Below are 72,089 nucleotides of genomic sequence, written 5' to 3'. Positions count from 1 at the left end.
ATATTTATAGGTCAAGAAACTCACGCCTATACACGTTAAAAGATATAAAATCCTTTTCTGGCAATAATTGTTATAACAGATAATTCATAAGTCATAACTTATAATATATTATTATGAGAATTATTATTGATAAATATAATGCCTTTACAGTGTAGACGCGTGGCTCACGGGGACAGTATATGCAGAAAATAGTACACCTAAACATTTTTTAATGATTGATTGATTTCAATCCAATATATTATTAAGGGGACCAGATACAATCAATTCTATCGACTTACCAAAATATTCTCAAAACATATTATTCAAATGAGTTCAAAAACATAGTAGCAAAAATAGCTTGAGGATTATTTTTACGTGGTACAATACAAATTAAAATAATTAAAAATAATATATACAATGTAATAAACAGATCGGCAAGAAATAAATGGAAAACATTGGAAATAATATTATTGAGTATAAATAGTATAATATTATTATAATCAACGATCATGTTGATTTTAGAACATGGATATTTTTAATGTTCAAGTATAATTAACTGATAAAACAAAACATTAACTATTCAGTCATCGCATGTTGAGTAATTATAAATTGTGGCATTATACATTATACAAATAAATACATAATATACAAACTTTTAAATTATCTCAAATAAATAGGTATTTCAATATATGTAGATATTGCAGTATTATATTAAACATGTGTTTTGTAATAAAAAATGTAAATAAAAAGAAAACAACATAATACAATCCAAAAGACACAAGATGAAGATTAAAAAAAAACAGTGCATATTTTACAGATTTCACTCTGGTGTATACATAGGTGGTAGATTTCGTGGGCACCTCGTCATTGAGTAGGTCACTGTAATGAATATAAAAATTTGATTTCAATAATGATCAATCATTGGCCACCGCACACAAAAGGTGATTTTGAGCAAAGTCATCGGTGTGTCAGTTTCTATTTCTTAGAATATTCAATAATTTATTTATATTACTATAATATTGATGAAGACATGGGTTCTATATAATATATTATATTACCCCCTCTGGGGTTATAGCAACAAAAAAATAGGCCACGATAATACAAATAATATTTGATTATTACTATCATGATTATTTTTGTTTTATCGATATAATATAACAAAACGTAGAAAATTTTCCACTGTATACATTGACCTATATAATATATATAATATATTATGTGACACGTTTTGGGTCACATACAAATCCGTTGTGTACAAAATCTCGTGTAACGCGTGTTATACACACGAGATTTTCTCCGACGTTATCCATAATAATATATCCAAACACCGATACAATATTTTAATATTTGGTTTGATGTACGCTTAATGCTTATAGTAATATACAATGCATAATACGTATTGTGTAGGTATTATAGGTAATATAAGTGCTTTTATCGGTCGTAAGACACCGTACGTAATAAATCGCGTTGACGTGTCGTAAATATCTCTCGAACTTACGCCTGTATAATACCTAATAATAGCAATGATAACAATTTGATGACAATGTACACCTCATCAATAACAGACCTCCGGCACCGCACTTGATCCGATGCCCGTACGTGCGCGTATACAGTAATGACGGCTCTTCGACGTGGCTCTTCCAGAACCCCGATTTTTGAATTTGCGACCAGAGTTATCCCAATACTTGAACGTGAAATCGCATTTTTTTAAAGTTTCGAATGCGACAGCAATGTAGTCGTTTTTCTGGCGTACATGACGGTGAAAAATCTACGCATTGACGTCTTACTGCGAGGATTTCTAAAAGTAGTTTGTATTGCTTTGTAACTTGGATTTTGGAATTTATAATTCTAGCACTTCTCACCCCATTCCTTTTTGTTGCTTTTCTCTAACCTTTGTCTAATCGAGATAAACATATTAAAAAATATTTATCTGCTGTTTACCTTTGATTTAAGGAGATTGTATCGCTGTATGTCATATTAAAGAACAACATAATGGCATAATCAAAATTTAATGAGTTAAATGAAAAGTATCTACATCATTGTAAAAGCTAGGTAGCTCATCGTTAAAATATATTTACGTCAATAATCGATGTGCATTAAAATAATTTAAAAAGATACATTATGCATTTTATAATGTCTAAAATAAATAAAATAATATATCTACATTATCTTTGGGTTGGTACTATTTTGAATAAAAATGCATGTAGGTATCATTTATTTTAAATTTAAATGAAGTTAATTAAAATGCAAAATTAATTATTTCACAATCTCTTTTAGTAATTTGATTTAGGTTCTATTCTGTAGAGATTATCAAAATTAACAAACCTATAAATTATAATATCATATTTTTTTTTTCGTGTACCTACCTTACTCTAAGTTATGCCTAACGCCCGCTGTGTATACTATACGTTTATACCTAATAATCATAATAAATTGTCGAATCTTATTGTACGACTTAACGATTTCATACCTATATAATATTATGTATGATAATATTTAAAGGAGATTTTACCACCAGTGGCATATTCACGCTGCTTGTCGTACCCACCAAAAAAATATACAACTTAAAATAAAGATTATTTGAAATACATAACAATGTATTATTTTCTATTGGGTATTAGAACGTATGAAAAAAAACTTGATAGTTAGCTTGTTTTCCATACATAAATATACGAGGCCTGTCTACCATTTTTAAAAATAAATATATTATACGTTTTGATGTAGGTACATAGATACCTGTTATATTAATTATAAACTTGAACTAACATACCTAAAATAGCCATAAATGTTATACATACATTCAAAGATTTAATACGGTCGAAAATGTTATATTATGTATTATGTATACCTAGTGTAGACATCATATACCTAAGACAAATGGACTGATAACTGCAGAGAAAAGTCTTGGGGCTAAAATTGATAAAAAAAAATTGAATACAACTTATAAGCAGAATTTATACCCATTAATAGCAAGATAGAAAGAGATAGAATATATTTTCTTGAACTATAGTTCAACATCAAAGATAATACAATTTTTGGAAAAAGTTAGCATCATACTAAGATGCTAGGTAGAGTCAAGTCTCATTTTATTGCACGGGTATTGACTATATCTCTTTCTAACAATATTGGCACAAATCAACAAATGGGTAGGGTATTACAGGGTATGTGGAGGAATCGCATTCAGCACATAATATATATTAACAAGTCTGTGAGTGTAGCATGATATTGCAGAACGAGTATCTATATATATATATATATATATATATATCAATTCGTTTAATGCAATACTATATAGCCTATGCATATATGTACTTATAGTTATAGCCAAGTGATAAAGTTGTGTCCTCGGATCATATATCGTATTAAAGACATATACATTTCTAATAATGATGGTCATACCCGCATTTTCAATGAACAAAAGTATAATAATTAATAAGATACAATCGTGGCCATAATATTGTATACGCGTATACTATGCCTATGCGTAGCTGTCTGATTAAATATTCATAAATCCGCACTCTTGAGCGCAGCTTACCGTATAATAATATATTATTATTATGAGAGCAAATTGAACTGTATAATAGGCTACAATCGGTAGGTAAGGTATGGGTAAGTAGGCAGGTAGGTACGTTACGAATATATTAGCTATGTAATTATCATTACGTATAGGTACGTAAGTACGTTGCTGCCGAAGTCGACACATAGATACTTGCTCGCATAATATTAAAAAGTAAATAGCTATACAATGAACTAGCGGTCGTTAATTACACATCATTTATACTAATAATAATAATATATATTATATTGTACACAGTTTTCAAAACGTCTGTCCGGTTGTGTATTACATACCTGCAGTCCTACCATGTTTTATTGTATCCCGTTCGTCGTGATGGGTGTTTGCACATCATCCATTTTCGTATTAACCCGCGCCGAAATAAATAGAGCTCACATCCTGACGAAACCGCCTCAGTGTACACATTTCTATTTTATCTATCCCGCGCTCCACGGTTACCACGTTACTTGCATTTATATGCACAGTCCAGAACAATGGCAAGTGTATTACATTATTACGAATGTTTTTTTAAATTTTTTTTGTAATGGCGGTTATTAACAATAGCTCAAGACGATTATAAAACCATGTGTAAAATGTCCGTTCGTGTGTGCTTGTTTTTTTTTTCAAACTCGTTCGATATTATTCGTATATAATATAGCCTCCCATGATTTCGTACGCAATTATTATCAGCGTATTTATTGCAGTTTATGACATTAGGTATGCATAATGTATTTGTGTGAGTGCTATTATACTATTATTACACATGAGTAGTATTACGATACCTATGTGTGTGTATAAGTACCGTTTGGTTATACATATATATTTAGGTATACAAGAGTGATGTGCATGGTGTATTATGATGGGTATATACTTGTAAACTAGAGCGATAATGTAACATATTATAATAGCACTGACTGCCTCGCTTACCAAATAAACAATCGGTTTTTTTCACCAACACCGACGACCCGTGCTAAATTGTTCCAATATTTTTTTATTTTTTTTTTACACTCACCATGTTTTATAATATAATATATGCCCATTGTTTTGCTGGAGGAAGAACGAATATGCGGTGTTACGTGTGTTAAACGGTGCTCGTTTAAACTCGGCGTGGCGTACAGGTGAAGAAATCCATATTGTAATACAGTTTAATGTAATATTAAAAACGCAATAAATTTCCGCACAGGCATCTTTTTATTATGATTATCCTGGTAAATGCATAGGCACAGCTGATGGACCAGACGCGCATGAAAAGCCCATAATTATATAATATTTATTATTTATATTGTACCTACATAACAATACGGCAATACTTGACTTATAGGCATGTCCTATATATATATATATATATATTAAGATGTTGGCTACTATATATATATATTAGGGACGAAATAATTCACCAAGTATGCACACCTCGATTTTCCCTTTAAAATAATTAAATTACACTTAAAAAAAGCAGGTAAATGGACGTCGCTTTGCTATAAAGAAGGTTAAAGATGGTATTACTATTACATTTTAAATCAAAGATATTTTATGGGTGCTCACGATTGCCTCACGGGTGCTTCTCATGATTTTTTTTTTAAAAAAAGGTTATTCGAATTTCCTCCCGATTTCAAAAATATCATCCACTTGAATTGCCCCATATTTTAGGTAGTGACCCTCTTGTACTAGTTGTACTGGAATCGCCTCTCCGATGGTTATAATTATAGGGCTCGGATTTCAATGCATTTGCATCTTTTTTTTGGGATATCTTACGCGATGCTTTCTAAGCTACAAATATGTTTCAAGTACTTCGCAATCTAACCACAACAATTTTTTGGGGCATTTTTTGACGGTTTTAATGCATTTTTTAATTTTTTAGTACATTTTTGACCTATTTGTCGTATTATGACTAAAAAAATTGACCTCATTGAAATATAAGTACTACATAGTAATATAGTACTACGTAATAAAAATTATTTTCATTTTGAACTTTTTTAACTAATTTAACATCAGGTTTTCCGGTTTTTACAACCTTTATGTCACACCATCGAATTAGCCGATATTATTGCACACAACTAAACTTTTATCGGATTATTTTCTTATCGAGCGATAATATTATATCGGTGGTGTGCGTTTAATAAATAATGCATTTTTTTATATTTTTAGGGCATTTTTTAGAGGTTTTAGGTCATAAATGCATTTTTTTGATATTTTTAGGGCATTTAAATCCGAGCCTTAGTTATAATATATTAATATTATAATCGATTTAGATAGGTGTTATAATAGCTAAGCATTTTATTTAGATATTATAATTGTTTTACCTTTCCGCTGTTCACGTTTATTTTTATAAAACTATATGTAGGTACGTAGGTAGCTATACTACGTGTTAAAATCGTAACGGTTGCGTTAATGAAACCGACAGTGCTGAACAGGTGGTTTATGGACTAATTATTAGCTGATAATCACTGATCGACGAGATTATCATTCGAAATATTAATCAGTCTGAGAAATATTGCATGTCTTAAAAATAATATTTTTGAACATTACAAAAATCGATATAATATAGTTGCTACTACACGTACAACTATCAATATATTAATTAATAATCCAGGTATGGTAACTTAATCTCCAAAAATACTGGAGGCAATTGAAGTGAAAAAAGGTCACCTACCTAAATTTGGGAGGCAATTCGGGTGTACTCTAATGTTATACTATATTAATTATAGTATTATTAAAAAAAATAATATTGGTACATATAAAATAAATTCCTATTTAATAAAATCAGGTTCATTATGTAGGTACCCTACTCACTCGTCATTCATAGTATATGGTATATACATTATAATAAAGACATAAACTATTACAATAAGAATATAAAGTAGGGAAATCGTAAGTTCCTACACGAAAAAAAAAGGTACGTATGTTAGTTTCTACACGATGAAAAATAGTTAAATCTTATATGTGTAAGTTTCTACACGGTAAAAAAGGTACACGAGTAAGTTCCTACACTACGTATTTTATAAGTTATCAATCTAGTTATCTAGTTATAAGTTATCTAATTTTATAGACCTACGTCTATAAAATACTGTCATACATTTTAACCTTTTATTTTATACAAAACATAAGTATAATGCATTCTATGTAATAATAATTCATATTGTAAGAACATAATAGTGTATAACTATATATATATATACTTATTAAATTATACATTATATAGAAAGCGGTGCTTATATTTTATTTTACAATAAATTATTAAATATTATAAGGAATTATATATTATATAGAATAAAGGCCATAGGGTTAAAATGTATGACAGTATTATAATATGATATAACTGATATTAGATTGATAACTTATAATATACGTAGTGAAGAAACTTACACGTGTACCGACCTGCTTTTTACTGTGTAGGATACTTACATAATATGAACCTTATTCTATCACGTAGGAACTAACATATGTATTTTGTGTACCTGCTAGGTCTCGTGTAGAAACTTACATTCACCCATAAAGTATATATTCTAGAAATTTTAAGTATACTCACGAATAATATTTTTAAATTACACCAATAGTGGTAATTAAAACTAGTGGTTATTTATATGTAATTTTGTCCAAATTTGAACTTAAAATAACCATAAAAAACTGCGTTTGTAATAGTTTGTATAGTTTTTAATTTTTTTTTTAATCACAGAATTAACTACTTACGTGAAACTTTGTTTTAAATTTCAATTCCTTAGCTATAAAAGTTTATTGTTTTATAAATTTTTAACAACTAAATAATTTGTAAATTTTCAATTTAACACATTTTGTAAAAATTTGAACTTTACACTGTTTAAATTAAACGTTCTAATGTAATTTTAATATTTTTCAACTGCTATTCGATAAAAGAAGACAAATTTACGAAGAACGTTGTATTGAATTTTTAAATCTTAGATTAAAAAAGATGATTTTTTATGAATTTTTAACTCAAAATAATGTGTACATTTTCATGATTTTTACATATTTTGTCAAAATTTGAACTTAAATGCTTATAAAAAAACATTTTTCTTATATATTATAATATTCCTTAACTACCATTATAACAACCTTTTAGGAGTCTTGTATTAAATTTTCAACCTTTTTTATCCAACAAATAAAATTTTTATTTACATTAAAAAAAAAAAAAAAAAAAAAAAATGAAAATTTCAAATGCAAAATTAAAAAGATTTAAAATATTTTATAAAGCATAGGAAATGAAAATATAAACATTTACTGAAAATTTCATGTATCTAAGGTAATTTTCTACCCAAAATTGATTTTGTCAAAAACTAATTTTGCTTAAAAATTGCCATTTTTCTTTAATTTTGTTTCTCGGCGCTTTCGGAATTGGAATTTCAAATATTAACCTAAAGTTTGTCATAATAATTATGCGAAATAATGGATTTTCATTTCTCATTTATGCTTATGCAATATGCATATAGAGATCTGATATATATATATATATATAGAAACAGTTATAGGTGCTAATAAGAACATGTAATATTTAATAATTGTTAGCAATATTTTTGTATTTGGAGAAGTATTTAATCCACGGTGTCGACTCTTTTGAATGAACACTAATTTCTTCCATCATAAGCATTCCCTTCAAGATATTAAGCTTCATTAATAATTCGTAATTCTTTTGAATGGTTTCGTTAACCAATCTTATATGTTCCAATACTTTGTCGTATGCCGTGTTAAAAATCATCTGTTCCGTAACCTGATTTTTCGACGAATCTTCGTCGATCTTACATTCTTTCGAATAGTCGAAATCGCGGACCACATTCACTACAGTTGATGAAGGTAAACTCGTTGCTTCCTAAATAATAAAATAATACAGTTCATGTGTAGGTTACAAAAGTTCAATAATTTGTAAAATTGATTGACAGAAGATTTTACCTTATAATTAAGAGTTATGTTGGGTGGTATTTATAATAGGTGTATTGAATGTCTTAATAATATTCATACAAAATAACCGTTTTAAGTGTTTTCGCTGAACGATTTTTGGAGTATCAGTAGACACTATATAATAGGTCTATAGACTTTATCGCACTTACGACTTACCTATACAGGCGGTATATTAGCTAGAATAATAATAATAGGCATCGAGTAAAAATATTAGTTGATTCAAGTTTTTCCAGAAAAGAACTTGTACCGTAAAATTATTTATTATTATTTATAAATATTAAAGGAAAATGTTGTTTCGAATTAATTTAAAAATTAAAAAAAATTGGGATATCACTTTGTTGTATTTATTAAATAATAGGTGCGTAGAGTGTATACCTCATCAGTCATCACTTATTAGTGGGTCACTGAAATATATATGACGCGTAGATGGATATGAATTTAATGATATATTATTACATACTTACTAAAACGTTTTGAAGTCAGCCTATATGGCTATATTTTAAAGACATTTAATTATGTATTTATTTTGCTATTAATATTTTTTTCTTTTAGTAATACAGTAAATCGAACTAATTTTGCCAAAAACAAATCTCATAATATATTATATTATCCACTCATTATTATTATTATTAAGAGCTTCTACTTCATAAATATTATAGTTTATATCTCAACAGTTAAGATATTATAATATTATGTAAAAAAATTATAATTATAATTATAAAATAGCTAATATTATGAGCAATAGGCGTATCTACAGCCTAGCTTGGATGCTTGCTGCTTGAGCTGCCTATGCAATTTTTATACGGCGTCGCGCGCAGGTCAACCGAATTTTATGTCTGATGGGTTACAACTAACTACTAATATATGTCACAACCACATTTTGAAATCAATCTTTTCATGAACTGGATATCTAGATAGTGAAATTCGTCAAATCATGAATTTTGACGAAAATTATTTTTATGGACATCCATTTCATGAAATGGACAATACTTATAGGTACTATGTACTTTGGTCTTTGAGTAATTATAATAAAATAAGATTGTTATAATATTTAGTAATAAACTAATAAATAATTCTATTATGTCATAGTATTACGAGTTATAATTATTCTGTTCTATATTGATTATTGACCTATGAATAAAAATATAACAATTATTGTTGTCAATAAATTCTATCATATTAAATAATTATATTTTTACTTTTAATAAACCTTTATTATATTTTATAATCGACAACATTACTGATGAAGTATTATGAAATATACTTACTATCTATCTAGATTTATTATACTGTTTTATTAACGAAATAATTAATTGATTGACTTAAACAATAGTTAATGAACTATATCTATACATTTTTCTTCCTTACTATTTATTTGTACATGTCATCCGCTATTAATAGCATACTTTTACTGATAACTTAAAAAATTGAAAATTAGTTTTATAATAATAAAAAACACAAAGCATAGAACATGGGTAATGTCCATTTCATAAAGCGAATGTCCATATAATGTATTTTCGTCAAAATTCACGATCTGGACGAATTTCACCATCTATATCAGACTTAAAAAATTCAGTTGACAGCCTTTAACAATGATTATTATGTTGGTGCAACTTTTGAATTGTGATACATTTTTGTCTCAGTATTTTTCACCGATGAGTATATTGCGTCAAAAATTACACATCTTAATTATATCAATAGTAAATAATAAGCATATATATATATATTTATATTTCATATTTTTTTATAGTCAAAAATATATTTTTGAAAACAAGTTTCGGTAGAAACTAGGTTCGTGATATAAACAACTTAAAATAAGTCAAAATATTTTAAAGTGTTCTTGAGATTAGGAAATAATTATAACGTATTAACGGCAAAATGTTCAAGTCTCTGCGTACTATGATTAATATTTTTAATTACAACAGAATAATTAAAATAGTTATGTTTAATTATTTAATTATGTAAAAGCTAAAACTTCTTCAAATGTATATAAAAATTTAGGGTGGCCGTAAGAATAATATATGAAGAACTATGTGTTAAGCGTATAAGTTTTAGCTATTAAACTTCAAAATTTCATAGATCTTGTATTATAGGTATACAAAATAGTTTAAACATGTTCGTGATTATGACGAATTGTGTATAGCAAAATACTTTATACGCTTATGAAAATATTGTGAATAATATGTATTTTCGATATTTTTAAATAAGCAAAAACAGTATCAATTATATGAATAACTTTGTATCAGATTTTCAAGTTTTTTGATTCAGTACCTATTGAAACAAATTCAAATTGTCTAAAGACTATAATAAATAGCTTCAAATTAGACTAAGCACTTTTTTAAATTTCACTGTCAACTGAAAATGTATATTTAAAGAATATTGGAATATTTCAAGTCTTTAATATTAATATTTTTTTACCATAACAAAATAACGATAATAGTTTGAGAATAAATCGTTATTAGTTTATTACCAATACGTATCCAAATGTCATTATACTATTATAGCATTTGAATTTCATTGCTCATAAAAAAATGTATGTAGCTTATTACGCTAAACTTATATGTTCTAGTGAAAATCTTATGAAGAATCTTGCAGTAATTTTTGAAAGTAGAGTATTAAAATTAAACATTTTAAGGGTTTTTTTTAACTACAAAACAATTTACATATCTTCGTGATTTTGATGAATTACGTAAAATATCAAGCACTTATTAGAAATATTGAAATATTTTCGATATATTATCTTAGTTGTGGTGAAAATAAGAATTATTGTATGAGTAAAAACAAAAAATAATTGAAACGGAGATAGGTACATAATTGTAAATCAATACATTCATCACGGAACTTATAACGTTTCGCTCACTCATCTAAACGAAAGTTTACAAAATATGTTATGTTATTCTAGGTAGGTATGTACCTATTATACCTAAACATTATTACAATATAACTCCGTCTCCGTCCTACCAATAATTCTAGTCACTCACTGACACTTGTGCAGATTTTTCCTCGTTGAGAATCTGCAACACGTCCAACAATTTCTTCACGTCGATCTTATCCAAGATATCCGAATTGGGCGGATGGGTGACCGCGGTCGGATTGTGATCCACAAGGCTGGTGGGTGTGAAATTCGTCAGTTTATTTAGACGATTCACGGGCATTGTACCGACGTCTGCGAAAATAACGCACGTGATGATAAGCTTATAAATTATTATGAGTGCCCTCATAATTATGTCTCCTTAGGTATTGAACACGTGCAGCGCAACGGAAAAGCGTTTTGCCAGTCCGGATAGTACTGTCTGTAGGCAAACACCAAGTGAAGAGCGACATATTATTTTTATGTAAAATAAATAACAATGGGTTTCGATTTATGATACACCGTTCTTATTGATATCATTGTAGAATTAAACAAGTATAGTTGCTATATTTCGCGAAGGTATTATATTACCTATATAGACAAGCTAACAAATAACTAATATATAATCACACTTGTATAAAAAAAAAAAACATTGATATTTTATAGCGTAAAATTAATAACTATAATACTGACCACAATAATACTTATTACTGTACCTAATTGGTTCTAAATTTAATAATACCTATAAAGTATAATTACTTAAAAATGCAATGTAATATAATTTCCTAATATTATGTCAAACGTACAATATTATATTTAAATTTATAATACTAATTGTATATATTATCATATTGAACTGTATATTTTAGAATAGTAGAATAATGTTATACTTACTAATTAATATCGAGGCCGTAACTGGAGGGTCCAGGGGTCTCCCGAAATTGCTAAATCTAAATATTATTTATATATTATTAGATTACAATACAAATATAAACCTGGTAAAAAACATATAATGTATCTTACTTAAAATTCACAAATTGTTTTTTAAGTCAATTATCAAGTTATCAAAGAAGAATATCAAAAATATAAATAGGTTTAATTAATAATGATAATCAATAAAAAATCACAACTATTATCAGTTTTTTTTTTTTACAATTTTATGAAAATAATAATCCTGACATCTGCTATTATTGACAGTAAAACCGATTTGCAAGACTGAAAAAATATTTAATAATATTTAATAATATGGTAAAATCTAAAATTAAATCTACTGTTGTTTTTGTGTATCTATTTAAAATGATAATTTTGTCGTTTTTACCCGCCGTATTTTCTGTATTGTATACTTTATTTTTTTTTTTAAATTCACAACAAAATCAAAATATGAAGTTAGGAGTAGGTATATATAATGGTAATGTGATGTGTTAAATAATTCCAAGTATACTAAAGTATTCTCTACGTATAATATTGTTAAAACATTGTATATTTGTATATACGCATGGTGCCGACATGTATTTCATTAAGTGAGGGGAAGTATAAAAATTACTAATTAGTTACTATCACCACCCACCACCCCAGAGACGTATTCAGAAATTTGGCGCCCGGGTGCCAATGTTTTTCCGCACCCCCCCCCCCTCACAATTTTTTTTTTTACTTTTTCAACTTATCGAGCGCGTTGGAGCTTACTTTCCGGTGACAATCCGTTATCGTTATCCTTTTTAGAACAAAAGTTAGAAAAAAAAGCAGATTTCAAACTTTAAACATTATATTATCTTTATAAATTAATCACATTTAAATATTTAATATAAAATAGGTTTAGTTATTATCAAATATCAACTATAATTACAAAATAATAAATATTTAAAATTCACATATTTTTCATTTTCATTTTCATTATCAGAAGATGGGTTATGTAAAAATCTAATGCCGCCCCTATAAAAACGCCGCCCGGGGCGATCGCCCCCTCTAGCCCCCCTTAAATACGTCACTGCACCACCCACATAAAATTATATTGTAAATTCAGCTATCATATAGTCACCCTAATTAAATACTAGAGCGATCCGCCCCATAAAAATACGTGTTTGACACCACTGGATAAAGCTAATGATTAAAATATCAAATTGTATGTATTACACTTTTTAAATGAGTACTAAAGTACTAAAAAATATAATTGTATGCATGATAATATATTGATATAATATGATTTATATAAAAATAGTACCTAGTGAGTAATGAGTAATGAAATATGAAAATAATATATTTTAATAGGTACTCAATAATTGGTATAATTCATGAAGAATTTATACTTTCTAAACTATTTTTAATTTACCTATTTATAAATATATATCTTTTAAATATAAGATATAGATTACCGACCGTTATAGGTAAGATTAATTATAGATGTATTGAAATTATTACAAACCAACGGTTTATTATTTCGGATAGTTTTGAGGTAATTTTAAATTTTAATTATTCATAGTTTTAACTTTTAACTATTCGGAGACAGGTATTTTTTTTTTTCAAATTTAAATATAAATATATGAAATAGGTACCTATCAGGCATAATTTCGATATTTTTTTGGAGGTAGGTATTTATCTAGACTTCCATATCCATCAGAGTCAAAAGTCAATGAATCTATTAAAATGTTTAATAAATATAATCCTTATTAAAGTAGGTAAGTGGGTAGATAGGTACTAAGAAACATAATATTATTATTTTACCATAATACTAAATACAGTTGGTATGAAAATAGTGGTTATAAAACTGTTAAAAAGTTTAGCATATTATGATTATTATTTGGCATTGTGATATTTTGTGGACATAATAAATTAAAACTAGGTAGGTAGTTGACCCACACATAAAAGATTAACGAACGAACGACGATAAACGGATTACTCGGTAAAATAAGTTTGAAAGTATGTCATATACTAATATAGTTACGTCCTTGAGACGAACTGTTAAGCTTAACAGCCAATTTTATTTTATATATAGTTACGATGTAGCCATGTAGGTATGCGATTGTACGAGTGAGCATTTAAGATAATATATTATAATAATATTATAGTGGCCACCGCCCAACGTTAGTTTTTAATTGTCCGTGCAACAAAATGGTGTTTACGACTTAATAAATCAAAACGAAACGAGTACACGGCTGTTGATAATATTTTAAGATTTGGAAAAAAAATTATTGTTAGACTGACTCGTCGTGCCGTCCGTTTTCAAAGGGGAATAAAAAAAACAACAATCAAGTAATAGTAATCCGTAGATGGTAACAATAACAACATCAGTAGGTAGCCTACTAAAAAAGGAAAATTTATCTGCTATCGCCCATCACTATTCAGTATCACAGCCCGCGGGGATCGTTATCAATAAAACTATACTATCAGTTAGTCGGTCGGTGGTGTTTAGCCGTTCGTCGCTTATCACTGACCTGCTTTTTGACCTATCTCCAATCCTTCGACCAAATGTTAATAGTTGTTAGTTTAAAAGCTTAGATTTTTATGTTTTCATCGTTGATCTTTTGTTAGAAAAGGTCTACGATTCCTTTTAGGATCCACAATATAATTTTACATTAGGTTTTTATCGCTTCCACTAATTATTTGGTCTCAGTTCAGAATTAAATATAAACACTCAATGCCTTAATTTTTGTCTACATTTCATTAGTTACCTATCTAATAACAAATTACTTTTAACTATTAATTCATAATAATTATTCATGGGAAATCTATTTGCAAAAGTAAGTAAAAATAATTTATTTTTTATGTAATGTTTTTATTGTTCTGTAGGATTAACTTCAGCCAATAAAATAAGTTTAATTTTAGTTATTAATAAAAACTGATTTGTGTACCTAATTAAACACATCGGATGACTTTTGTAATGAACATTTACTCTATAGGTGAAAACTGGAGATTTTTGGCTATTTTTTTTATAATCATTGAAATTAGAGATACTTTAATATGATTTAATTACAAAATTATTTATCAAAACAATCTTGAGTATTCTTTTATTTTGTTTTCATTTTACTCGTTTTATGTTTTTCACAGTTACAATAACATAATATAATAATTGTTTATTTTATTATTTATTTAATTTTATATTTCCCTTTATTTATACATTTTTTTTGTATTATTTATACACATCTTTATTTATAATAAATTTATTTTTAGTTATTAATTATTATAATATCACTTCCTTCATAACATATACCTTTTACTAATTAATAAATAAGTAGACTTTAATGTTTTTATTATTATAAATTATATATATTTTTTAATCGTAGCCTTACCATGAATTCAATATTAATCAAAAGTTGTTACCACGAGATTTTAAATTGCTGGGAAATCAAGAAGTGAGTTTTTCAATTTATTAATTAATTATTATTGTTTCATTTATAAAATTATTAATTCATAGTTATTAATCAAATAGCAGTTTCTGATTAGGTTTATTCAGAATTTTATAAATATTAATAGTTAGGTATGAAAGAGTTTACACATATTACACCAATTTGTACTTACTGTAAAAATACTATTAGTAGACTTGGTTATCTTTAATATACTTTTGTATGTTACTCATAATTAGTCAAATACATTTTTATTGTATGTATAGGTTTAATATTTCATTGATGAGTAAAATTTATAATAACACTTAAATTATGATCAGTAACATTAAAGACTCACATATATAGGCTCCAAGCATTTTATTAGTTAAGGTAAATGTAAGTAAATTGTTAAGTCTGATTTTATCCATAACATTCGTTTACCAACAAAATTTCATTGTTATGTACTCAATGGTTGTTCTAGTTAGTGGTGTGGCAGTGGGGGTAATTGAGAGGCGGCTATCTCTCAATATTTTTAAGGATTGATGGATGGGTAATAAATAAGTTTCATAAGAATGTTTTACCTACAGCTTAACCATATTAAAATACATAAAGCAAAGTTATATTTTTAAAAGGCAAATTTAAAAAAAAAAAGTTATATTTTAAATAATATTGTCTCATTTCATATTATTTTAATTATCAGTATGGTTTTAAAATTGTCTGCGAGAGGCAATCACTCCCTGCCCATTATAAATGGTTTCTATCGGGAAACTTCTAAGAGAGATAAAAACCCAGTGTTCAGGTCGTTCAGGAATAGTTGTTAATGGATGGCTCGTGGGTGTGTATTGAAAAATTTACTTGTCTCTGATAATATTTGAGTTTGCCACGCCACTTGGCCTCTATGTAAATATAGTAGTACGATTATATAAAACAACAGTCATTTAAATGGAACAAAGATGACTTGTTCAATTTATAATATCATAAGTATATAATCATATTTTTAATTTGTTAACATAATTAAAGTTCTGTTGATCTTATTTATTTAAAATGTTCATTTCAGAATTATATCACTAACTATAATATTTCATAAACAAAAAATAACTTCAATAATTGAATTTAAAAAAAGGATACTTTTTGATTATTGTACTCTGCCGCGGTCAATATGTCAGTTGGCTACACTAAAAGTATTACCTGTCACCTGTGTATTTATTAAAATAATAAATTACATTGTTAAATTAAGGTTTGAATCAACTATTGAGTCAATCATAATAAAATTATCTTCAAATTATAATTATAATTTATTGGTTGATTCTTAAATTAATTATAATTAAATTTACAAAAAATAAAATAAAATTTTATTACAATAATTTTATTGATGGTTTCAATTTGATTAAATTTAAATGAATATACACTTAGTTGTTAGTAATGTCTAATTTAAAAATTATCATTAATAATTATCTAAATATATTTAAAGGCAAGAGTCGATCAAGTGTACATGTGTGGATATTCAAAAACAAAAGATTCAATTCTTGAATCATCAATTAACTTGATGTTTACATCAAATTCTTTAATAAATGTAAGTTTTCTATAAATACATAAATACCGATACTGATACTTGCATGATACCTGATATACCTAAACAGTTGTATGTTTCTACTATTTCAATATTTGAATAAATTATGAGTTACCTATTTTTCAGATTATAAAAAATGCTGAGATTGTTCGTAAAAATTTAATGAGCTTAAATTGTTTTGAAAATATTAATGTTAATATAGATGTAAGTAGTGGTTCAAATTCAACTCCAAATGGATATAAGGTATTTTGAAAATAATATACATAAGTATAAGTTTTTATTGAATAAAAAACAATAAAAAAATAAGTATGAGTTAGTTATGAGTTAATTATTCTTGTGTGTTATCTAATATGTATTTGATATATTTAAAGGTTATTTTTAATATTCAAGAACTGACATTTGCATCTAGTATACTTCACTCAATTGCAAGAGATAATGAAGGAATTGTTAAACTAGGTTTTAAGCTAAACAATATTGCTGGTCATGCCAATCATGTTAAAATAGAATCATCAATTGGAAATGGTGGCACTCAAAAGTATGACGCTTGTATATCCAAACATATTCCTGGAAGTATATCTTCATGGTTTGTATTAATTATCACTTAATTTAGCTATACAATTTAGATCTTAGTTTTAAATTAACTACACATTTAATTTATTTTAAACTTTTAAGCATTTCTGGGCATGTATTTAAAAAAAAGTCATACTGGAATACTGTTCATGGTGTTTTTGATGAGTGGGGAACTCTATTTGACTTACTATTTCTTTCACCTTATAAAGTAGGTGCCTATATCAAATATTTTTGATTTCATACTATATTTTATTAAAAAATTTTAGGGTCATTTTAGTCAAAATTTACAGTATGAAGGTGTAATACGTGATATAAATATGTTATCTAAGGAAAGTCCATTTAATTTTAGAGAGGAATCAGGTTTCTCAGTTAAATCTTCTATTAAACATATAACTACAATTGATACAAGAGATTCCAAGGTTCTAGCTAATGAAGGCCAATTCTTTCAAATGGTTATGGAAGTAGCTGGTTTTGGCGGTGATGTTAAATTTTTGAGGAATTATTTTACTAGTCAATTTTATTCAAAAATAAGTAAAGATGTTGTAAGTTGTTGTTTTGATAATTATTTACCATTTATATGGAAAGTAATATTTTTCAAACATTTTTATGAAGGTATTTCAAGGATCATTTGGCGGAGGAATTCTCACTGACTTAGGAACATTTAAAAAAGTTAATATGATGGATAGGTTTTTTCTTGGAGGCCCTATGACATTACGTGGTTTCCAATCTCGAGGAATTCGGAATTTAAATGAAAACGTTGTTGCTGGTGTTATGGTAATGCATAAAAAGATTCACTGAAATATGGTACATATTATAAACAACTATAATTTTTAAATGTATATGATTATGCTGCAGAGTTATTGGATTTCTGCTGTCCATATTTACGTTACACCACTTTTTGGCATGGAAAGTAACAGAATAAATGAGGCAATCAGGTTACATTTATTTTGTAATGCTGGGAATATATCATTCTTTGGTAAAAAACATATTAATATATCTCAAATTACAATACCTTTATTTAATCAATATATTGTTCAACACTATTTTTAATGTACACTTGTTTTTTTTTTTTTTTAGGTAAAGACACTAAATCTAGTTTGGAAAGAACATTTAAAAACTTCAGGTTATCAGCTGGTGTCGGAGTAGTTGCTCGAATTGGTAATTCAATTAGGTTTGAGTTCAATTTATGTTCACCACTTCAGTATTCAGCTGGTGATAGAATTGTTGATGGTTTTCAATTTGGAGTTGGAGCAAACTTTATTTAAAACAATACAACAGGCTTTCTCTTTGTGCTAGTTACCTTAATAATAATAAAGTATGAATCAATCATATTGATTTATACAAAACAATAATTTATTAATTTATTTATATAGTGTATCATAGACATCAGTATTATTTTATTATATTATCTAATTTATTGTTTTATTTATATTTTTTGTTTTTGTTTTTTATTTTGTTTACTGTTCAATGTAATCAATATAAATAGTTGAACACGAAAATTGAAAATTCAAGTATAATGTACTTATTTAGATTTTGACTGATGTTGAATAATATAATATAAAATTCATTTTTAATTACATTTTTTTTCGTTTTATGCCTTATCATGTTTTAATGAAGTCTAAAATAATAATTTAAACATTAATTCTGTCAACTTTTATAGTATAATAATTAATAAATATGTTTTTTACATATTTTATTTCAGTTGCTTAGGTATTTTATTTTATGACAACAGTTTTATCAAAATATTACAAAATTATGAATAACAAACAGAAATTTATTAATTCAAAACATCTCATATTAAATTCAAATTTAAATGTAAGTACTTAAATTTTTTTTTTAAGTGGCAATCTGTATTTATTAAGTTATAAACATTCTTGTATTAAAATTTATGATATACCGATATACCGGCTATTTATAGACAAATTTAAATATTTAAAATATTTAGTATACCAACAGATATCACATTACCTTTAGTATTTAAGCGAAAAATAGTTGAGGAAGTCAATTAACTTATTATAAAGTTAATGACCAAAATATGTTTTGGTTATATTTGATACTAAATTTTTCGTATTTTTTGTCGTATACACATGTGAGTGTATTATCTTCTTAAGTGTCTATAAATTGTGTGTTTAATAATTTTCATTTTTATATGCAATTATATGGAGTAAAACAAAAGTACATCAATTAATGAATTTGACTATAATATATTAAAATTTCATAGCTAGGCTGTTATTTCAGTAGGTATGGTAAAATAGTATTACAGTTTAAAAAAACGTCTTAAATTTAGTAAGTTTTACAGGATTTTTCTTTTGAATTATAAATTATTTTAAATTTATTTGGTATAATATTATTTTTTACGCTGTCATATCTGATCAATGTTCTTATGTTCTTGAAAGATAAGCATCTATAATATTTATTTAGGACTCTGGAACATTCAAATGAAAATGTCAACTTTTATTGCTTAATTTTGATTGAAAGATAATTTATAATAAAATTTAGAAAACTATTTAAATACAGTTAAGTTTCAAATGTTTAAGAATTAAATAAAATTACTTTTTATGTATTTAGTCTGTCCATCTCTAATACTCATTGCAACTTAAAATAATTATTGAATTATCAATGCCTTTAAAAGATTGCCTATATTGAACGCCTTAAAAACCATCAATATAAAATCTCTTAAAATTTCAAGTATTTATTTGGTGAAGTTCACACTAGTAACAAATCCAGAAATGATTTGAGAGAGGTTGGGGACAATTTTTCAAGTTTATAAAGCAATAATTTTTTTTAAGTTGGCGTAAACCTGCATTAGTTATCTCCATTTTATAAGTGCATAATACATTAATACTGCAAATTTATACTCATCAGTCATCAGTAAACTTTTAGCTTCGTTAGTTTTAGAGTGATTAGAGTGAATATACTTATGAAACTACGGTATGAACATAATCTGTCTGCAAACGATAGTATTTTATGGTAATTGAGTTTTTAAGCGGTTGTGTGTTCACAAAACTTACTAAAAATCAAATTATCATAAATAGTCAACATACCAACACAAATTATGTTCTTAACGATTACGTTTCATAATGAGTAGACGGTTCACTCTGTTTTAGATTCTGAACGAAGTGATGAATGTATTGATTTTACAAATATGTGTGTTTTTTTTTTTTTGTGTCTGTGTACAGTATAACTAGTCGAAATAATGCTTCAATTTCAAACTTTGGGGGTGGTTTTCGATGTAAAAGTGAATATCCTTGATGCATTATAGAGGTCAAAAGTTAACATTTTCCAACAGTTTTCAAAAAAATCGAGAAAACAAAAAAAAAATGACAGAAAAACGAGAATTTTTATGCAAAACCAGTTTTCGACCAAATCGATATTTTTATATGGTTGTAATTCAAAAACTAATCACTGTAAATACTTGAAATTTTCACCAAATGTTAATGTTAGTGGTATCTATATACAGTTTAATTTTCAAAAATTTTGGACTTTTTTTGAGTTATTTATAGACCACTGAAATTTTCGATTTTTTTTGAAGTGTCGGTAAAAAAATGTTGGACAACCAAAAAAACATGCAAATTTAATACAAGGTTCCTTATGAGTTGTTCTAATTGTAGCTAAAAAAAAATTAAAAATCGTTTGTCACAATTTTTTTTTATAAGCGTTTATAGTTCAAATTTTTACGAAATCTGTCGTAAACACGAATATTTGCAAGTAATTTTGAAGTAGAAAAATCATAAAATTTTTTGTGTTTATAACTAAGAATTAAAAATACAACACTAAGTTTTCCATAAGTTTTCCTTCAAATAGCTATAGATAAAACTCGAAGCTTCATTATAGGAAAAATTTTAAGTGCTTTTGAATTTTAAATTTTTTCGAAATAGCGTAACGATAACGATTTATCCTCAAATGAATTTAAATATTTGTTATTATTCAAAAAGTATAAGTCGTAGACACATGAAAATTTTACCAGTTATTTAGATTGGTATTTTCTTTACATGATTTAATTTTCAAAATATTTTGACTTTTTTTGAGATATTTATAGACAACTGAAATTTTCAATTTTAATGAAAATTTTTTTTTGAAGTGTCGATAATATTTTTTTGGCCCAATCAAAATACTTGAAATTTTAATACAAAGTTTCTCATAAGTTATTCTTATAGTGATTAAAAAATTATAAGAATACATAGGCACAATTTTCTTTTATTAGCATTTGAAGTTGAAATATTGACAAAAATTCGTCAAAACCATGAATATATTTTTTTTTGTGTCTGTCATCTCGTTTTGGGACAGTAAAAGTGCTTCGATTTTTGACTTCAGTACCTAATTCGATCAGAAAGTGAATCTAAATGGTACTTTGGTGGTCAAAAGTAAAAAATATTTTTCTAAATAATCGGGATAAACAAACTAAAAATTAAGGGGAAAACGGGAAATTTTACGCACAATAAGTTTTCGACAAAATCGATTTTGATTATTGATGTAACTTTAAAGCAAATGACCATTGATACATGAAATTTTCACCGAATGTTTTTATAAGTACCTATATTCTATCCACCATGAAATTTTCAAAAAATTTTGACTTATGTTGTACTATTCATAGGTATATGCAATTTTAGATCATTATTAGTTTTTTTTTAAAATTAATATCGATAAAAATTTATTTTTTGGGTAGAAAATATTGAAGATTTAATACAAGGCTCTTAATATATTGTTACAATAGTTGTTGAAAAATAAAATAAATTCATAGTCACAATTTTTTTTTATAAGCATTCAAATTTTGAATTTTGACATAATACGTAATAATCACAAAACTTCGAAAATTGTTTTAAGCTAAAAATTCATAAATAATTTTCTTTTTAAATCTAAGGTTTGAAAATTTAATACAAGATTCCTTAAAAATTTGTCAATCTTTCTCACAAAAAAAATGTCCACCGGAAATTCAAATTAAATTTTTATTAGCATTTGAATTTCAAATATTGACAAAAATTCGTCAAAACCATGAATATTTGTAAATTATTTTGTAGTTCAAAATTCATAATATTGTTTGTATTTATATCTAAGGTTATAAAATTTAACACTAATTTTTTCATAAGTTTTGCTTCAAATAGCTATAGAGAAAATTTGAAGCGTCATTATAGGAAAAATGTTTTGAGCGTTGGAGTTTTAAATTTTTATAAAATCGCGTAATGATAACGATTTTTATCCTCAAAACAGGTATATATATATCTATGATAATATAAGGTATTATGAATTATGATAACTACATGCAATGTTTTTGGAAAAATTGATTAACCATGCCTTATTCAAAATGCGTCCTAATTGAAAAATAATTTATTTGTTTCAAAATAGAATATATGACAATATTTAAATATAATATATCCTAGAATGACAAATCATCTCCGTTCAGAATCGTTTTTCGTATACAATGATACCTACCATTGCATTCAAATTTAATCCCATCCATTACAGTAACCTACTATACAGCAGAGCAACATCCACGACTTACCCGCTTTTTTAAAATGACATGGCTAAAAATTTACTTCTGCTCGTAATTTTGCTATATTTTTTCTATAATATTTCATTAATTTAAATTTCAAACCCAGAGAATTAAATAATTTGCACTTGGCCAGTATAGTGGTAAATATCTGACCATTAGACAACTTGCAGGTAACTTTTTAACTTTTATTATACTTAAGGTAACTTTCTGTAAACCTAATTAAGTGACGATGTATAAAACGTTGTATCAAGTAAATAATTTATTCTTGAAGGGGCCTATGATCTTGTGTTTCGAATAAGGAGCAATATTTAGGCGATATGCAATTTTGTCTACGCCCATGGCGTTTGTGTGGAGGTTAATAATGATTAAGGCGCCAGTACACCTATTATCTGTGGTTCATAATGCGTCATGTTTTTCCGTCAAATATTCGTTTAAAATCAATAAATGTGGTTAAACGGTTAAAGTTGAATATGATAAAATGTTAAAATATTATTGTTTGACTTTAAACAGTTCAGTTTTCAGAACATTGTGAATTTCGTTATTTTAGTTTACCTTTTAAATACTATTTATTTTCATAACTTACTATATTTTATAATTTTATATTGTATTTAACATTTGGTTAGCAGTTAGCACACGAGGAAAAACTTGAAATATTTCAATTATACGTTTACATTAATTAGTTAAGTAAGAATTGTGTGCTATTACCATTTATTATAATTTATAGTGTATATATTATATGGTATGAAAAGTATGATTTAATGAATCAAAACATTTGTTCAAGTCAATAAATATAAGAATACGATATACGAATGAGGTGAACAGGCGCCTTTAGTGTGTGAGTGATTCTATACGGAATACCTTATCTATCTTATTATATCTATTATATTATATCTTCTTACACATGCATAAACCAAAAATGAAAGGCATTCTTTTTTGCTCAAAAAATGCTTTTAAAGAAACAATTTTATGTCTCGCGGTAGAATGATCTGAATGTATGATTGTTTATTAATATTATTATTATTTTGTTAAAAATCGGATTATTTTCTACAAGAGGGTCATTCATTTTTTATTTCATTGCTTTAAAAAAAAAGATCGTGATAACAGATCATATCCAAAATCGAATAGTATATTGATATGGTTTAGAAGTGTAATTTTGAAAATTCAAGTTTAATGCGTCCTGTAAGAAGTGTTGATTTTTTTTAAATAAAATTATACCTCCAGCTACTGTTGCTACTTAGTATTCGCTACTACGTATACTAATAAATTATAATGATTTGAAAATTATAGGAATTCAAATAATTAATAATATTATACTTTTATATCTGAATTAAGAAGCATAGCATGGTAATATTTTTGATCAGTGGCGTATTTTGGGGGGTGTCCTCCATGTGTTGACACCCCCCCCCCCCACCGATATTTAAAAAAAGTCCTAATATATTGGACATTAGTGTTGTCACTTATTTTATAGTATATTATTTTTATCAAATGTAAAACTTCTTGTCAATTCCTAACATATTAATTTGTTTAAAATTAATTCAATGTCTTTTTACATTAGTAAATAATAGTAAAAATTTTGTTTTTGAGGTTCAATAAATGTTGACACCCCCCGAGAAATCACCCAAAATACGCCACTGTTTTTGATATTGTTGTGGTGTTTATTCGTTATTTTTCATATAATAATGTAATAATAACATAACAGTTACTGCTGACGAGGTTTAAGGTCCTCACACAATCACACACACATACACACACTGCAGTGCGGTGTCGATAAAATGCCACCCCAGACACGATTAGCCGCCACCGCAGCGGCGCCACCAATACAATAGAATTTTGCCGCCAGTGTCAATGTTTCGTGTTAGCGAGCCGCGGGGGTTGCTGCGCATCGTTTATCTTCTCGGAAAAGATATTGGTTGGTCGTTTGTGATGATGGCAAACATAATATGCGTCGAAACGAGATTATCAAAAAATCAATCGTATTGTATACAAGCGCGCATAATATTGTAATATTTTTATTTTAAAATATTTAAAATAAAGTTTTTTTTTTTTGAATTCCCGGTTTACGATTTCAGTTAGATAGTCTCAAATACCTAATTAGATAATTAAATAATTAGATTTTTCACATATTATTTTAAGTTTTTAAAATCATTTATAAAACAATTTATAGTATTTTAATAATGGCCAATTAATGAATACATTCAAACTTAGATAATCACATTTTATTTCAGTTAATTATTTTTTCATAGCAATGATACTATTCAAAAACAACGGTTTAAAGGCAATTCGTAACAATAGCGATACGTAATCGCACAACCATATTTTTTAGTATTTATAAAATATATATGAGCTATAACTTATATTGGGAAGTATAATTACTAATTATGTGGGTCATCGCAATTATTCAGTTAAACGGTCACATAGTACGCTAGGGCTTTGAACTATTTTTTAAATAGTTAAATGCGATGAAGTCAATGAATAATTATAATAAATTACATTAATTACGGTATACCAATTAAATTATTTTGTATCTTATTTGTTTTGTTTCGTTATCATATAGAATATTTATAAAACACGACAGATCGAGTCCTTCATTACTTATTGTAGTAGGTATGTACGTCGATATGTGTTGTTATAGTAAGTGTTCTCAATAATGAATAATTTATAGAAGCTGGAAACATCAGATTTTCTCATTACAATAACAATATCATTATTTAAAATAACACAAGTATAAATCAAAAAATACAATGTATTTATATGTATGTCTATGGTTTGTATGTTTGTGAGAAATGAGACGGTATATTGCACAGCACAACAGAATACAAAATATAGGTACTAATCAATATTGGAGATTTTAGGATCAATAAAGATAAGCGATTAACAAAAAAAGTAATTAATACGTTTTGTTTATTATAGGTATGTGATATTAATCTAGTCAAAATTATAACAATAATTATTATTATAGGTAAAAGGAAATAAACTGTGATTAATAATATTTTTAATCTTATTTTATAAAATATTACGATTTTAAAATTAAAAAATATTAAAGAAAGTGCCATTAGAAACCAAAAAAAAATTATAAAGAATATATTTAATAAATGAAACTCGGGTAATAAACTTTTTGTTTAAAGAATTCGAATCTAGTAACGTATTTAAAGACGAATAGTCAATAATGGGTAGTTAGAAGCCTGAGTGTGATTAGGTGATTTCATTATATCAATAATCATTAGGTAATGTGTGAGCGCGGTTTTAATAACCAATTTGAACGCGATATTTCAAATAGGTAGTGGTTTTATTTAGATAGACAATATCCGCATCCGAAATGATTTCGATTACAAATAATATTAGTTCATATTAATTATAAATCCTATATAGGTTTTAATAGTATGGATAGATACCTACTGCAGTACTGCATAATATACACGTTGGTTGTGCAAACCTTAATTTCGACCTCAAGAATTATTTAAAAAATAGTTTTCCCCTATTGCAAATAAGATATAACATACGAAGATTATATTATATTTTCAATTTTTTATAAAATACAGTATGATGTAAAATTATGGCAGGCAATATGGATATAACTTAGAGTGACAGAGCACCTGTAGTTTTACTTAATCAGACATTTTTAGAAATCAGAGTTTTCAATACAATTATTTGAAAAATGTAATTAATATTTTACATAGTGCACTTGAACAACAAATACATAAAAAATAATTATGTTGTAGGATTTTCAATTATTTATTTGATTTTTTATATTGATCATAAGCCCGATAACTATGGCCATTAGCCGTTTGTAATGAGGAAATGTTGGTTTGGAATTGGAACATTATATACCTAATGTATGTGTGGCAAGGATTTGTTGCTAAAAATTCGGTGGTCACTCATTTGTGAGCTAGCAACACCGACCAGTATGTACACTCGGAGCATTTCCACACAGTAAAGTGTACGACCGCACCACACTTACAATTTTATAATGTAGCTGAAAATATATGAATTATTTATTATATTAATATAATATTCAATATAAACAAAAATTAAATTAATAAGTATGTTGTGTACATAATACAGTTCTTAGCTACAGGTATGATGGATATGTTGTATGATTACAATACCTAAGTAATGATATATTTTAACAATACGACCAATCTTGCTTTTCTTTTTTTTCTTTTACTTCTATTAAAATGTCTACAGCCACGGATATAAAATTCAGTTTCATTAATCAATGATTGGTAACTGGTAAGCCTATATCAGCGAGGTGCAGATGTGCCATGCGGACAAATGTAAATTGGGTCCACAATTATCTTTTTTGGTATAAACTTTGCCCTGAAATTTCGGGACAGCCCAATTAGCTCCTACCCATTTGTGTGCTATTGACAAACAGTCCGGAATACCAAAGGAGACAAAAATAAATGTTTTCAGTCAAATCAATACACAGAGCATCACTAATCAACGAAAAAATCAGGAGGTCATCGGAACCGTTATTTCTGAATTCTTATCGAATAAAAATATGTCCATATTAGATTTTATAAAAAAATTGTACCTTAAAGTTATATAAGTATAATTTTTAATTTTTTTAAAGCCAACTTTAAAAAAATAATTTAATTATTGTAAGAAATCGTAAAAACATAAACAGCTGATGTTGTATAACCTTTTGAGTCAGTCAGTGTCGCAACTAGGGGGGTGCAAAAAGGTCTTTAGCACCCCCAAGTTAAAATTTAGCACCCCTTGTTTTTTATAATAGTTATTATTATATACCATATATTATGAATTTTATGTTGTTAAATGATAAGAAATTTCCTGAAAAAATGTATAACTGTTTGATCGTATAATATAATTTGTTATTTATCTTTGTTGAATATTGAAAAAGATTTATTCAATCAGATAAACACCGAAACTATTTTGAATAAAATTGCACGAAACCCATAAAAATTATGCTGATTTCAAATGTATAGATTATTATTTATTTAACAGGATTATGAAATTAAAATGTTTCAATATGATTCTGATATTGTAGTAAAAAAAGAGTATTATAAATGTTGTTTATTATTTTATTTTTGTAAAAAGTCTTAATATAGTTTTTAAAGTTTTGACGTATCGATTAAAGTTGGTCTATGTGTAGGGGGTGTGGGGGGCTTTGTCCCCCACGGCCCTGTAATGTATTCACAGATTTAGCACCCCTCGTTTTAGAGATCTAGTTGGGCCTATGGAGTCAGTCCTAAGTCTGTAGAAGGGAAGGAATTTATATTGCTAAAAATGGACTCGTTTAAAGAATTTACCTTTCTGTAAAATGGGAGCCAAATGATCTATAACCGGAAATTTCAGGTAATAAAAAGGAATTCGATTATTTTCACTGATAAAAATATAATGCGTATAATATAACTTTAATATGAAAATAATTAATAACTTTTATCGTAATTATATCTTGTCAATATATATATAAATGGTGTGAATTAATAATTTATTATTCAGTCCTAGTTTACAATCACCCTATTAGCGACGTACATTTTGTAAACTTAATATAGTATTTTATATCTTTTATTATAATATCATTTTAATTGTACAATGTGTACATAACAATTGTGTATAACTAATTTAGTATGTACCTTCGTGCAGTTCAAATATTTAAATTATCGTTAGATCCATTTTCTTTTTTCATAAGTACTAATGTACTTATATTAAGTTTATAACGGAAGTGAAAATAATAATAGCTAATGACAGGAAAAGGTATTTACTTGATGGACACAAAATTCAATTCATAAGAACTCTAAAAGAAATAATACCTTTTATCGACAGTAGTTTTATTGAAAAATAAACTTTTTTATAATAATATATATAATACAATTACCTATATAATAGAAATATATACCTATATATATATAGGTATTCATAGAAATGAATGAAGAAAATAATTGAAGTTGTATGGGTACCGGTGGTGCCTACATTATATTATACATTGTTTAACTAAAATTGTTTTTGCTTTATAAAACAATCCTAATCTCTTGCAAGAATCAATATACAAATCAACGTTCAAATAAACACTATACAAATTTGAGGTGACCTTCGATAATAATTCTAATATAAAAAGAATACTTGTGTTGAAGTGGGCTAAAAAAGTGATAATAAATTACTTGAGGCAACTTTACAGTAAAAACGTAGTCATTTTTACGCGATGGTACACGCGTTAAACGTATTGTTATAATAGGTAACCATTTGCATGAAGATGCCATATAGTGTCTAGTACTACCTAGTCCTATATAGATAAACTACAAATTATTTTAAATAAACTAATGGAACGAATATGATTATAATATTAAAAATATATTGTTTAATTAAATATACTGTTACAATATAATATTATTGTTAGCTATAATTAATATAAAATATTATATGTATAAAAAAAAACAGCTACCTATATCAATTGTGTATACAGCAATGATTACAAGAAGATGCCTTACAGTCTATCAATTGTTTATCTCTTTTGACAGGAAGCTTAACGTTAATGAATAATTTAATTTAAAGAGGAAGGTGTATTCAGTGAATTCTAGGTACCTACGTGTGTGCCGATAATAGAATAAATGTATGGCTTAACTAGTAAACAGAAAACTGGTACGGTCTTTATAAACGTTGAATATGGGTACGATTTAAAATAATCAAGGTTTCCTAAAATTGTAATAAAATAATGAAATATAAACGATTATTTTCATTTTCATTTTACTGACGATCGATGGGAAACCACGAGTGACTGCGACTGAAAATAACCATTATTTTAACCAGTTTTGAATCAAATATACATAATACCAAATCGCCAAAAAGATCAAACAATAAAAAAATATTTTACAAGACAAACAAAACAACGAATGTGAAAGATATTTAAATAAAGAAATTAAAACAGGACAATTTTTAAATAATATAGCAAAGTCTATGAAATAGTTATTATTGATCATAAATTGTATATTTTATATTTATTTCAAACACCTGCTACTTTGTATGTACCTACATATTTGTGTTTCTTGTTCATTTTGATTGCTAACATTATATTTTTGTTTTTAACATATTATTCAAATTTAACCTGTAGACGATGGGGATTTATAAAAACTATATAAAAATTGAAATATTTTAGGATCCCTGAAAATGAATTATTAAAGAGTATCAGTGTCCCACGTTTTTTATTTCTTTTACTATAAATTCTATAGATCAGGGGTCGCCAACCTTTTCAAACAAGTGAGCTACATTTGAAATTTTTAGCCCCAGGTGATCGACATCGAGGAGAATTAAGGTCTTTAGGAAGAGATTTGTTTTATGATCAAAAAAAAAAAAAGGTCTATAGACCTCTATAAGCTCCAAAGAATAAATATTTTATTGTTTCTTCATGATGATAATAATAATAATAATAATAATAATAATAATAATAATAATAATAATAATGATTTAATATATTGATAATACACGAGAAATAGTAAAAAAAATTTTATAAATGTGATATTGTTATTTAAATAATGTGATTTTATAAATTTATTAATGTGATACCTGGCATTGGTTTCCTGTAAGTTTTTTATTACGCGATCGACTGATAATGGTAAAATTAATTTTTATAACGATCGACCTATATTCCTAGAAAGATCGACCAGTCGATCGCGATCAACTGGATGGCGACCCCTGCTATAGATTGTACTAATATTCCGACCATTGCGCATCGGTTTAACTAGACAACGGATGTTATAATATAATAGTTATATTAACTGTTTAATACCTTGTGTAATTAGCGTTGGTACCTTAAATAACACGATTTACAAAAACAAGAATTTTTATGCAAAATTGGCTTTTGACAAAACCAATTTCGGTGTTTGGTGTCTTATTTAATTAATAAAAAAACACATATATTTACAATCTGAATACCTACAAATTAAAATTGATTCGATAAGTAAATTTTAGAATATTATGTATAAGGCATGTAAACGTGAAAGAAAAGGGCATCCACAGACACTACTTTAATAATAATATTCTTTATTTTTGTTTTAATTATTGATAGACTGTAGAAAGTTCATCATCATCTTGGTGACAATTTTCACTTAATGATTAAATTTACATTTTATGGACATCCTACAATTTTCAAAATATTTTTATTCCTGTTGAATTATTTAAAGATAAATGATATTTTTGATTATTAAAAGTTTTTTTTTAAAATTAATTTCGATAAAAAAAAAAAAATGCATTTGGTCAAAAAATTTGGAAATAGAATACAAGGTTTCCTTTAAGATGTTGTTAGTGAAATAACAAAGTTAAGCGTAATAGTAATTTGTTATGAACGCTTGAATTTTGACAATGTTCGTAAAAATTATGAAAATTTACAAATCATTTTGCGATAGAAGTTCATAACGATTTTGATTTTACATATAACATTTTAAAATTTAATTCCAGCGATATTCTCCTTAATTTTTTGTACATTTACAAAAAAAATGTTTATCGGAATGTCAAATTAATTTTTTATGAGCTTTTAAAGTTGGACATTGAATAATTTAATTTTAATTTTATTTACCCGTAATTCTTAAGCAAAGATTTTCTTATATTGTTGCTATATAAAATCTAATTAATGATAATCTTAGGTATAGGAAATTTGAATAGGTACATGCAATTTGTTTTAATGTTTAATTCACATTTTCTAAACCTACATCATAAAATGTTTATAATATAAGTTGGAAAATGTTAAGGATCCATAGACAATTAGACATATATTTAAGCATTTGAAGTACAATTTTAAAATTATTTTGAGTTGAATAATTATGAAAAGTTCAATTTGTATAGCTAAGAATTGAAAATTTAAAACAATAATTCTCATAAACAGTTCATATTGTAACCAAAAAATATTTAAACAGTTATTTTGTTATAATTTAAAAATAGTATTCGCGGGTACTTGAAACTTTTAGAATATCATGTTTTATACACTCGATGACATTTTTAAATGTACCTATTTTTTTCAGCAAAAATGGCTTAGAACCTTCTTTTATATTACAGCCCAATATGTAGTTAAATTAATTACTTTATTCGCAATATACTATTAGGTAGTAATATTTTAGGCTGACAGGCCATCTTTGCTCAGAATCGTTTTTCATATTACACAATGATTATAAATTAAAATTGAACACGTTCATTATATTGACTCCCTAGACAAATTAGAATGTATTATTTAATATATTATGTATTATTGATCTAATGCTATATAAATAGTATTGCAATTTGCGGTATGCCCAAATACACCTTTTATAGAACCAATAGATCTGAAATGTAATTTAAAAAATATATATTAATCAGTTTAAAAAGTATAATATTTCTATAAAATATGTTAATAATTAATAATAATTTTAAGTTTTATATTTATACATTTTTGATCTAATGAAAAAACAAATCCAAACCATATTTATCTCTGTTCAAAATATTTTTAATTTATCGTTATATTTTTAAGCTTCATAATAATTTAAAAAAAAAATGGTAATTGTAAGTTTAACATAGAAATAAGCATTTAAATACATAAAAATATTTCAAATTTTTATCATTGATATAATTCCTTGTATTCAAATGTTATAATAGTTTGTAGGAAATTTAACAACGATATTTTAATGTATAATGACTAATCATTAATGTTATAGTTTGGTTTAACAAATTATACATTTGATACGTAGTGTGTTCAATTAAAAAGCGATAACGAATCAATTATTTATAGCTCGAATAGTTCTTATTTCTAGTTCAATATGCCCATAAAAATAATATTTTCGGTATTCAAAAATCTTTGAATATTATAATTCCATTGAAATCATAATAATAAAATATAAATTGGAATCGATTAGAGTATCTGTATTTACAGCATTATTAGTATACAATCGTTAGCCAAAGCTATCTCATTGTTATAAGATATAATAATTTACACAAAGAAAAGTGTAGCTCACGATGCTCACGTTATGTTATCAATAATAAACATCATGAATAAAGAGAGAATAATATTATAAATTAAATCCCATTTCTAAACATCTGTTTTTTCAGTTAAAGATTACTTATTAATTTTAGATTCTGAGCGGAGCGATGAATGTATTGATTTTACCATGATGTGTGTGTGTGTGTTTTTTTTTGTGTCTGTCATTACGTTTTGGGGCAGTAAAAATGCTTCGATTTTTGACTTCAGTACCTCGTTCGATCAGAAAGTGAATCTAGTTGGTACTTAGGGGGGGGGGGTCAAAAGTAAAAAATTCTTAATTTTTTGTTTTTATTAAATTAAAGTGTTTCTGACATACAAGGTCATCTAACTTAGTGATATAATAAAGAATTTTCAACATCATTAGTTGTTAAGCGTAAATTAATTACAATATATACAGTAAATTACAAAGATGAATAAATAAATAATAAAATATGACATCATAATATTAGTTAATCTAAGTGTATTTTTTTTTTTTTGTAAATCTTATTGGTGTTGAGAAAGGGCATCATGAGGACGTCCGCGCTTGAGACGCCGGAGGGTAGGCTTATCGCTGAGTTTGAAATATTTTGCACTTTTGGCGTTGTTTAGTTGGCTAAAAAAATTTATTGAGAGATACAGCATGTAGGATTTAACCATCGGGAGTCTGAAGTCTGTATGAAGTGCTTCGTTTCTGACGAACCACGGCGCGTTGGATATTATGCGTAGGATCTTGGACTGGAAGACTTGAATTTTATTTATGTGAGTTTTGGCACAGTTACCCCAGAAAAATTCTTAATACTTTTCTAAATAATCGAGAAAAACAAACTAAAAATTAAGGGAAAAACGGGAAATTTTACGCACACTTATTTTTCGACAAAATCAATTTTGGTTTTTGATGTTACTTTAAAACTAATGACCATAGATACATGAAATTTTCACCGAATGTTTACATAAGTATATTCTATCCACCATGCAATTTTCAAAAAAAATCGACTTAAGTTGAACTATTCATAGGCATTTGAAATTTTCGATCATTATTAGTTTTTTTAAAATTAATATCGATATAAATGTATAATTTAGGCAGAAAAGCTTGACAATTGAATACAAGGCTCTTAACACATTGTTACAATAGCAGTTGAAAATTAAAAGAAATTCATAGTCACAATTTTTTTTTATAAGCTTTCAAAGTTTGAATTTTGACAAAATACATAAAAATCACGAAAATTCACAAATTATTTTAAGCTAGAAATTCATAAAAAAATTTCTTTTTAAATCTAAGATTTGAAAATTTAATGCAAGATTCCTTACAAGTTTTTCAATCTTTACCACAAATAAAAAGTCCACCGGAAATTCAAATTAAATTTTTATGAGCATTTGAAATTTAAATTTTTACAACAATATTTGATACAATTTTCAAAATATTTAGATTTGTTTTGAGCTGTTTACTGACATTTTAATTTTTCAACTTTTTTAGTTTTTTTTTCTATAAATATCGATAAAAAATTATTTGTTCGGTAGAAAAGCTTGAAAATTTAATACAAGGCTTCTAAAAACTTGTAACAATATCAGTTAAAAAAAATTAAAAATACGTAGGCACGATTTTTTTTTTATAAGCATTTAAAGTTAAAATTTTGACTAAATACGTAAAAATTACGGCAATGTTCAAATTATCTTAGATAGAAATTCATAAAAGTTTTTCTTTTTAATTCTAATATTTGAAAATTTAATACAAGGCTTCTAATATATTTTTACAATAGCAGTTGAAAAATAAAAGAAATACAGTCACAATTTTTTTTTATAAGCATTTAAAGTTCAAATTTTGACTAAATACGTAAAAATTACGGCAATGTTCAAATTATCTTAAATATAAATTCATAAAAGTTTTTCTTTTTAATTCTAAAATTTGAAAATTTAATACAAGATTTCTTACAAGTTTATCAATCTTTATCACAAATAAAAAGTCCACCGGAAATTCAAATTAAATTTTTATGAGCATTTGAAATTTAAATTTTCACAACATTGGATTTTCACTGGATTTCACATTTAGTGATTTTCTTATTTTGGTGTCACTCTAAAAGTCTAAAACAAATGACCGCAGATACTTGAAATTTTCACTGAATGTTTATATAGGCATTTTCTATATTTTATAAAATTTTCAAAATATTTAGATTTGTTTTGAGCTGTTAACTGGCATTTTAATTTTTCAACTTTTTTAGTTTTTTTTCTATAAATATCGATAAAAATTTATTTGTTCGGTAGAAAAGCTTGAAAATTTAATACAAGGCTTCTAACACATTTTAATAATAGCATTTGAAAAATAAAATAAATTCATGGTCAATTTTTTTTTTACAAGGATTCAAAGTTTGAATTTTGACAACATACGTAAAAATCACGAAAATTCATAAATTATTTTATGCTAGAAATTCATAAAAAATTTTCCTTTTATATCTAAGATTTGAAAATTTAATACATAGCTCCTATCATATTTTTACAATAGCAATTGAAAAATAAAAATAAATACGTAGTCACAATTTTTTTTTACAAGCATTCAAAGTTTGAATTTTAACAACATACGTAAAAATCACGAAAATTCGCAAATTACTTTTAAGCTAGAAATATATAAAAAATTTCCTTTTCAAATCTTAGATTTGAAAATTTTTTATAATCTATAGACTATAATATATCCTAGACAGATAAACCGCCTTCGCTCAGAATCGTTTTTCGTATACAATGATATAATATCATTGGATTCAAATTTAATTCCATCCATTGCAGTAACCCACTTGTAACCTACTGTACAGCAGAGCGACATCCACGACTTACCCGCCTTATTTTTTTTTATTTTATTATCAAATATTTTCTATTTATTCTAGAATTAGCGTTTCTTAGAGGAATTTAATTAATTAATTTAAGGTACTTACATAATGGTAATCGTTTTTTTTATTTATCAAGATTAAAAACAAACAACAAATTAAATATTTAAAAGCCATAATAATAATAAATGGAGTACATAGGTAATATAATAATAATACGCACATAAAATACAAATTAATGATTTACGTTTGTCCTCTATGAATTTAAAAATCACTAGACCGTTCTTATAAGGCATCAAACCCATATTATGTGTTGTCTTCATCTTACCACACCTCAAGAAGTAGGGATATAAGTTTACGCTTAGGGAGACACTTTAGAAGGGGCTGGAATTTTCAAAACTGTTATATTATTTTATGGGTGGATAAATTTGATTGTCAAGTGCACTATTTTCGTTTGAGTCGTCACTGTATCTTATATACGTACGGCATAGCAAATTTTTGTTCTCCAGTTTTAATAATAGTATGCTGTTGGTTTAAAAATAAGAATAAATTAACCAATTACTAATCTTTTATCTAAGAACATTATCTGTGTTGTTTCGTTGATGTTTTACGATATTAAAATGTTTAATTGAGTTATAAGTATACAAAATATTGATATTTTAAAATGCACATAATTATACAGATAATGTTACCACCTATAAGTTTGAAAATAAGTCGATTCACTCTAATTTCAAAACTAACTCCACACTATTGAAACTGGTGAACGAAAATGTTATGTCACACGTGTAGAAGACTGAGACAATACACTCAGGAACGACGTTCTTTTAAAAAAGCTACCTACCTATATAAATAGATTCCTTGCGACTTGATTTGGAGGGAGAGGGTGTTGATATTTCATTTGTTAAACTCTTTTAAAGTGATCACGCCTATAATAGTTTAGTTTTGTCTCACAAAAATCATCATTGGTTACAGATTTATATTATAATAATTAGCAGGAATATCACATATAAAAATGTTTACAGATATATTTTAAAACCAAATAAATATGATCAAAAGTTCAACGATTACTTTATGATTTGCTTCCTTAATTTTGGATATGTTTCTTATGTAAGCACATACAAATTATTACCAATATTAACGATATTGGATTACCACCATATTTTAAGTATTCTTTGAACCTGTCTCTAGTTTTCGTGTATTATCAGAATGTTCAGAAAAGTTTGTATAATATATTTCTACCAAAACGAAACAGAAAACGATACAGAAAGATTTAAAGATTAATTTTAATACGAGCAATGACGGATAATACGGCCAGTATCTAATATAGTATTATATTTTAGTGGTATGGTAAAATGTATTACCATCACATTATAATTTTCTTTTAAATAGTAGATATTCATAATAATTTTTTCAATGTTTAGAACGCATATTGAGATCATTGATCAAAAATACGATAAATAGATAAAATTATAAACACTGTGCATATATTATAGCCCAGACACGTGTACAGATAAATATTTATGGGCGAGGGAGTTATAAGACGCACCATTCTTACCCTTGCCCCACTATATAAGCATGTAGTAGCTGTAACTAAACAAAATGATTTACTCACTGCATATATTATAATGTAATATAACGATGGTTAAATAAAAATAACGGAATACGCATGTATTATAATATTATAATATGTTATTCTAGTTCCGAATTATCGGAATGAAAAATAAAAATACTAACAACTAACAAATCACCTCTGACCTGTTACATTATTATATCGGTTTCTATTATTATTATTACTTATACGAATTTACGATGAGTACAATTACAATATGTTCAAAGTTTAAAAATAAAACATCACGTTTACGGTTTACCTATGATAGGTATAGGCCTATATTATACTTGTACTTTAAATATTTACTGACAATTAGTTATAATATAATGAAATAGAATATAAAGCATAATGTTACCTATAGTGTATCTACCTATTGTAGAGTATGTGTATATAGCTATGACGAGGGGTCGGAGGCATAACATAAGAAAAACCTTAAATACGCACTTATTGATACGTGTGACTAAGTGGTTTAATTTTTGTACAGTCATTTTTTACAATTTAAAAAGTTGACTGAAAACTAGAGCTATTGGCGTCATGTAAATGGGTGCCCGGGGGCTAAAACACCCATGTAAATTATTATGGGGAGGGGGGCTGGGTACCCATTAGAATTAGAATGTTGGATATTTATAATGTGTATTTATATACAAATATACAAGTTTCAACAATTTTAGCAACTGATAATTCTTGGACAAGTTATATACATCTGAATTATTTTTAGGATTTTTTTATATTGAATATACTTAATCTACAGCGTTGTTTATTTTAATAACTAATGTTTTAACAAGATTTAAACTAGCAATATCCGACTGCAGAGTTTAGTGTAATAAATCATAACTAGAATTATTTGATAATATTTTCACGGAAAAAAATGAAAATGGAGCAAAAGCCAATGGTTATAGCAAACAATTAATTCATTTTGACTTTTTGTTTTATACATAAGTAATGACTATTTTTAAGTTTTCTAGAAGCACAATTAAAAATTGAAAACATTATCATATCTATTCAACAATTAAGAGATACTCGATTTGATGACTTATAGGAAAAAGTTTCAATAAAATCTAATGAGATAACACGTCAAAACACATTTTTTTATATGAGTCAAATTAAATTAATTGTTTGTTAGTGTTACTTATTATTATTTATAAATAAGCTATCAATTTGTTATACATTTACCTTGTTGATTATTAATTAATATTTTATAATCAATAATACAATATTATTGTTCAGTATATACTGATAAAATCTATAAGAAAATGTAAACGTTTTTAGTTAAGAGGACGTTATACACACCCATTTGTTGTCTCCGTCTTACGAGTACATAGTATAGATCATTTACACTCATTAGATCACGTTCAACTCCGTTAGTTTAAACATTAGAGTGAATCAACCTATTATGAAACTTGATGTTAAGAACATGATCTGTGTTTTTATGTGTGGTTTATACGATAGTTCAATTTTGTATTAAGTTATGCGTATTATAAAAAAGCGTAAAAATGCTCAAAACTCGCTTAAAAACTAAGTTATCGTAAAAAACTCACATGCAAACATGAATAATGTTCTTACCATCAAGTTTCATAGGGTTAGATCAATTTACTCTAACTTTTAAACTAACAAAGTTAAACGTGATCTGCTAAGCGTAAATTTGCTTTGTAACGCACTTGTAAGTTGTAAGAAGGAGACAGCAAGTATGTGTGTAGCGTCCTATTAAGTAGTAAAATTATGACAGCAATAGGCGCAATTTGGAGAGCCAAAATTATAATTTTAGAAGGTTTAATTGTAATTAGCCCCCAAGGTAATTCCATAAACTTTTAAATTTTACGGAGACATTGTTATCCCATGGTTTATTGAAACCTGGCGCCTATGGCAAGTGCAGCACATTTCCATATTGGTGGAAGTAATACTATCGTGGTTTCTGCCACCAAAGTGTAATAACACATGAAAAAATTAAAACGTTCATAATACTTAAAAAATCACTTTTTCCGTAGACAATTCAGTGGAGTAAAAAAAATTGCTGAAGAGCTATATGCAAGTATTCGCAGTGGTACAGCTATAAAATAATTTCAGAGAGTGGGAGGGATACATTTTTTCAATATATAATATATATATTATATGTACATAAAAGATATTATATAGCATACTAGGTGTCAATATAAATGAAAAAAAAACAATATTTCCATGGTAGAAAGTTATTATCCTCCGAATTTGCATATTTTTTATCGAGACATTTAATATTATAGATTAAACTGAGCTAATATAACATTAAATTTCATCCTAATGGCTATAATTCATTAAAAGTATTATTAATTATATGCAATTAATTATTTTATAAAGAGGAATCTATTTGATAAGTAATATCTTATAACATTCTGATAATTTACGAAAATAATGGGTTCGGAACCAATACAACATTAATTATGCAATAAAGTATTTCCAAATTAATTTAGACTCGTTAAAAATTTTTCTACGTTACTTTAAGTTTTGGGATCGGTGTTGAAGCGTTTTCACACTCTCTTCTTTCGTGGCCACACTTATTGAGGACGTCATGCATATTGATTGACAGCTTTAAGATGTTTATTATATATACCATAGTTATAAATAACTACATTATTAGGATTTTAGATAATCTTGTGGTGTGACACGATGTAGGTCCTACCATATAGGATACATAATGTACGACCACCTGGCCATAAATTACGATCATAAATAATACAAGGATCAAAATTTTCTAAGAAAAGCACTAAAACATATGCAAAAGCCTTAGAAACCTTATAATATAGAATTTAAACATGCGTTCAAAATGTATTTCTTACATTTTAAACCATGTTATGATGAGAATCTTGTTGAACCATAATGCATGACTATTATATTATAACAGAATTATTGTTACCTCTTCTTTAATATTATTCGTAGATATGAAAACGGTGGTCGACGGGTATAACATATCTAATATACGTTTGACGCTATCTGACTACAATATTCTACATCTTCTACTAATACGTCAATTTTTATCACAAGAAATAATTTTGTGTTGCAATTTACGTTCATTTCGGAAATAAATCATAAAAATTTTCTAAAATTTTTAACTTTTCAGAAAAAGAAAATATACTTATAAAATAAAAACCATATTGAAAAAAATAATTCGCAGTATAATTATATAATAATAATAAATTGCAAATAATTCATAGTAATTCACATTACTTTAATTTTATAGAGCTAAGTCTTATGGCAACGATCAAAAATATATTTTGCATCATAATCTCACCTCTCATCATCAATGGTGACGTCATACGAACTAAAAAAAAGGTGTAAAGTTATGTTTTTTAAATAAAATATCCATAATATTAATTACCAATTTAAGAAAATACATTTTCTCATATCCCCTCGTAGGTTTGTTAAATTAACTTTGCGAAATTTAAATCCAATTCGACCTATTATACTAATTCTGTGACCCCATTCTTGAAACGCATTAATGAATAAATCACATTAATAATAATACCTAACGGCAATCGTTTTTCAGATTATATTTTGAAAATGTTTTTTTCAGTCAAAAGGTTTGATCAAAATTACTATTATACTATAAATTACGGTACGGCGGAAGCGCGTAAACAAAACTATGTCGAAAAATAAAACGAAGTGTGACAGAAACCGGCCGACCGCCGAGTTTGATCGGTTTGAATTCCGGGGTGGCCGACTGATCGTCGGTTGCAAGTGTACCAGGAACGACGGAATGCAACATGAATGCGAGCGACTAAAGTGTATGGCTGACCGGCCACTATGTTTAACATATCCGGCGGCCACTTGCTATCCTAGCCGGCCATGCCCGCTGCGGCCAACAAATTTTCTACAGAACAACGTCCATCGTCAAGGCAGTGGCGCCATTTCGCAGTCGTCGCATCAACTTATGGTCGGTGGTGTTGGTACCGTTGGCGGTGTTGTTGATGGTGGTACCGGTGGTAGAGGGACCTTTGCCGGAGGGACCGGCGGAAAGTACTCGGCCGGACGTGACGCGCGTTACGTATCCTTCAACTCGCATCATATGAGAAAGTGGGCCACCGATCAATATGACGACCGTCCCGCACTCAGAAAGTTTTTTCAACCCTGCCACGTCCACTGTGTGCAATATCGGACGCCCGTAGACGTCTGTACCCGAGACGCCAAGATGAATTGATTTTATAATAATACAGTTGCCACAAATAAAATGAATTTTGATATGTGTTTGTCTCATCAAGTTCACATATTTTTCTTCTCAAATTACAATTATTATTGTAATGATGGTTTATATATCAAGTATAGGTTTCTATCCATAGTGGGCGTCTATTTTATCAGTACGAAATCATTGAAATTTTTAAAATTTTTGAATGTCATACTTTTTTATTCATAATTTAATATTCAGAAATGATTCAAAAATGTATGACTAATAAACTCATTTAACTGTTAAAAACAAGGGGAATGTTTTTACAGAACATGGTTTTCAATTTGCCTTTTAAGATGAAGTACACATAATAATATGTATTATATACTACCAATTTCTTCTTTTCAATTTTTGTAATGTATTTACACGTTTTAGGAGTTTACAATTATTTGTATATTTAGAAAGGGTCAGATTAAAATTTTAAACACCTAGCTGCAATCTATGACATTTTCCCTCATAATTAATCACAACTTATAAGACTGATTTGTCTTTATATAACAGGTATTAGTAAGGGTACTGCATAATAATATAATATAATAATATATAATAATATATATATAATACCCTTATATTTATAAGGGTACTGCACTTTATAACATTTTATACTCGGGGTGCTTTTGTTTCTCAGCCCTTCAAATTTATAGCCCACGTAATATTAATAAAACACCTGCACTATAATGATAGTACTGTACGTGATTATTATTCGCAATATATATAGCATTATGAATGAATATAAGTTCATGAAAAATAAGAATCGAAGATAATATTAATATTGTTGACCTTATTAGTTATTGAACTATAAAACCAGACAAATAGCAATTTATTTGAAAAAAAGTGACATGTTATTAAAAAACAGGATGAAAATCATTTTAGTTCCATTTGATGGAAATATAATGCTACAGGTGGATTTTATAAAACCATAAGGTCAGGAAGTAATAAGATTAAACGTTAGTTCGGACCGTATAGTTTTCAGTCAGGGCCACTAAGCCTATTGAATATAGGTAATGTAGTGCTACATATATATTATATTAAATGGGCGGCGGTCCCAAACTTATTAGTACTAATTGAAACATAAATTAAATATTATTAATGTACCTATTAATAATAATATACTTTTAACACCGAACATCCCTTTTTTATACTTATGATGTGTTTTTACTTCGGCATTATTTCCAATATAAACAAAACAAATACATATAATTATATTGTAGATATAATACTATTTAGTTACTGTATTAAGTACTGATATAATTCAGTGACTTTTTTACCTGCCTACCTATTATAAGCTAGCTGTTGGCACTAAATTGTACAGCGTATATTTGTACTTTTGACCTATGATATCATCAATATAAAACACAAATATTTAAATTTACTCCATATAGTATGTTATTTTATATACCTTATTCATTGGGTTTCAAATCATAAAAAAAATATTTATAATTGTACATTTTGAAATTGTATATATTCACCCCTGATGCTGTTTATAAATTAATTTATAGCCTACAATACACGATAAATTAATATTTAATACCTACTGTTGTATACGATCGTCATGAATATATTTTTATAAAACTACAAAATAAAAATCTATAACTTGATTGAGGACTATATAATTATGATTTATGATTATGTTAGCCGCTAGGCCCACTTGTGGGCCCTGAGCAGCATGGAACTGGGCCGCGAGCCATAGGTATAATATTAAATATTATATATATATATAGGTAATATAATTAAGTTTTTTTGTAATGAAAATGTTTTTTTTTTAATTTTTTATTCCTAATAACTATATATGCATGTATATATGTATATAATATATATTATAATTTTATAAAAACGTATATAGGTATGCTACTGGTGGGCCTCAAATAATTTTTTCACAAAATTAGTGGTCCGCGAAACTAAAAAGGTTGGGAACCGCTGGGTTAGCGCATGAAAAAAATGTTTGATTCATAGTATATCTTATTTGGAGAATCACGAGAAGTTTTTAAACAAATAATTTTTTTCTAAATTTTTTTAATCGGATTAATCGAAATAACTGTCTTTTGACATTAGATTGACAAAACATAAAATATGAAACATACAAAATATTTTATTGAGTGGTAAATATAGTGAATATTTAATAAATACATGAATTAAATTAAAAATAAACTTTGAATATAATGAACGCGACGGCATTTTCGACACAAAAATTATATTCTAAAAAAAAAAACTATACAATAACATTCATATTATATAAAACTAATATTATTTTGATTAAATGTTATAAGGTTAAAAAATATGAAAAAAAAATTATATTTTTGACATTTAAATTGTAGAACTTCTTTTAAATTATATTTTTGCGAACTGCGCACTAATCATTTTAAATCCCCAACTTTTGCCAACCAACTCATTACCTGTACATTTAAGTTAATGGTTAGAGGGGATGGCAATAAAATTATTGTTATTTTAAAATATAAGGTCACTGGTTAGTAAACTAATTTTATATTTAGATTCCTTATAATAATAATTAAAAACCATATTTTACAAAGTACATTATTTAAAGTCTTTTATTGTACTGAATTAGGTATATATATTATTTATATAGTATAGGAACCTAGGTACAATTCTTATAAATATTCGAAAATATGGTCTTCAGATTGAGTTAAAAATTTCAAAAAAATAGAATTAAAATGTATGATATAGCTTGAGCATAAAAAGGGAAGTCGTGCTTAAAATATTACCCTATCCTAAGTAAAAAAGAACTATTTTAGTATTCATTATGATTAAAAATTAATAAATAGCTATTTTAGTACTTCATTACTTGTAAAACTCTCTACAATAAAATTAAAATTTATTTTATTGTTCAGTAGACAATTTTAGGTGTTACATAACTCTCGAGTTTTTGATAAGTTTTCTTCTAGTAATAATAATTGCATCAAATATTAATATTAAATTAGTAAATTATTATTATAATGATAACTTTTCAATAAATATTCACTATTTATCTATAATGAACGTCAATCAACGAATAATAACGCATCACTATAATAATAATAACATACTTTAATATATTAATTACAAGAAATCTAAGAGTGATGTTTTTCTTATTATTCTCCCTAATTACAATTTTATCAATAATAATTATTCAATCTTTTGTGTAGAGAATTTTGAAACTAATATATATATATATATTGTGTCGTTGCTGGTAATTATAATAAGAGATAAATAAAGTTATCTATCTAAATACTAATCGGTAGTCTTATAGTCATTAAATTTTGAATTTAGAATTTCAGCGTTATTTTTAGAATAATAAAATGAAAACACGAAAACATTTTTTAAAACAGCTAGGTAGTATTGAAAAGGAGGAAAGAGAAAAATTAAATTCTTATTTAATGTATGGTGCAGGCGAAATTGACATACGGCCATTGTTAATTGGTGGGTAGGTAGGTACACCAGGTACCCACTTTATCCAAACAAAAGAAATTGTAAGTTATAACTTATGAAAAAAAGAAAACACATCGTAAAAGCAATGGCTATAGTTGTAATGGGTGTAATGACTGTACCAAATAGTTTATCATAAAACTGTTTCAAAATATTGCTTTGGGTAAATATGTTAATGTCGGCCGTTGTGTTAAGTTTGGGATCGATTTCAACAAAATTTATTGTTAAATATACAACAGGCCAGACGATATGCGGTTGAAGTGTCATACTCGGGGAACAGATATTATTGTTTAGAGATCGTATACTGCAATTGTTATGGGGTAAACAATTGATCCTAAGTATTTTTGGACAAACTCGTGTGCGGAGCAGTGTCCTTTGGGTCGCACACCCGCTGTGCATAGGGAAGTGTGGACTGTGTGTTATTCATGATACCTGCTATCTAACCGTGTATGGGCAAACACAGGACATGACAATAATATAATCGTTTTAGATACAAAACCGATCCTTGCTCACCACTTTAGCATTCGGACCGTGTCCGCAGCCCTCAACAAAAGAAGATATACAAGCACATCTACCAAAAATTTAATATCGGTTTAATCTACCTGCAACTCAACCTTCCAATAAGGTGCATGTACGTTATACACTTATACTTAAGTATAGTACCTATATATATTGTCGTAGGTATACAGTGCTTATTGGGGGTTTTTTTTTTTTATTATTATTATTGTTATAATGCGTAGGTATACGGTACACATCAACATATAGAAGTTACCCGTGTTTTTATAATTCATTATTTACTGTGTTAGTGTGTTATTTATATTATTATTATACACACAAATGCAAAATAGAATACAAATGTATTTTAGACGATCGTCCGTTTATCTGGCGGTCAATAAGATTAAACATAAAAACATTGTGAGGAGTGAGGACTAAAATGATAACCCCCAGCGCACCCTGCCTGAACTCAGATGTTGACCTTCCAGTTCTCGGTGTGTAACCATCTCACAGCTGCTGCTACAGTAGTATTTCACTATCGAGCGATCCCGCGCTCCGTTCGGTACTTTGATCCTCCATACGGTCCCGTTTCCAACTACACTGAATTTGGTTTTTCAGTTACTGATCGTCTATCCATCCATTACAGACCCTCCGTCGATATTCTCACAATATATCGGTACATCATATTCTTTATTTTTTTTATATATATTAGGTTATTATACACCTAAGCATATAAAAATGGGTTGTGTATCCAGCAAGAGGAAAGTTGGTTCGACCGACAGTACTTCGACTATATTCAAAGTGAGTATTGACAATTATTGGTATAATAATTTCATTAGTTTATTTTTATATCATTTTTTTGGCGTGTCACCTACACACAAATAATCGAATATTTTTATGAAAATGAATAACTGTTGAACAATAATATCTTACAGGTTACAAATATAGATTACAGTGGTAATGAAATAAATCATGGTCAGATTGAAATCACTGACACCGATTTGATAATGCATTATACAGGTGAAAAATCAAGCATTTTATGTCCACTGAGCACAATTAGACGCTACGGATATGAGGATTTTATGTTTTGCTTCGAGGCTGGTCGTTTGTCTCCCTACGGTCAAGGAATATTTGCATTTAGAAGCAAAGATGCTGATAAAATTTTCAATACTATCAAACGGAAACTACAGGTTAGTTTAGATTATGTGCGTATACCTTCATATTTTCTACCTAATAATTGTATATGGTATAATATACTAAATCCCTAAATCAGTAAACTGGAGCTACTATGCTAGGGTATACACTATATACCATATACTTACCTAAACATTCCCATGCACTGCTTGTACAATAGGGATGCCTTTTTCGGGAAGGGAAAGTAGGTAAGGGTTTACCTTGGGATAATGTAGAATAGATACTAATATTTTATTATAACTACAAATACAACGGTTCCTGAACTGTACTCCACAATTGATCCTCAGAGCTACGTTTTTGTTATTTTTCAATAAACTTTACTAGTTTTATTCTCATTTTGTAGATTTAAATTTTAAATAATAAAGCTTCATAGAACAAAAATAAAGACAAATAATGAAATAAAACATAATAGGTAAGTATTAAATATTTCTCGGGACCCATAAGAAAATATTGATAAAAAAGTTTGTCATTTGCTGTATTAATAAATAAAATATGTATTAATTTTCTAAAATGTTTGAATAATCAGCACTAGACTCCTTAAATATTTACTATACTTAATATGTATAAATTATAATATTCGGTTAGGTTCAGCGGGTACATATGAAAAATTATAATTTACAAATTTAAAATTGTTAAAATAAAAGCACTACAGTAATCTCATAATGTCAAATCTCAAGCGGAATAGAAAAAAGTTTGTGATATTCAGTTTTATATGAATGATATTATTGTGCAATGGTGATTTTTAAGTGGAAATCAATTTAATTCGATATAACGAACAAATTAAAGATGTCAATGTTTGGCATTACAATCGTTTTTTATACAAACCTAATACAAATTATTAAACTTCTTTCCTTATTAAAAAGAATAAATAGATATATGTCACATCTACTGATAAATTTTAATGAAGAAAACATTTTTATTTTAGATTTCAAATCAGAAAAACATGGCTGAAGATATGTCTTCTGAAGTGCATTTCTATTCTGGCTTATCACGTCCAAAAACAGATCAATATGAAGAAGATGTTTATGATGAGGTCAGATTTAGTGGACAAAGAAACCGCGATGAGTCAAACGATGAATCTCCATACCTTGAGCTAAATCCTGAAAATGCATACTGTGCTATTTATGAAAATATGCTGAACGTTAACAAAAATAATGATGAGTTGGTGGATAATAATGATTATGGTAACTCTTTTGTATCTCCTAAGGAAGAAGTAACTTATACTGAAGTTGAAATTGCTGTTTTTAAACCTAAAAACAGTAAAAATGAGTTGCCACCACTTCCTCCCAAAAAAGAAATTCCAGATTATACAGTTATTGATTTTGTTCGAACAAGTCAATTAAACAATAGAAATTTGTTTAAATGTACTTCTAATTCAGGTATCAAAAGAACTAGACATGATTATGGAGTGAGTACTCCTTAATATTATCAGACACTATTACATTTGTTTACCTACATTACGAGTTTAATATTTTAATCAAACATTGAGATCAGCATATTAATGGTTTTTAATTATTGATGATTTTTTTACTAATAAAAAAATATTTATTTAAAATAATTTTTTTTTATTAAGTTTTATATATTCACTCAACATATTTTTGTTATCCAATAAAAAAAAGATGCTTTCAAATAAAAATAAATTTGAGTTATAAAAACCAAAATTTGAGTAAAACTTTCCTAAAATATACTTGCAGTTTGTGCTTATTTTATTATAATATTAAATTTTGTATATTTTGTCCAAATAATATTCAATTTTCAAGTACCCATATATGAATAAAAATACCATACATTTCAAATACTTGTTATTTATTTTCATAACAAATAAATAAATTATTTATAAAAAATTAATTGAATCCCTAAGTAAAAAACATATTTGTGATAAATATGATTCATTATTTTTAATTTTAACTTTTAAGTGTGATAATATGATGAATTTTATTTATTTAAAATAGACATATTGTTGTATTTAATTGTTTAATATTTGTTAGTGTTATTAATCATTATAAAAGGTAATAAATATTTTTAAAGCAAAGTTCTTTTAACTATATCAAATTCTCATAACTTATTAGAAATAAATATGAATTGAGAAAAAAATGAATTACCAGGCATAATAATAACACTTGTCTTTTCAATAAGTTTATTCCTAGTAACAACACCCTCTCGTTAAATATATATTTTGTTGTAATTCTTATTGTACTTGATTTTAAGATTGTACACAAAGTTTTATACCTAATAATAATGATAAGTAAATACATTTTTAATCATTAACTTAAATATGACATTTTACTGTATGTAAAAGTAAAATTATGTGCCAAAAGTTATATTGCAAACAATAGCAATATACATTAATACATTTTGTATTTTGTAATTGTAAGAAGTTAATACTTATTTTAATTATTACTTGGGTATTAAGAACATTAACTAAAAAAATAAAAATAAAAACTATGAACTAATTATCAATAGTATGTAAGAAATAAATTATCAAAAATGTATGTCTAATATATATTTTGTAGATCATAAGTATTTATAGTTATGTAATATGATTTAGTATTTATTCAATATTTAGTGATTATAATAGTTCAAGTTCATAAAATATATCCAGTTTATTATTATTTTTCATGCAATTATAATACTAATGTTTAGTCATGCCATATGTTATTATTATTTATTAATATGGTACTAACCATTTAATATTCAATGAATATAATACAAGTATTTTCCTATAATAAGTACATCATTATTATTTATATTAATAAAATATTAAAGCTTAGGATCGCTTAAAAGCTCAGGGCCCATGGTGTTAAGAATTATTTTTGTTTGAGTTGTCACTTGGGTATACCTTTTATCTTATTAACTCTAACCGATTTCTACGGGTTCACAGTTAAGAAAATACCTTTTTAATAAAATCCTGATATGAGTTTCAAAAGACAAAGTAGCTATTAACTCGACTCTAAAGATATGCACAGTATAAAAATCATATAAGCCAACATAAGTCATAACTTATACCATTGTTAACTGTAACATTTGTTTCATCTGCTTTTTCTTGACACTCTTGTTCAAAAGTTAGTTTCTTTATTGCTCAAAACCTTATGTGCGAGTGAGAACCTCTATTGACTATAGCAGTAGCGTAAATTGGTCTGTGTAAATGTGACCCACTAACCACCACTTTAGGTATCTAGTGCTTGCCATGGCATAAAATTATTGTTCTATATTTTCAGAAATCCATATGTCCTACTCATGAAGTTTTGTAGCATTATTTAAAACATGAATATAATATAACAACACAAATACACAATAAGTAATACTGTGTTATTATAATGGTAAGTTAAAGAACTGCTAAGTTAGCAATAATACAACTTTTCAAAAAGGCAACTTACCAATATTGACCAAGTCATTTTGATGGATTCGACAGTAGTTTGAGTATCAGATACAAATGAAAAGATGCAGAGACTATAAGTTTGCACATTAAATTGTGTGAAATATGAATTTTAAAGAAAATATTAATGTATAACTATAACGCATTATGGAGTACTAGTTTTTAAATAAAGTAAGTATTAAATGATTTTCATAATGTATTCTATGAAAAAAATGTTTTGGATAGGTATTGTTTTAATTGAGAAAAGAAAGTTTTGCAAAAATTCCTCAGCACCATCACAAATTAAGTTAAACTTAAGTCACTGCTCCTTAGTAGATATCTTTATCCATCGTGGTGGCTCAAAGTGTATGGTTATTGGTCGTAGAAGATACAAATGCGGTTATTCATATTATAATTAAGTGGACGTGATACCTGTATGTGTTGTCACTGTCTTACAAGTGTTTAATATAACAAACTTTACGCTCAGCAGATCACATTTAGCTCCGTTAGTTTAAAAATTAGAGTGAATTGACCTTTTATAAAATTTAAAGGTAAGAACATTATTTAGACAACCTCATGTGATTTTTACTATGTTTTAATTTTGAAGTGAGTTATAAATATTATAAAATTGTAAATTTTTTCCATATCTTAAATTACTTAAAACTGGTTTCAAAATTAAAATATGATAAAAATCCATGAGGTCGTTTAAATAATATTCATACCTTTAAATTTGAGGTCGATTCATACTAATTTTTAAACTAACGGAGCTAAACATGATATGCTGAGCGTAAAGTTTGCCATATTACACACTTGTAAGACGGAGACAACAGATGTGAGCATCATCAAGTCCTCTTAATATCAACGAGTATAGACATAACTACGTGCTTGAGTGTTGTAATAATATAGTATAGAGATCTGACGGTATTTAATATTATATTATTTATATTTACCACAGATATATATGTATATATTTACCCATATAATATTTACCATAGACGGGAAATGGACTGATAACAATGTTAAAAAAAGATAGCATACAACTTGGCCACAATATGGGTGATAGGAACTATATTTTATACACATAAATTAACTACAGTCTACAGCAAGAGGAAGAGATAATAATTTAACAACAGAGATAACAACATTAAAACAAAAGGATAGCATACACGTCATCGGGTAATCAGGACGTATTCAGGTCCATTATAATATTACACAATCGTGCAATACGTATTGACTCTCTTTCTGTGACAAAGTTAGCTTATGGCAACATAATAATATTATAGTATGTATGAGTTAGAGGCGTTAGAGCAGTGTATATTATAAATTGTAATATTAATAATTTAATGATATTTACACGAATTTATGGTTCTTGAGAAAATATAGGTAAATACCAGCTGATAGCCATGATAATATAAACAACAATATGATACGACCGCAAAAGTTCAGATTTGATTCAAATCCGTGCCTACGTCACTCGCTTACCCATATTATCAAATTATTATTAGTGATTAACTGATTACTGAACACTGGCACGTTTTATTGTGTAAACACTATACCAAATGATACGACCGTCAATAAGTTATTATCTTACCTTGGTGTTTAAATCATAGATTCATACCAATCGGTTTATAAAATCCAATAGGATATCTGAATACCTATCGTTCAATAACACAAACGACTTTTTAGTTTCAACGGGCATGCTGCAAAGTACAGAGACTGCGTAAGCTGCCGTTGGCCAGAAAAGGAAAGTGTATCCATAGGCGTGCGCACAGGGGCAGTAAGGTGAGCTCTTGCTGCCCCTTAGCTCCTGGACGGTTTGAATATATTTGTATGGGCCGAACTATTACTATATAATAATAACATAACATAATATATATAATACTTATATAACCGTATTATAATAATAAAGAATAATGTGTTATTGATATTTGATGTATTTTTTATTTTGATATGATGGTAAACCGGTGTTGAGCCAAAAACAATCTATGATTAACCAATGATTATTGTTTAAAATATTTTTATTTAAAGGTCAAAACTTAAATTTTGATTTTGAGCTTAAAAATGTTAACTTAATACCCATGTATGGGCCGGTAAAAATATTCGCTGCCCTTGACTTGAAACTCTGCGCACGCCTATGAGTGTATCTAATGCTGGTGAAAAGTGTATAGATTAAATATATAGGTAATCTACAAATTTTACAACAAATTATAAAAAAACTGTATTATATTATTATCTTGGTGGTACCTATATTGTAGTCATGGATTTTAAGATCTGAAACGTTTGAGGTTTGAGCAGGAGGTGTGCTCTCTACATCCCATAGATTTGAAACTAGAATATAAAACATTTCCACGACTTATTAGTATTTATCATGACGGGTGCCTGTATTGCAGCTTCGATATTATTGTAATAAATTAATGACGCAATACCTACGAAAATAAGTAGTTCTGGTTAGCATTCCGGATGGTGAATAATCAATATTAATTTTTCTGATCTTATTTTAATACCGTTGACTGACACCGCTAACGGTAAGGCTTACTAATAGTAGTGTAACGATATTACGATAACATCAAGATTTTAAAGGAAGAAATTGTAATGTATCAATACGTATCGGTTTTATTTTAAGTGTTCAAGAAGTTACACGTTCAATATATTAGCGATTCGTATCAACCTGTATCGGACTTAAACTTCGATACGATTCGGTACCTATACGTATTATTATCGATCGATACTCCATACGTTATGCGTATCGATTCTTCTTCTTGAAAATCTTACATCTCTTTCATTTTCAGACAAGCGTACTTTTCTATTTCATAATCTTTCTAGTTTCTATCTTACCTATCTATATTATAGACCCGGGGTGGCCAAATTACAGCTCGCCTCTTATTTAAAGAAAAAACCAATATTTACTTATTAATGATAAAATTTTAAAAATTATAAAATGTTTATAAATATTTTGGCTTTTAAGATCATTTTAATTATCCATGTGATTCTTGGACGTCTTCAAGTTGACCACCGATGTTCTAAACTCTAACTGTGTTTGGTATACAGAATAGATCAGGGTTTCACAACCGGTGTGCCACGGCAAATTGGTGTGCCGCGAAATTTCACGAATATTGATAAACGTTTACGTAAAATTTCGGTAATTGGTTAAAATAGTTTTAACGATTCTCTTATCGGGGATATTGTTCACTATTTCTTATTAAATAATTTAAAATATTAGTCAGTTAGTCGTTTGTTGTCTGCTGTGATTGTAATGTATCTTGTTTTTACATTTCAATAAATTAAATATTTAGGATAATTATAATAATATTTTTTCCTATCTTACCATTTTAAACTGTTTGCTAGTAATATTATACTGATATACAACTACTTTGGTATTAATATTTAATAAGATGAAAGTCTGCTATAAAAAAAATATGTATACATATTATATAACTCAGTGACAAGTGTGCCGCGGCTAAATATGGGTTGGGATTAGGGTGCCGCGAAGGAAAAAGGTTGGGAAACGCTGGAATAGATATTCCATAGGTCAAACAACGACTCACGTCATAGACCCTTGAGGCCTGCGTCTTTTTAGCATTTTTATTTTTAACTAATACTATAATAAGTATTATTCAATTATTCCTTCTACTGCCATCATATAATTTTTAATTTTATGCGCAGCTCACGTCTCTCTCATCATTATCTGTAATATAATACTAAGAAATTAATATACTATGACGTTAGAAAATCGAAAAAAAAAAATCAAAAAATATAAAAAAAAAATCATTGATGTCCATTATCATTCTTTGAGTTTGCGCTTATCAGCTAACGCTGTCCGTAAACGAGGATCATCTTGGGTCGTATTTTATTATCTACCATGAACGAGTCATGCCCATATCGCCCGTGTAAAGTGTAAACCACGGTTTAAGATATATATAATATATATATATATATATATCTTAAACCGTGGTGTAAACAATTATTTGACGCAGTGACGCACATAATTATAAGGACAGAGCCACGGAGCCATTGTATTTGACTTAGACTTTGACATACGTGCAGCAGACCTCCGCATATTAATGTACATGATGCATAGTATTATCAATTCCAATGGATAAATATGCGACATTTCTCTTTTTGCGCATGTGCAACTTGTTACTCATCAAAAACAGAGGCTTATCTCTAATATTATACACCTCAAACTATAGGGACAATAGTTAATCTATGGTTAATATTATGATCTAAGAGGACCATAAACATAAGTGATTCACATTCATTAAATCATACAATAACTATTTATTATTATTGAGTTCAATGTTCATAACAATATTATAAAGCAGTGTGGCGCTAAAGTCTTAAATTTTACCCATAACACCTCCACATACAATTTTGCCATCCACCTATTTTCTTACTATACCTAATTACCTTACTACACACCAAGTATAGTTTTTATGTAATATTATTGACTTTTAGTTTACAATTAACTGTAATATCCAGATTCCAGAGTAATATTTAATACAATTATCATAATGTATTTAGAATGACAAAGGTAAGTGGTAACCCTTTTACCTACTAAATTCACCTATAAAAATTGCCATAATAATATTAATTTAAAAAACGGTAATATTTTGGCGCCACTGCTATAAAGTAAAATTTGTCAAGGATGACATATATATATGACGCCACCCGCTTATAACGTCTTTGAGTACTACGTTGTACGCACTACCGACGTGCTAACGCACATGCGCACATCAGTATTCCGTACAACAGATCGATCGATGGCCGATGCTCGCATGCTCTCATTGTTATTTGATTCATGCAAGTCACGTGATTCCTGACGCTACGGGCTAAGGTGCAAAACTAAAACATTGAAGAGTGAATTTTATAGTTAACACTAAAAACTTAAAGTTGATTAGCAACACAATGGAAACAGAAGACTTAATGAATGTAGAAGGACTATTCGAATTTTCAGTGGGTAAGTGTTCATTTTGTTACAACATCTGTAAAGTCTAGTTCACGTCCAGGTTTAGTTTATATTATGCTGCTGATTGCCCGTTCAATTGCTCTGCTGATGTGTTATATGATGATATCCGTAATGTAATAAAGCAATTCCATATATTGAAAACCATGACTAAATAGATGGGTATGATCACAACTTTGTGATACGCATACCACATCTTACCTCGTCTATCGCTTAGTTCTCCGCTTCTGATTAGTTGTTAATTTATCTCATTTTAAACTATTTTGTTCGCTAGTTTTTAATGTTTTGATAGACAATACTAACAATAGTACAAAATACAAATTGCAATCAATTTAAATATTTTAAATTTAATACTATAAATTACAATTCATACCTAAGACTTAAGTTTATAATAAATACTTAAACTCATTTTTATTTTTATTAATTGTTATTTACATATTATGCACCAGGGCCGGATTGGTTAGGCGAGCTACCGAGAAAATCTCGGTGGGCCGCTAAAAGTTAGGGCCGGTAGTGTCAGAGTGTGGGTGAAAATAAATACATGTTAGGATAAGTAAATAAGTTCGTAACGATTTTAGACGTAATAAACCAATAAAAAATAATAGAGACCCAAATTTTGGGCCAGTGAATATGTAAATGTGCCGCTTAGAAGTGAAAATCTCGACAGGCTGATATATACCAATCCGGCCCTGTTATGCACATAGGTTAATATAGGTGTACATAATTATTAATTTGTAAATTTCCTTTTTTTCAGTTTGTCTGATTGTTTTTGTTGTTTTGTGATTCATTTTTTATTTATATTATTTAATCTGATGTATGTTCGTGTTCTAATAAGACAATGTAATACTTCATCAGGTACATTAAGTTTTTCAATTTTAGGTTTAGTGATCTCATATAATGTTTTAAAAACATATAAGGATTTTGATAAATTTTCACCATGTAGTATTTTAAATTTGTGTTATATTTGCAGAACAGCTTTAAAAAGATTTTCTGAAGGTATTGTCAAATGTCCTTTAGAAATGTAGGTTGTCCAGTTATTTGTATCATTACAATTTATTTGTGATAAATGGGGATATTTATTTGAATATCGATTAGCGACATAACCAGCAACATATTGAGCACACCCTTCTTCACTATCATCAAATACTGGTTTTTCACAATTTTCAGTATCAATCTAAAACAATACATTTCTAAGCTATGTAAAAGTAATAAAAATTTAAAGTAAGAACCTAGGCATTATAAAAAGGAAAGTGATAAATTTGTAAAATTGCTTCAAATTGTTTTAGTAGCTGAAAATTAGATTCTGGAACAGTATAATTACATTCCCTTCAATGTTGGCTTCGTTGTTAGCATGAAGGAAGAATCATTAAAAGATGATAATAATATTTGAGCGGTAAAACGATCATTTTCATATGCTAACTTATAGTCATGATTTAATAACAATTCAAAAATATTTTTCCCAATAAAATGTCCATTTCTGAGTATATATCCTCTATAAAATATAATATTTTAATAATTTTCAATTTGTACTATAAAAAATGAAGTGTGAACTACTCACTTAACCAGTAAGTGATTATGAGCCAACTTCAATAAATGTGGAGGATCCGCAAAAGCATATACATTATTTCTAGTTATAGGATGTTCAAAAGAAGTCTTTTCTGTCGACACATCTAAACTTTTCCATAAACCGACATTCAAAGACCCCATGTCACTCATCATTGAAAGTACATTGAATCCAATACTGTATAATTTCTCAATTATATAATATAATTGCTTTTTTGTTACTTTTGTATCAAAGTAATAGAATATTGGTTGCTTCCAATTGTTTACTAAACCTTTTCATATAATTTTGCAAACATATATATCAACTGTTATACAAAATAAAATAATAAAAAAAAAGTAGGTAAGTACCTCTAGCCATTACAGTTTGCACACATTTGTGTGGTCCCGTTAATTTTTTTCCTCAAAACAAATTCTACTTGAGATATAAGTTTCATCAAAACTAATGACTGTTAATTTATCAGAAGTACCTACTCATAAGTTCAGCTAACAAACATAATTAAGTTTGTTTTAAAATTTTTTAAATTATGATATAGCTCAATAAAAATTAAAAATATATACTTTTTGCTTTCATGAGAAATAAAACAGACGTCAAAATACCCTCTTCAATTGAAAAATTAGAAACCCATCTTCTGATTGTAGATACTAGATAGAGCTAATAACATAATTGGACCTATGGTTTATATTTATAAAAGTGTAAATAAAAAATATAGTTCAATGAATAATTTCACCTGGCAATGGATATTATTTTTTTATCATGTAGCGATATGATTTTGGAGAAATGCTCTTTCGGGTGTCCAATGGTATACTTTTTAAGATTTAGTATTAAATCAATTTGGGTTGGTGTGAAAAGTTTTGATAACATTTCACCAAATTTACTTTGAAAGCGATTACATTCTGTATCAATAAAATCCTAATATCACTTATTTTTAATTAGAAGACATTCATTTTCTTCTTTCAGTTTTGAACATCATCTTTTAATCTAATATTATAATAAATTACACAATTTTAAGTAATATAAATATTTTTATTGATATCAATACACCTCTTATTGATTAATTCAGTTAATTACACACAAGTATGTTTTCTTAATTGATCCAAGTAACTAACATATAAATAACTAATATATTAATAATACTAACATAATATATATTAATAATGACAATAATAATAATACTAATTAGTAATAACAATAACTACAGTCTACAACAAAAATAGTTAAGTATTGATGATGATTCATAGTCCAATACTTTAAAAGTCTGGATAAATTGATCTGACACAGTTTCACATGCAAACAATAAATAAACAAAAATATTAGAAAAGTAAAGACACAAGGGTTTATGAAAGTAATCATAGACCTATAAACTAAATTGTATTACTATTTACTTTTATACCTACTCCTTTATAGGTCTATGGAATAATTTTTAATTATTATTAATTTTTACTAATACTAATTTATTGATTTTATGTTATTATTCTTACCTTAAAATCAAATCATCATCATTTGTAAGAGGCTTTAGCACCCAGACCTAAATCATGTTCATAATTAAATAATCATACACAGCATTTTTTTTATGTTTCTGATATGTTTTCATCAGGCAACATTCCTCTAAACATTTAATTATAATTTAATAAAATATAAATAATGTTTAATATTAATAATAATAATATTAAATATTCATACACAGAAAACCTTCCAGCTGGAGTCCATAATTCTGTCGAAATAAGAGTACCAGAAGTAAATGTTCTATGTATAGGCAAGTTATAGAAATCTACTCCATAAGAACTTAAAAAATAAAAATGTTTTTAAACAATAAATATTACAGATTATATTAAATGCTATACATCCATTACTATACTTAGTACTTACTTCAAAGGTATTGCATCATCTTTAAGTAAACGAGCATAGTTTTTATTGTTAGAATGTTTTTTTGGAAGATTATAATGATACGGTTTGAAATGTAATGAGCAAACTATAGCTAAATAATAATAAAAAATAATTTTATGTACTTGAAAGTTGAAGGTATAGTAATTAGAAGTGAATAAAAAACCATTAATACCAGAATCAAAATTAATCACATCTTTGTTAATTTGTTTTTGCCACAACAACTTCATTTCATCATTTTTGGGGAATCAATGCAACACTATTGTTTTGTTTAAGAAAACTCCTTTTGTCCAACAGCCACTGTAACAACTTTCGAATACACACTTAGGCATTTTAAAATTGTGTCGAAAAAATTTTAAACGAAATCGAAATCATTAACAAATTAACTTTTAATAGTTACATTATCATTAAATACAATAATAAATAATGAAGTTTTGTATTTTGGTGGCAATAATATTGCCGGCCAATGAAATGCGGAGAACCATGAGCAATGGTTTTGTGGTTAGAATTGTGGGAGATGCGCCAACCGAACAAAAACTAATTTTTTGTGATCATACCTATCTATTTAGTCATGTTGAAAACTACCTAGGTGTACCTATCAATAAATTTCTAAAATTAAATCTAGGAAGTTTCAACCATTAATATTATTTATGTGCTTGTAATATGGCACTAATTAACTAGGTACCTATATAATAAATGTTTTTCATCATCAAGAGCTAACATATCTCAAAATATATGCAACAGTGACAATATTCAAACAAGTAAATCATACTTTTTTTGTATAAGTTCTGGTGTATAATTTATTAATTATTTATTCTACAGTTTGCAAGTACTTAACATTGAAAATGTTACGCCCAGCAGATCATGTTTAGCTCCGTTAGCTTAAAAATTAGAATGAATTGATCTCTTATACATTTTAAAAGTATGATTATTATCTAGCTTTTTATCTATTATATTTATATTTTATTTGTTAAGTGAGTTGTAAGTATTTTAAGATGTACAAATAGTTAAATTTTGAAATACTCTTAACACGCTTTAAAAATTAAAATATAATAAAAAGCCTATAGCATTGATTAGATAATAATCTTACCTTTAAGTTTCATAATAGGTAAATTCATTCTAATTTTTAAACTAATGGAGCTAAAAGTGATCTGTGACCATAACATTTGTTATGTTACGTATTTGTAAGATGGAAATAATACATATTGGTATAACATCCCTTTTACTATAATAATTGTTTGTTTTACAGTGTATGTGTTTAGTTTATTTAAATTTACTATTAACTTAGGCTTTGAAAATATTATTTTTATTGGTATAGGAAAAGCATTGATATTCCTTGCGGTTTGTAATATATGTAGGAATATAGACATTATTATAAATAAATATTATTTTACAGTATCATTAGGTACCAGTCAATGATGATTGTCGTCTGTTGATTGATATAATTAACATTGATTGTTAGTAAATTTAGGGTTTATTATAAAAATGTTTAAATGTTTAATTTATAACACAATTAATTTCCATATAGTAACAGGTATTAACATATTAAAATATTTTTACTTTGATTTTTCAAATTCAAATTTAATAGTAATGTCAAACATTTGTTCCCTGGTAGCCCGGCTATAAAATATGTCGGATCAAAAGCAAATCGAATAAATCCTGCATAAATTTGTTTCTAATTTTTGAATTGTAATGTTTTATTCTAAATAGGTCAAAATGTTCTTGTCTACTTTGATGGTGTGCTCTATCATGCAAAGTGTATGAAACGACGCATATCGAATGATGGGATTCTTGAATATTATGTGCATTATATGCGCTTCAAAGCAAAATGGGATGAATGGGTTACAGAAGATGATGTGTTAGAGGTTAATTCCATAAATTTAGGTCACAAAGAAAGACTAGAATCTAGACGGTAATATATTTATTGATTATTACTCATCAGTTATCATCATTTATTTTAAAAAAAAAATTTAATTATTTTTATTTAATGTAGGAAAAGTTGTAGAAAGTTAAAAAGGACGAAAAAATCTCAAGATCCATGGACACCAGAAGATGGTCAACCAAAGCCAGCAGAAGATGCCTCACCAAATCCAGCGCCAAGAAAAAGAGGTATGTATTTTAGTTCAATATTTAATTTGTACTACATATTTGACATTACAAATGTTTTGTTAAAATTAGGCAGGCCAAAAAAAATATTAAAACCAACTGCAAAACCAGCTGTAGAAAAAAAAGCAATTTCAGATGTACAAAATGAAGAAATCTCAGTTGTACAAAATCAAGAAACCTCAGTTGTACAAAATGAAGAAATCTCAGTTGTACAAAATCAAGAAACCTCAGCTGTACAAAATGAAGAACTCTCAGTTGTACAAAATGAAGAAATCTCAGTTGTACAAAATGAAGAAATCTCAGTTGTACAAAATGAAGAAACCTCAGTTGTACAAAATGAAGAAATCTCTGTTGTACAAAATGAAGAAATCTCACTTGCACCAACTAAAGAAACTTCGATTGCACAAACTAATGAAATCTCAATTGTACAAAATGAAGAAACCTCAGTTGTACAAAATGAAGAAATCTCAATTGTACAAAATCGAGAACTCTCAGTTGTACAAAATCAAGAGATCTCAGTTTTACAAAATCAAGAAAACTTATTTGTACAAAATCAAGAAAACTTATTTGTACAAAATCAAGAGATCTCAGTTTTACAAAATCAAGAAAACTTATTTGTACAAAATCAAGAAAACTTATTTGTACAAAATGAAGAAATCTCAATTGTACAAAATCGAGAACTCTCAGTTGTACAAAATCAAGAGATCTCAGTTTTACAAAATCAAGAATACTTATTTGTACAAAATCAAGGAAACTTATTTGTACAAAATCAAGAAAACTCATTTGTACAAGATCAAGAAAACTTATTTGTACAAAATCAAGAAAACTCATTTGTACAAAATCAAGAAAACTTATTTGTACAAAATCAAGAAAACTCATTTGTACAGAATCAAGAAAACTCATTTGTACAAAATCAAGAGATCTCAGTTGTACAAAATCAAGAAAACTCGGTTGTACAAAATCAAGTAATCTCGCTTCTACAAAACCTTGAAGTTCCAAGCGTAGAAGATAAAGAAGCTATTCAGGCTTTTGATAATATTGTATTAAAAATCGTTCCACGTTCAATGGTAACTATAACGAAATATTGTGTAAGAATTGGAGTTGGATATCTATTTTAATTAAATTTTTATTTTAGATTCTTTCAGATAAATTGCGTGCTTTGAGAATGCCAATGGTTTTAAAGGATACACTATATCTGGATCATTCAATGCATCAATCATTCAATATGGTACGGTATATTTTATTTTTGCACATCATAGTGATATCATTGTAATATTGATTGTTTGGTATTTTTGATTTTAGTTATTAAAGTTTCCGGAGGAAAACACTGTGGCAAAAGTATTACATATGTTTACACAATCTTCGTATTTTTTAGAAGTTGATAACCAAAAGTAACTATTTAATAAATATCTAAATATATTACTAATACAAATTTAATACTATATTAATTGTTAAAGGAAATATTCAATTGAGTTTCCTGTTACATTGATGAAGTATTTTAATGCTACTGTCCATACACATCTAACTTACAGAATCGAGCAACTTTATTCTTTAAGAAATAAGGTAATGATAAAAATTAATCATTTAAAATGATACTTAAAGCATATGTCTAATATTAATGATTTCCAATTTTACATGCTCAAATTCAAAGAAAAAAATTTACTTAAGAATTTGAGCAGAGTGATATAGGTGTTAATTTTAAAATGCTGTTTGATTTTTATGTTTGTGTACATGTACTATGATCAATAACATTAGGACTTACTAAACGTTTTGGTATAATAAAAATAATAAAATAAAATGTTTAGTCTTTTTGTGCTACTTATAGTAATTTTAAATGTGTTACTTTTTTGTTTGTTTGCTATTTAAATATGATAAAAAAATTTTGGGAGAAAAAAAACTAAAAAATTAATTATAAAGTTACTCAAAAGGTGTTCTTACTATATACATGGTGTCTCACAATGATCTGACATGGAAAAATTTTGTTGTATTCAATATTTAAAAAAATGTTTTTCCATATAATTCGTAAATACTTACGATACATTTTAAGTCAACATTTTTTATTTTTTAATACTGAAAAAAAAACTTAAAAATTGGTAACAATTTTTTTGAATAAATTCAAATAGCCTATTTGTGAATCCGATTATTAGAAAAATATTGATGGTAAAAAGATTTATCTCAGTCTAGTAGTTTATTTTTTAAAAGTTTTTTAAAATTCAGTATTTTGATTATCTTAATTTGGAACGTAAAAACTTTTTTAAAAATATGATTTTTGAGGATTTGCTAATCTCCTCAAACTGCTAAAACTCATCTTATAATGTTAAGTGGGTAATATAGAGAATTATAGTAGTATTAAGTTACTATTATGAATAAAAAACTATGAACTACAATAAACCAACTGAAATTGTTATTTTTCATTAAAATATCCAATTTTATTAAAATTTGAATCCCAATCCTTATAAAATACTGGTAGTACTTATGTTTTTTTAATTTCATAATATAAAAGTAATCTGTAAATCAGTGGTTCTCAAGCCTTTTTGGTTCACGGTACATCATTATACATCACAAATTTTCACGCCTCACTCAACACAAATATAATGATATAAATTACTGTTTTCAATATTTTTACCACCATAATTACAAATATCAAAAACATCTCGCGGCACACCTAGTCGATCTCTCGGCACAGTATTGTGCCGCGGCACACCGGTTGAGAACCACTACTGTAAATGATACTGGGTATTTTTAAAATTAAATTATGTATAGAAATTTATAATTTATTTAAACTGACGATAAAATATTACAAGTTTCCACAATTGATATTTTTCTAATAATAATAAATTCTATAAACAATACATTTATTGCTCAGAATTGCCCAGAAACAAAAATTAGAATTTTTAGATGCATATGCATTTATAAAAAAAATTAACAGCTGACATCACATGCTGTTTAACCCATTACTTATCAAAAGCTTTTATGTAGTTCTAAATATTTTAATATTTATGCACTTTTTTGTTGATTTAATTTTTAAATTAAATTCAGTAATATTCAATACAATCATTAAGAAAAAGTTTTAACAAGGTTAATTGGTTTTGCATTGATATAAATCTCACCACAATTGCATTGATATGAGCACAGAGTATAAAGTTATATTAATTATACCAGTTAGGTATATTGTCATAGAATATAATTAGCCTTACTGCAATATAAAAAACAAGATTTTTGTTCTTAATCATAAAATAAGTAAATAAACAATTTTTACATAAAAGATATGTATTGTATTTTATTGTCTGTTTTAGGGCATGACTTATTTTCAGCAGAAAATATACAATCAGCCAATCGTCAACTATTTCTTTAAAAATCAACTATATCCCAAAAAAATTTGGTGTTATTTATATGGCCCTATGCATCTACTAAGGTTACTTCGTATGTATCAAGCACAATTACATAATTTTGTATTTAACCTTAATAAGTATTGTCTGTATACAATTTTGATTGTTTATTTTTTAATTAACATCAGTGTTCAATGATAAGTTTATAATTATGTTAATTAAGTTGTCTATTTTACAAAAATTACTCAAGACTAATATTACAATTAAATAATATAAAGTAATTCAAATATTGATTCTATTTAAAAATTATAAATTTAGATTGAATTGAAAATAGTGTTAGTATATTCATTGTGTAGAAAATAAAATAAAACAAATTAAATGTACTTATATAAAATGGGTTAAGGGCATTAGAGGCAATGCAACAACACTTCTTACGGGGGAAAAAACACGCCAGGTGAAATTATTTTATTTTATTTGATATAAGAACATTTTGCATGTTGGATTAGTGCCTGATTTCCAAAATCTTAATATTATAGAAGCTAAACTATGTATTTGAATAATGCACAATTTCGTTATTTTCAAATGTATTCTTCTAGCAGTATTTAAAACTAAATTCTCATCTTTCAGATACTAAAAAAATTTGACATCTAATTGAGGAATTAAAGTTTTTTTGTGAAGTCATCGTTATTATTTATTATACCATATCAACTCCATCCTCCACTAAATAGTAGGAAAGTATTGACTATAATTTAGTGAGAAAGTTTTTAATTAAGTAGTTAAACACTACATTATTAAAGATTATTTTTAAATTTCATAGAATTACAAAAAAATGAAAAAAAAAAACCTATATTGACATTTTAACTATAAATATATCAATTTATCTATTAAAATGTATTCTTAACACGACATGTGACTGCTGGCGATTTTCTGTAATTCTAAAATTGTATATTGCCTATGTATATCACTTCTGGCACCCATAGTAAGTTGATCATTACTGCCAATACCACATGGTCGCCGGCGATCGTAAATTAGCATCGTTTTTATATCATTAACTTTTCAATGGCGCTACAATATGCTCTAAAAATGTGCTGTAGAATATCAAGAATCATTACAAATTTTAATAAAATAAGCATTTTTTTATATTTCTTATCTTTTTTCCAACTATAATAGTAAATATAAATTTAAAATGACGCTGAAAAATATCTTAGGTTTACCGATAATAACATATCGAGTGATCGCTGTTGTCACTCAGCATGTCAACACGATATGTAAAATTGAATAAAATTATTGAAAATCTTAACGATACACTTTAATCATAAGAATTTTTGGTATTTTTTTTCAGAACATTTACCATCAATTTTATCAATAAACTCGTGGCATCCTGAATACGAATCAGATACTTTCGCTCTACATATTGAACGATTGTTACAGTAAGTTAATATTTTTAGATGTTTTTATTTAAACAAATACTGTTATAATTTGTAATGACATCCAAAGAACAAGAAAAAGTTGAGTGAAACAACTAAAGTATATAATTTCATTAGGAATAACATTATATTATCACATATATATGACGTGCGTTAAAAATATATCCACATTTTTGTACGAGTTGTATTGTACGTTAATCTCCGCAGTTTTTCCCTTTGGATTTGTTTTCATATTATTCATCTGACGAGTTTTCGTTTAATATTTATCAATCATATTTTAAGATATATTTTAATAGTCTAGCCGTTATTAATTATTAATTCATAAATAGAATACGCTTTTTGGGTTATCATCCTACTATCTAAATTAAGATTTAAAACCAATACATTTTAACATATTTTTCATTTAAAAAAAAATGTTCAATATCAAACAAATTAGTAGTTGTTGAAATAGTAATTAGTAATTACATTGCCTGTAAGTACATTTATGTGATAGGTCATTTTCAACAATGTGAAGAATAAACACCTACTTAAGATCTACTATGGCCTAAAATCAGTTAATCAAATTGGGTACTATTAATATTGAAAAAATATATTTTTTATGACATAGGAGAGATTCCAAATAATTTAATTTTAACTGGAAGGAGAATAAAGTTATTGTAATTAGGTTTACTAACCCCTATTATAAGATGGCTAAAAAAAAAAATGAAACAAAAAAAACAAAAACAATAATGTGTTAATATATGTGTTATAATATGTGAATTTGATTTTTGATGGGTATAAAGTATACAGTGAGTAACTGAAATATATGTCATCCTGTTATATCTTTTATATTATGTTTCATTTGTCATATTTTTCTGTTAGAATCTGTATAGATGTTCTAAATGTTTATGTTTATTTATAACTCATGTAGGAGCGTTGAAAATTATTCAGGGGTTTTGTGATAATTTGAAAGCATCATAAGAGTATCTAGTATCATGATTCTAGGTACCCCCCCCCCCCCATAATAACAAGATATTACTTCCAATGTGCATATAAGTACTTTGATATTGTGATGCTATGAAGACGCCAGCGCTCAGCGGTTCTATAGAATTTCATGTGTTGAATTTGACAATAAACAATTCATTCTATTAATACAAATAATTGAATGAAATATGTATTTAAATATGTATTTTTTAACGTTACATATTAAGCTACGTTATTAGTCAATTATATTCAGTGCGGTGGCGAAGGGTAATTTCAGAGAAAATTGCCTTTGGGATTTTTCACATTTTGGGGGCTGGATATCAAAGATTGTGCGTATTTACATGCGAATACATAGGGAGTGGGTCATCTCACAGGTGATTGCCTCTGGTATATTTTTAGTTCGCTACGTAACTGGTTATATTCAATATAAATACTTTATACTAAATTTTAACTATAAATAATAAGTTTATAGTATGGGGTTTAGCGTGGTACAGTAGTTAGCCGTAGTCACTAACTTTTATTGAGATTATGCATTGACTGTTTTTGTCGTAAAAGATACAGTCATTCTCTCCAAATAGACAATTAATTTTTCTCTAAATCAATGTTGTCAGTTATGTTAATTGTGGGCTAAAACATTTTTGTTTAATTATTTGGTTAGAGGAAAATACCATTACCTATATAGCAGGGGTTTTTAACATGTGCGGCCACGACGGCCCCCAGGAATTTAGATTATTTATTATCAAGGGAGCCACAAACAAAGTAGAAGATTAAAAATTGTTTAATTTAGCATTATATATATATATTTTTAATTTTAAGCCCCACAACTACAGCCATTAGCTGTTTGTAGAGGAGAAAAATTGGTTTGGAACATGTATTGTATGTGTAGTAAAGGAATCCCGAGTGGTCACCCATCCGGGAGCTAGCAACGTAGGCCGGTGCGTACACTAACCAGCAATTGAGTGTAGATATTAATATCATTATTTGTATGGAACCGTCACTCGTTCTATTTCAAAATATCGCAGGTATAAAATATCTATGGTACAAAATATCTCTTATGAAAATATTTTAATAATTTTAATGTTTTTCTAACAATAATTATTAAAAGTAGGTAAAAATGTATTTCTATATATTTATAATAATACTGATGTTTGAAATGATATTTATATATTGATAATATTATATATTTTTTATATTATTGATTAAATTTTATATTTATTTTGTTTTATTTGATATTATTCCATAAAATTTTATTATTATGAATCGTCCACAACTTTAAATTGTATTTAAAATATATTTTTTGTGATAAGTTTTTATTGTCTGTAGATTATTTTCTGTTTTCCCACTGTGCTACTAAAACTCACTGAATTTTAAATACATTCGATTATAAAATAATTTATTTTATACCTACTTGTAATCGGTGCATCCGAATTGGGTCCCGAGTAGTAGGGGCTATTCGCAGGTACTATACTAGTTGGGTCCCAGATTTTTAAAGTTATTATACTAGTTGGGTCCCGGATGTTTATAGGTACTATACTAGTTGGATCCCAAATTATTTTAGGTATTCCACTAGTTCCTGAATACTTTTTGGTAAGTACTACACTATACTTAAATTTTCATTCCCATTTTAATAGACTGTCTATGATCTATTTAGACCACACAGGTATGGTTAAAAATGTATTTTAAAGTTTTTTTTTTTAAATATTAAAATATATAATATAAAATGTAATAAAAAAATTGCAGGAATAATCAATCGATTTGATTTTGTAAAATTAATGTCGTATACATTTTTACCAACACACACGTGATTTTTCAAAAAATATTATTCTATTTGTATTTATATTATATAATTATTTTAACATTTTTAATATTTTTTCACTTACATCTATATGGCTATATTTATATTATATAATATGTATTTTTATACTCGGTTTTTAACATTTTTAATATTTTTACCAACACAAAAGTCATTTTGTGTAGTTGATTTTTTATAAAATTCTAATAACTTATATTTTAATGGAAAAGAAACAAAACAAAAAAAAACTGTAAAAAACATTTTTAACCATACCTGTGGCCTAAATAGATTATAGACAGTCCTAAGTCTGTGAAAAACGGAAGGAAAATGTTAATATAGTGTAGTACTTACCAAAAAATATTCAAGAACTAATGTTGTAGCTAAAATAATTCAGGACCGAACTAGTGTAGTACCTACAAAAATCCGGAACCCAACTCTAGTGTTGTACCTAAAATAATTCGGGATCCAACTAGTGTAGCAATTTTAAATTTGGGACCCAACTCGGATCGCAGCCCTTGTAATAATAATAATAACATAATATGATTAAATATAATAATTATTAAAATATTTTCATTGGAAATATTTTTAAACGGAGACATTTTGTACCATTGATATTTTCAGCTGGATATATTTCAATTCGAAGATATTATTTGACTGGTCACCGTTGTCACTAGTTTCCTAATGGGTGAACACAGGGATTTATTAGTGAGGAATCTTCGGGCCTCATAACTACTGCGGTGTTCCGTACTAACTGTATCCCCCCTACAGTAAAAACAGGCTGTTAACCAAAAACCAACGAACTATTTTTATAAGTTAAATGTATAAATTTAAAAATATATATTAAAATGATTATACAAAATATTTAATTTTTTTTTCAGGTTTTTGGCGATTAATTTTGATACTTTTTTCCATATCAATGATTTCATAGCTGCTGAACACTATCCATTACAAGATTAAACCATGAAATTAGTCTAGCTTCATAACTTGTTATCAAAGCATTAAAATACTCAATGTAAACCTTACAAGGAGTTTGTCGATTATTAATAAGCATTGGTAGTTTTAAGTTATTTTAAAAGATTTTTTTTAACTTTAATTTTTATGATTGTTTAATATTTGTGATTAAGTATGTTATGGCATGGCCAACATAATACTGGTAAGTAAATATTTTGTATAATAATTATGTTTTTTATTATTATACAATCAAAATTTTTCGTTTGTATATACTTCATTAATCCATTCCATTCACCTGCTATGAAGCATTCTTGAATGTGGTCTATTGCACGTTTTCGGCATTCTTGTATGTGGTCTATCACATACTTTTATATCTAATTTAATTATATAGAATCATAGTATAGTTAATTTTAATGATACACTTAACACAATAATTATAAATTATAATAATTCAATAATAGTCATAAATCTGCGTATAATCTAATTTAATGACAAGTATTTTGGAACTTTTTACTCCACTGTACACCCATTTTCTAAAACTTATGTAGTCTGTTATACTGAAGTCAATGGTAAAGTCAGAATTTAATAGTTGGATTTAGTTTAAAAAAAAGCTTAGTAAAGTTCGCTATTTTGCATTTTACACGTTGCGAATCACTCTAATCTCTAGTGTCATTTACCAAGTCTATAACGAATATTGATGATATAAATCTAATTTATTTCTATAAAAATAACATATCATTTTCTTCAGTTGTTATGGTTGAAATGTGTTAAATAAAAAAAAATCACATGTTATCAAGTTACGAGATTAACTATAAAAAATGACGGCCCTTTTGAATCTCCGGATAGTTTGAAACACCCTATACAATATAGTTTGACGTCTCATAGAATATATTATATTCAAATGGTGTTTAAATCCATCATTTATAAGACGCCAATTCGTTTCCTACAAAGATGGTGGATCTTACGTTTTAATAAAAAGAAGTTTTAATTCCCTCCTCCCCATAAACTAAAAAAAGCGGGTAAATCGTGGATGTCGCTCTGCTGTACAGTAGGTGACTGTAATGGATGGGATTAAATTTGAATGCAATGATAGGTATTATTATATACGAAAAACGATTCTGAACGGAGATGATTTGTTAGTCTAGGATAATATTGTCATACATTCTATTTTGAAACAAATATTTTATTTTTCAATTAAGACGCATTTTGCATATGGCATGGTTAATCAATTAGTGTAGTTATCATGTAGTTATCATAATTCATAATACCTTATATCAGAGACAGGAACCGTAATCGAACCGGTTTTTGGAAACCGGTTTTACCCGAAAAAAAATTGAAAACTGAAACCGTTACAGAACCTAAACCGAAAAGTTAAAAAACCGCAATTAAAACCGAAATCGAAAAAATATTATCAAAAAAAAATAAAAAAATATTTGAAATCCAAATGGACAAAATGTTCAAGAACACAACTGCCAACTTAGTAAAGTAGAAATCCCAAAAATCTATCCAGCAGTGTGACCGAAAACTATAAACAAAGAATGTCCTGAAAATTCCCAAGTTCAAATTATTTCTAATTCTATATTATTGTTAATAATATTATGAAATAAAAATAAATGTTTTATTTAACACTTTAACAGTTTAACAGTGGAATTACCCGAATAAATGTGTATTTTACCGTTGAAAAATGTTATCTTAGTCGATTTTGACAAACGCCTGGATAGTCTGCATTTGAAAACCATTGACGTATTTTTTTCCCCTGTTTAAAAGTTCAGTTTTATTATGGGTCGTAAAAATACAAACCCTGTGGAAAAAATATTTTTTTTATATAATATTTTGACAAATTCTTGTATATGCCAAGTAAATAAGTGTGAGTTATTCATAAAAGGCCGACATAGCGCTACACTTGAAAGGCATATACAAAGAATACACCCAAAACCATATGAAGAACTTCAAGGTAAGTAAATTAAAATATTTATAAACAAACAGTACTACATACAAATATACAATAGTTATATATGAAAATAATGATTATTACAAATCAGAAATATTACCATGTTTCATGTTTGTGATACAAAATATGGTGCTAGGTTTGTAATATTAATATTATAGGATATTTATTTAACAAGGTATTTATTATTTTTATAATTTATAGTAAGGAAAAAATGCCTAACGAGGTAGAAACACATGACAATGAAGACCCTAATTCCTCCGCAATAAAAAAAAAAGTGAGATATTTTAAAATAAATAATAGGTACCTAATTCTTCATAAAAGCAAAATTCAAACTAATTATTAAAAACATTTAAAATTGTGAAATTGGTGTAGTATAATAAATATAAATATTTAACATATATATAGGTATAAAGTACCTATTAACATAATTATGAGTTAAGCCTTAATAATTTGAAATTATAGAAACAGGCTTCAATAAATAACTTGAACAATTTTAATTTAACAACTGTCAAAAAAACAATAAGAGTTAATATGGAGTACCAAGATTTAACGCTCAAAACATTTTTCCTATAATGACGCTTCAAATTTTCTCTATATCTATTTGAAGCAAAACTTATGGAAAACTTGGTGTTAAATTTTATAACCTTAGATACAAATACAAACAATATTATACATTTTGAACTACAAAATAATTTGCAAATATTCATGGTTTTGACGAATTTTTGTCAATATTTGAAATTCAAATGCTAATAAAAATTTAATTTGAATTTCCGGTGGACATTTTTTTTGTGATAAAGATTGAAAAACTTGTAAGGAGCATTGTATTAAATTTTCAAATCTTAGGTATAAAAGGAAAATTTTCTATGAATTTCTAGGATAAAATAATTTACGAATTTTTGTGATTTT

The 72,089-nt window shown here is 27.0% G+C and overlaps 5 protein-coding genes and 1 pseudogene across 6 annotated transcripts; 4 read left to right on the top strand and 2 right to left on the bottom strand.

The window, feature by feature from the left end:
• Nucleotides 1-8,036: 8,036 nt before the first annotated feature.
• Nucleotides 8,037-11,661, bottom strand: LOC107161448 (uncharacterized). Its single transcript, XM_015507861.2, has 2 exons — nt 11,422-11,661; nt 8,037-8,351 (listed from the first exon to the last, which is right to left on the bottom strand). Exons 1-2 carry the CDS (start codon nt 11,659-11,661, stop codon nt 8,037-8,039), a joined length of 555 nt encoding a protein of 184 aa, XP_015363347.2.
• A 2,709-nt stretch (nt 11,662-14,370) lies between these two features.
• LOC107161436 (sorting and assembly machinery component 50 homolog) lies at nt 14,371-19,321 on the top strand. Its single transcript, XM_015507840.2, has 10 exons — nt 14,371-15,025; nt 15,569-15,637; nt 17,079-17,180; nt 17,304-17,420; nt 17,549-17,760; nt 17,850-17,955; nt 18,014-18,289; nt 18,360-18,521; nt 18,603-18,723; nt 18,825-19,321. Exons 1-10 carry the CDS (start codon nt 15,005-15,007, stop codon nt 19,010-19,012), a joined length of 1,374 nt encoding a protein of 457 aa, XP_015363326.2. The 5' UTR covers nt 14,371-15,004; the 3' UTR covers nt 19,013-19,321.
• A 21,892-nt stretch (nt 19,322-41,213) lies between these two features.
• LOC107161425 (uncharacterized) lies at nt 41,214-41,768 on the top strand. The gene has a single exon (XM_015507830.1). The coding sequence runs from the start codon at nt 41,214-41,216 to the stop codon at nt 41,766-41,768; it is 555 nt and encodes a 184-aa protein (XP_015363316.1).
• A 4,469-nt stretch (nt 41,769-46,237) lies between these two features.
• On the top strand, nt 46,238-48,324 carry LOC107171109 (uncharacterized). Its single transcript, XM_015521340.2, has 3 exons — nt 46,238-46,508; nt 46,643-46,897; nt 47,827-48,324. Exons 1-3 carry the CDS (start codon nt 46,446-46,448, stop codon nt 48,322-48,324), a joined length of 816 nt encoding a protein of 271 aa, XP_015376826.2. The 5' UTR covers nt 46,238-46,445.
• Nucleotides 48,325-54,997: 6,673 nt separating this feature from the next.
• Nucleotides 54,998-69,500, top strand: LOC107171108 (uncharacterized). Of its 2 annotated transcripts, XM_089217543.1 has the most exons (10): nt 55,000-55,213; nt 60,375-60,576; nt 60,658-60,773; nt 60,843-61,837; nt 61,906-61,998; nt 62,073-62,161; nt 62,228-62,333; nt 64,067-64,193; nt 65,442-65,529; nt 69,160-69,500. In XM_089217543.1, exons 1-10 carry the CDS (start codon nt 55,162-55,164, stop codon nt 69,236-69,238), a joined length of 1,947 nt encoding a protein of 648 aa, XP_089073669.1. In that variant the 5' UTR covers nt 55,000-55,161; the 3' UTR covers nt 69,239-69,500. The 2 variants fall into 2 exon arrangements, 1 of the variants encoding a protein (XP_089073669.1); XR_016189794.1 differs by lacking the exon at nt 64,067-64,193 and having other exon boundaries at nt 54,998-55,213.
• On the bottom strand, nt 55,947-58,996 carry LOC149060784 (uncharacterized; annotated as a pseudogene).
• Nucleotides 69,501-72,089: the final 2,589 nt, after the last annotated feature.

Source organism: Diuraphis noxia, unplaced genomic scaffold (genome assembly GCF_037042655.1).
Source record: "Diuraphis noxia isolate RWA-SAM2 unplaced genomic scaffold, SU_Dnox_SAM2 contig0001, whole genome shotgun sequence".
NCBI lineage: Eukaryota > Metazoa > Arthropoda > Insecta > Hemiptera > Aphididae > Diuraphis > Diuraphis noxia.
The sequence above is the reverse complement of the archived record's forward strand: the minus strand, read 5'-3'. Positions and strand labels throughout refer to the sequence as shown.

Coding starts and splice junctions, on each gene's coding strand:
- LOC107161448 (XM_015507861.2), bottom strand. CDS start 11,661: ATGAGGGCACTCATAATAATTTATAAGCTTATCATCACGTGCGTTATT. Junction 8,352..11,421: donor AAAAATCTGCACAAGTGTCA/GTGAGTGACTAG, acceptor TTTATTATTTAG/GAAGCAACGAGTTTACCTTC.
- LOC107161436 (XM_015507840.2), top strand. CDS start 15,005: ATGGGAAATCTATTTGCAAAA. Junction 17,181..17,303: donor CATCAAATTCTTTAATAAAT/GTAAGTTTTCTA, acceptor CCTATTTTTCAG/ATTATAAAAAATGCTGAGAT. Junction 17,421..17,548: donor CAACTCCAAATGGATATAAG/GTATTTTGAAAA, acceptor ATATATTTAAAG/GTTATTTTTAATATTCAAGA.
- LOC107161425 (XM_015507830.1), top strand. CDS start 41,214: ATGTCGAAAAATAAAACGAAGTGTGACAGAAACCGGCCGACCGCCGAG.
- LOC107171109 (XM_015521340.2), top strand. CDS start 46,446: ATGGGTTGTGTATCCAGCAAGAGGAAAGTTGGTTCGACCGACAGTACT. Junction 46,509..46,642: donor GTACTTCGACTATATTCAAA/GTGAGTATTGAC, acceptor AATATCTTACAG/GTTACAAATATAGATTACAG. Junction 46,898..47,826: donor CTATCAAACGGAAACTACAG/GTTAGTTTAGAT, acceptor TTTTTATTTTAG/ATTTCAAATCAGAAAAACAT.
- LOC107171108 (XM_089217543.1), top strand. CDS start 55,162: ATGGAAACAGAAGACTTAATGAATGTAGAAGGACTATTCGAATTTTCA. Junction 61,838..61,905: donor AAATCGTTCCACGTTCAATG/GTAACTATAACG, acceptor TTTTTATTTTAG/ATTCTTTCAGATAAATTGCG. Junction 61,999..62,072: donor TGCATCAATCATTCAATATG/GTACGGTATATT, acceptor TTTTGATTTTAG/TTATTAAAGTTTCCGGAGGA.